General features: G+C 47.3%; 4 non-coding genes across 4 annotated transcripts; 3 read left to right on the top strand and 1 right to left on the bottom strand.

Moving 5' to 3' along the window:
* The first annotated feature begins 32916 nt into the window (after window positions 1–32916).
* Window positions 32917–32989, top strand: trnav-aac. Its single transcript has one exon. It is a non-coding gene; the product is annotated as a tRNA-Val (tRNA).
* A 12205-nt stretch (window positions 32990–45194) lies between these two features.
* Window positions 45195–45267, bottom strand: trnav-aac. Its single transcript has one exon. It is a non-coding gene; the product is annotated as a tRNA-Val (tRNA).
* Window positions 45268–52286: 7019 nt separating this feature from the next.
* trnav-aac lies at window positions 52287–52359 on the top strand. Its single transcript has one exon. It is a non-coding gene; the product is annotated as a tRNA-Val (tRNA).
* Window positions 52360–65060: 12701 nt separating this feature from the next.
* trnav-aac lies at window positions 65061–65133 on the top strand. The gene has a single exon. It is a non-coding gene; the product is annotated as a tRNA-Val (tRNA).
* Window positions 65134–72089: the final 6956 nt, after the last annotated feature.

The raw sequence follows: 72089 nt of genomic DNA, 5'->3' as shown, positions 1-72089 counted from the left end.
ATTTATAACCTCTTGAGTGCCACATTAAAATGACTAATGTCCATCTCTGGAAGTTGGCATCTCATTCCAAATCGAAAGCTTTCAGCTATTTCTAAGGACTGAGGATCATAATGTTCGGTTAACTTCTTAAGAATATCCTTCAGGAGCTTGACTGGAACTAACAAATTCTTTACTTTATCATAAACATCGGGACCCGTTTCAGTGAGAAAAATTGCTCTTTTCCTAGCTTGAGTCGATGTACACACTGAACGTTTCCCGGCTTTGCTGGAACTCATCCAATAATCAGATGTACCCGCCATTTTTGATATTTAACTGTCTCACAGAATTCAAACTTTGTGACCAGATTTTCAGCTTTCCGTGACACCAAAAGTTATACACCGTTCTCTGTGCCTCTGTAGAATTCCTTATCTACACGAACAATTAAAGTTGGGGAATCCACGATCCCATCCTGTGATATCTTGTGCTCTAACACAGAATACAAGTTGACTCACTGCTGACTGGAAACCAACATTTTTGTGGGTTATTCAATCATTTACAATCCTCCGACCAAAGGTGGCGCTATTTCACCGTAATATTACACCGTAATAGCGCCACATTTTGTCGGAGGATTATATATGTTTTAATTTTTTGCTGTGCCTTACCTTGTTTCAAAGGTTTGGCTTTACAGGTTTTAGCAGCATATGTTGTGATTTTAAAACTCGTTCACGTGGCAAATCGGCAGGAATTCCAAGGATATCACTGATCCTCGGATAAGCTACTATCTAGTTGCAAAGAAGCAACTTGTTACAGAATTTTCAGTAGTTTAACAGCAACTTGGTTTGTGCCATTGTTCCCCTATGATTCATCCCAAGTTCAAGTCATGAGTATCAATTGTGCATAGTTTCATTAAATTCTCATGACTCAATTAATAGCAGTCTTTTGTTTCAGTCAAAAGCTGTTGGATTCCAACACACTGCAGGACCTGGGCACATGATATGCACTGACGATAGTGTACTGAGGGAGTGCTTCACTGTTGAAGTGCTGACCTTTAAAAGAGGCGTTAAACTAAAATTCCACCTGTCTGCTCAGGAGAACATTAGGTTGATTCTCACAACGCTCAAGATGTATTAAACAATAATACAAACCCTCACATCTTTGGGATGTGGGAGGAAACCAGAATACCTGGAGGACACCAAGGGAGCCCCAGGGAGAAGGTACACAAACAGCACCTACAGGCAGGATTGAACCTAGGTCTCTGGCGCTGTAAGGCAGCAATTCTGCCGCTACTGTTACTTGACAGAATCTGAAGAACCATGTGTACACAATGTGGGTGGAATTACAGAATTCTGCTTGTAGTAGCACTGAAATACTTATCCACTTAGTGCTTCCCCATTTCCTCTTTGACATGCGCCTTTGAATTGTTTTTAAAAAACTATATTATTATTGAGTCTTTTTTTACCACTTTTGAAGGGAATATAACGTAGGTCATAATTTGCTGAGTGAAAAATAATTTAACCATATAACAATTACAGCACGGAAACAGGCCATCTCGGCCCTACAAATCCGTGCCGAACACTTTTCCCCCCTAGTCCCATCTACCTGCACCCAGACCATAACCCTCCATTCCTTTCTCATCCATATACCTATCTAATTTCGCCTCTTCCCCTAGCATGTTTGCCAGTTTCTATACCCTTGATGCCTCCAATTCAAGAAATTGGCTTTCCTGTTCTGCTCCATTAAACCCCTTGTAGAGAAATCCACTGACTGCAGAAAGCAGCTGCTTCAAAGTCCTTGGAGAAGATTTCTTGAAAGCCGTGTGTTCTTCCCAGACCTTGGTAGCTATGACATTTCATTGAGGAGTTGGGATTCCTGTGTTATCGTTTATGCTGCTGTTTTCTTTCAAGGCTTGAACCTCTTCCTGTCAAACTACCGCCCAAGGAGTACACCATTCAACTGGAATCAGACGAGGAATGCGAGGATTTGATGATAAACCCCAGTGGACAGGTGATGGTACTGAAGGTGTGTATTGCCAATCAATTCTTTGTGTTCTCGTTTTGTTCTAATTTTTTGAGCTTTTACACTGTATCTTGCCCCTAATCGCCCCCCCCCTCTCCCTCGCACCCACCCCAGTGAACTGGGCAACTCTGGAAAACCTTCTTTCATGTACTTACTAACTAATAAATATGATACATAGTACATTGTTCTGGAGTGGGTGATTCAGGCAGACAACACAGAAAACCTGGCCTGGTTTCTTTGTCCAGCCTCGAGGTGTGCACGTGGTTCCCCTCCCCTCGCCCAGCAACTCCTCCTCTCCTGGGAAGCATGAAGTATTTGAATTAGTCTCGTGGCTCATGTCGCACTCACGTAAATTGGTATTCAAATGCATATCTCTAATCTCTCTGTTCCCGTGATGAAACAGCGCAGCCAAATGTCTAAATAAATGTAATCAATTTAGTTGTCTCATCTAAACCAAGAGAAGATCTTAAATGTAGAAGACACCTTTCTGGGAATAGGGGGTGCATCTTTCACCACCTTCATCATGCTGTATAGTGTAAGAATGGATACTTCACCCATCACCAAGGAATCGAGCACTAACCATGGAAGCACTGTCACTTTCTGATTGACTGCGACAGTGGATTGTTTAGAATCTAGACCTCCTGTCCAATAGATCACCAAGTAATCTACATTGCTTGTTTTCTCATAGAATAGTGCATTCATTTGGATCATAGGATTGAAGCCGCTACCACCCATTCGTACATTATAATACAGATGTTTGTAACATGATAAGTAAATACAAATCTTCACATCTGTACCTTGGTATTTTACAAATTAGTTTAATTCTGAAAGAACTAATTGGTTGAGGTTCATAAGTGATAGGATAGGAATTAGGCCGTTTGGCCCATCAACTCCCATTCATGCACCGCTGACCTATCTCTCCTTCGTGACCCCATTCTCCTGCCTCCTCCCCATAACCTCTGAAACCTGTATTAGGTTGATGTTAAGTAGACATCGGAAATGTCCTCGTTCTTCAGGGAACGGGGATTCCCCTCCGCCACCATAGATGAGGCTCACACCAGGGTCTCATCAATACCCCGTAACACTGCTCTCTCTCCCCATCCCCGCACTCGCAACAAGGGCAGAGTCCCTCTGGTCCTCACCTTTCACCCCACCAGCCGCCAAATACAACACACAATCCTCCGCCATTTCCGCCACCTCCAACGTGACCCCACCACTCGCCACATCTTCCCATCTCCCCCCATGTCTGCCTTCCGCAAAGACCGCTCCCTCCGCAACTCCCTCGTCAATTCTTCCCTTCCCTCCCGCACCACCCCCTCCCCGGGCACTTTCCGTTGCAACCGCAAGAAATGCAACACCTGTCCCTTCACCTCCCCTCTTGACTCCATTCAAGGACCCAAGCAGTCGTTCCAGGTGCGACAAAGGTTCACCTGTATCTCCTCCAACCTCATCTACTGCATCCGCTGCTCTAGATGTCAGCTGATTTACATCGGGGAGACCAAGCGTAGGTTGGGCGATCGTTTCGCCGAAAACCTCCGCTCAGTCCGCAATAACCTACCGGGACTCCCGGTGGCTCAGCACTTCAACTCCTCCTCCCATTCCCAATCCGACCTCTCTGTCCTAGGTCTCCTCCATTGCCAGAGTGAGCAACAGCGGAAATTGGAGGAACAGCACCTCATATTCCGTCTGGGGACCTTGCGTCCGTATGGCATTAACATTGAATTCTCCCAATTTTGCTAGCCCTTGCTGTCTCCTCCCCTTCCTTAACCCTCTAGCTGTCTCCTCCCACCCTCCCATCCGCCCGCCCTCGGGCTCCTCCTCCTCCTCCCCTTTTCCTTCTTTCTCCCCCCCCCCCCCACCCCCCATCAGTCTGAAGAAGGGGTTCGGCCCGAAACGTCGCCTATTTCCATTGCTCCATAGATGCTGCTGCACCCGCTGAGTTTCCCCAGCAATTTTGTGTACCTTAGGTTGATGTTAGTTAGCTATTGACCTCTGTTTCTGTTTTGCAGGTGAAGAGTGGAGTGCTTTTCTTCAAGCACTGGCTGCGAGGCTGCAGTTTGTACTGCTCGAAGCTGATGACTTCCCGGACCAGGTCACGCTACTTGGTTTTGGCGTAGTTTGTGACACTACATTTGTATGTTTTCATGTGCTTAGCGAGACTTTTGTAGACACACTACAATGGCTCGGGGTAAAGGTGTGAGGGAGTGATTTTAATGCTGACATGCCAATGGGGAAATCCACATGGAATACCTGACACTGGTTCTCCACATGACTTGATTTAGTCATCGATCTGGGAATAGATTTTCTACCAAATCCTCTGACCTTCCTGCCAAAGGTAGGGTGCAGTTGGAAGTGACACCTATGTGTTTATCAAAGCTGCTAATGAGTCAAATACTGATCACAGGTGTATAAATTAATCTTGTATAAAGGTAATGTAACGAGTGGGGGCGCCGTCGAGTATGGCTGCCTTGCCTGCAGCTGTTTGTCCTTTCACGCTTTTTAAAATATTTAGTGTGTTAAAGGTTTTTGTTTTGGAGGTCTAGTCTTTTTATGTGGGGGATGGGGGGAAGGGGAAAACTGTATTTCTCAGTCCTACCTGGTCGGAGAAGCGGCTTTCCTCCGAGCCGCATCTTTGCTCCTTCCTCACGGCCTACCAACGGGACTGGAGCGGCGTTTGCTGCCGGGACTGGCCAGAACCTCAGCTTCGGCGGCGGCACAGCGCTGAAACACCATCGCGGAGCGGGCGATGCCTTACCCAGGTCGCCGTGTGGTAAGCTCCGGAGTGCTGAGACCGCTGACTCAAACATTGTGGTTGCGGAGCGTCCAGCTGCGGGCGGCACTGAGTTTAAACACCGCAGAGCCTGGGATCTTTTGCCGTGATCACCAGTGTTGTAGCTCCAACCAGCGCGGCCTGTGGACGTCGGGAGCCACGATCTCTGGGGAGGAAGCGGCTGTTCCAGACACTCCAAGCCGCTGAGAGTGTTCTTCGGACGCCGGAGCTCCATTATCAAGCGAGAGGGCCTGAAACACCGGGCCGCCATCACGGTGACTGCGGAGGCCTCAATAGGCCAGACCATGGGTGAACAAGAGGAAGAGGACTGAACTTTGTTGCTTTCCCTCACAGTGGGAACCATTGTGGGAGGGATGTTTTTATTAGGCAATGGGCCGAGGAGTTTTTTGTTCAAGTTCGTGACCCAACTCACGGAACTACCTGAATGTTTAACATATTGTGTAAATATATTATATAAATCATACCTCAAACTCGTCAAGAACAAAACCTGCACATATTTTTTAAATTTGAGAAAAATCTCAAATTTTTCTAGCAGCTTTTGTCCAATCAAAGGACGTTTAACATTGAGCCAGACGCCAATTTGCCAACCACGTGCTTTGTATCAAGCTGGCTAGGCAGGGAGCACACATCATAGCGGAGAGTATTTCTACTGATGTCAGTTTTACTGAAGACTCTGATGAAGGTTCTTTGTCGTTCTGTGGAATACATGTCATGGAATCTCACAGCAAGGTAATTGAATTTGGTGAGAAAAGCATTAAGAAGTCTGAGGAATGTGCAACTAAGTGGATAATATAGAAACATAGGACAACAGAAAATAGGTGCAGGAGGAGGCCATTCGGCCCTTCGAGTCACCGCCGTCAATCATTGTGATCATCCCCTATCAATAACCCGTGCCTGCCTTCTCCCCATATCCCTTGACCCCACTAGCCCCCAGAGCTCTATCTAAAGCTCTCTTAAATCCATCCAGTGACTTGGCCTCCACTGCCCTCTGTGGCAGGGAATTCCATAAATTCACAACTCTCTGGGTGAAAAAGTTTTTTCTCACCTCAGTCTTTATGTTTCCATGTTTCAATAAGAAAAAGCGCCCCACCGTGGGGCCTATGTACTTTACATGGTGAAGCCGTGATCTCCAGTAAGAAGCGGCCGATTTGGGAACTCGGAGCCGCGGAGTGTGTTTGGATCATCTCCGCGCGGGGGGGGGGGGGGGGGGGGGGGGGGGGGTTTAACATAGTGCTGTCCGTAGTTGCGGCTGCGGAGGTGTCCAGGCACCGACCACGGGAGAACACAGGAGGAAGATTGACTGCGTTTTATTGCCTTCCATTGCAGTGAGAAATGATCTGAAATGGTGGATGTTTATGTTGAAATCAATTGGTGTATGTGAACTTGAACTTGAACTAATTTATCTACGGTAGTAACTTAGGGCAAGTCTCATTAACATTAAGAATAGGTTGAAATATTCTGTATTGAAGTCCATGCAGACTTAAATACCATGAGATGGGTTTTTTTCAGTAGCTATTCTGTGGCCTTAGTCCCTCCACTTGAACTTGAACTAACTGATCTATGGTAATAAATTACAGTGTAAGTCTCATTAACATTAGGAAGAGGTTGACGTTTCATGAATTGAAGTCCATGCAAACTTAAGTATTATGAGATGTTTTTTTTCTGTAGCTTCTGCCCCTCCACTCTTCAGAGCCCCAAAGGTGTTTTGTGTGGACATGCATTGTAGGCACTGTGCCACGTAATTACACAAATTTGATCATTTGCTGACGTTCCATCCCATCTACCTGGACATGCGTACATGTATATATCCCCATTGATAGGTTGATATTGTCTTACATAATATTAAACAGATATTACATGTAAAATACTCCCTGACACATTTTATCTTCTATTATTAGGAGGCAGCAGTGTATCCCGGGTTACCATGCCGAGTGCTATCATCACTTCTGCAACATAACAATAAATCGAGCTATAGCAAGGTCTCGAAGGAGGAAAGGTAATCATAGGACTCAAACAACAATTCTTTGTATTTATGGTCATATGTTACTTTGAACAATGAAAAGATATATTTGAGGATGTTGATTTATTTTACTTTTCATTCCTTTACCAGGCTGCTGTACATTCAAAATGTCTGGAACAGTTTCCACAAATTCCCAGTCCAAAGGGACGCGGGTGGAAAATTGTAGGTGGTGAATTGGACATTGACTGGGCTGATCTGCCTCCAGCCCCAAGCACGTTGCTAGAATTAACATACTGTTCATGCAAGAAAACAAGCTGTGAGAAAACAAGTACAGGGAAAGGAAGATGCTCATGTCAACAGCATGGTGTGCCATGTACAGATTTATGAAAGTGTGTTGACTGCAGAAACTCTCTTACTACAAAAGATTTGGAATCTGATGAAGAATATTCAGATTAATTAAAGTGAGAATCAGTCTTCAAAAACAAACTCCTGTTCACAATTTAACTTTACTGAAACTTAAAAGCTGTTGAAACCAATAATTGGGAGTGGAACAAAGATAGACTCAAAGTGTGGAGCAACTCAGCGGGTCAGGTGGCAACTCAGGAGAAAATGGATAGGTGATGTTTCAGGTCGGGACCCTTCCTTGGACTGAGTAACTCAAGCACGATATCTTTGGTATAAACCAGCATCTGTCATTCCTCCTTATTACATGAACCACAAAGTACTGGAATTATTCAGTGGGTCAGGCATCATCTCAAAAGAAAAAGGATAGGTGATGCTTTTGGTCGGAATCTTCGTCACCTTATGAACCTATCCTTTTTTCCCCCAGAGATGCTGCTTGACTTACTGAGTTACTCCAACACTTTGTGTTTTACCTTTGTTATAAGCCAGCGGTTCTTTGTTTCTACATTTTTATTCCATATTGGGTGTGGGATATTCTGATTCTGTACCACGGTGATGATGCAGGGAAGGTGACAAATGAACGTTTGTGCCAATAGACCCTCATCGAAACCCTTGTGATGAGGTCAGGGGAAGTATCAAGTGGCACCTTCTGCATGAACACATTGTTGAAAGACACATCCTCCTGCCACTTAAAACACACGTAAAGACCAACATATCTTGACACTCAACATTCTGCTCTTTGTGTCTCCAGTGAGCCATCTCTCAACACTATATAAAAAGCCTCTATGGAGAGAAGGCATGGGTGACGTTTTGGGTCAAGACCATTCTTCAGACCCTTCTTCTGAAGAATGATCTCGATCCGAAAAGTCGCCCAATTCTTTCTCTCCATAGATGCTGCCTCACCCGCAGAGTTACTCCGGCATTGTGTATCTACCTTCGATTTTATTAGCATCTGCAGTTCTTCCTTGCACTATATGAAAAGCCGTATATTTTTGGAAGTCTGGTGTCATATGCTCAAATTGCTCAGAAGAGCCAACTGTATTTGAATATTCCAAGAGGTTCTGCAGATTGGGATGTGCTTCCATTGTGAATATGCAACTTTGGAAATGTTACCTGTCTATACACAGAATGTTAAAGTTAAGTCGGGAATAATGTCCATTGAAACTGGAGTTAGTCAGTTATTGTTGCCTTTATGTTCAGAAAGTATAAAACATTACTGTTGTGTGGCAGGTGAGGAAAAATAGACTCACCAATGCTTGCGATAAGTGAAGATCTTTTTATACCTAAGATAGACACTAAAAGCTGGAGAAGCTCAGCGGGCCAGGCAGCAACTCTGGAGAAAAGGAATAGCTGACGTTTCGGGACTTGATCCACTGAGTTACTCCAGCTTTTTGTGTCTGTCTGCGGTTTAAACGAACATCTGTAGATCCCCCCTGCAGCTTTTTATACATTCCAGCTTGCAGTCTCCAGTGAATCGGTCACAGAGAGAAGAGTCCGAAACCACCCCAAATGAAACTGTTTTTTAATGCTTTTGCTAGGTTAAATGAAAGGTACCAATTGTTTTGTTGTTGTTGCGCGAAGAACTGTTTTGGACACGGAAGTGGGATAACATAGAATTAGTATGAATGGGAGATCGATGGACTTGGTGGGTCGAATTGCCTGCTTTTATGCTATACCTTTTAAAAGAAAAAGCTCTGCTTGGTTCACGGGTCTTTAGGAATGAACTTTGTTCTTATTTCCTCTGATTTGTTTGCAACATCAGATCCATGACAATGCGATTAATTATTTACTAGCTGACAAAGTCTTTGTTTTAGGAACAGTGAAGGCCGTTTATGCTGGCTTTGCTATGGATGGCAACATACAAACATAGATAAATAGATGCAGGTGGAGGCCATATGGCCCTTCGAGCCAGCACAGCCATTCAATATGATCGTGGTTGATTATCTAAAATCAGTATCCCATTCCTGCTTTTTTCCCCCACATCCTTTGATTCCTTTAGCCTGAAGAGCTAAATCTAACACTCTGGAAAACATCCAGTGAATTGGCCTCCACAGCCTTCTGTGGCAGAGAATTCTACAGATTCACAATTTTCTGGATGAAGAAAATTTTCCTCATCTCATTCTTAAATGGCCAAACCCTTATTCTTAAACTGTGATCTCTAGTTCTGGACTCTCCCAACAACGGGAAAAATTTTCCTGCATGTAGCCTGTTCAATTCTTTAAGAATTTTATAACTTTTCTATAAGATACCCTCTCATCCTAAATTCCAGTGAATACAAGCTCAGTTAAGCCATTCTTTCATCATATGTCAGTCCTGCCATTCCGGGAATTAACCTGGTGAACCGACGCTGCACTCCCTCAATAGAAATAATATCCTCAAATTAGGAGACCAAAATTGCACACACTACTCCAGGTCCGGTCTCGCCAGGGTCGTATACAACTGCAGTGGGACCATGCTCCTAATCTCAAGTCCTCTCTCAATGAAGGCCAACATGCCATTAGTTTTCTTCACTGCCTGCTGTACCTGCATGCTTATTTTCAATGACTGATGTTCAAGCAGGGCCTATGAGAGGGGGGTGCAGGGGGTACATCGTACTCGGGCCCAGTTTCCAAAATTGGGCCTGGGAGCCAAAGGAGAGGAGCCGGGAATTTCCTGGAATCTCAGAACATATTTGCATATATTTTGTGAAGATTAGCATTCACATTTTGCGTGAGCCTACATATTTTTATATATCATAATTCATAGAAATTGTGGTCCATAATAAAGCGGGGGAATTTTAATTGGCGGGAGTGTGGTCGCGGTAACCTAATTATAAGAGAGGGAAGGGGAAGACCCATCACTAGTGATGGGTCTTACCAGTAGGAGGAGAGGAGGACTAGGACCCAGCAGAATCAGACCACGTGCTGTCTGTATGGTGGAGGTTGTGGGCCTGGTGCTGCGCCTGGAAATCTGGTGAGGTGGATTTCTGGGCAGCAGCATCGGTGGATTTCTGAAGACAGTGAAGGTCATCGACAATGGCTTCGATGGGCCCCGCCCAGGGAGGTGGTGAGAGTCGGCAACCAGGCAGTTTTGTGGTCTGGGTGTGGGTGTGGGTGTGGGTGTGTGTGAGTGTGTGTGAGTGTGTGTGTGTGTGTGTGTGTGTGTGTGTGTGTGTGTGTGTGTGTGTGTGTGTGTGTGTGTGTGTGTGTGTGTGTGTGTGTGTGTGTGTGTGTGTGTGTGTGTGTGTGTGTGTGTGAGTGTGTGAGTGTGGTTGGGTGAATGGGTGATTGGGTGTGTGTACGTACGTGTGGGTGAGTGGGTGTGTGTACGTCTGTGGGTGAGTGGGTGTGTGTGCGGGTGGGTGTATGTGAGTGAGCGTGTATGTGAGTGAGCGTGTGTGTTTGAATTTTGAGGTTGAATTTTGTAAATACGCAGTTAAAACCATTAGATCTGTTGAACTTGTTAACAATAGACTTGGTGACCTGTTTCCAAATGTATGTGTTAGCTTAAGAATAATGTTAACAATTCCAACAACAGTAGCTTCTGCAGAGAGGTCATTTAGCAAACTCAAGCTGATTAAGAAGAATTTAAGGTCTACAATGTCTCAGGAACGTCTTGTGGATTTGGCCAGGCTAAGTATTGAATCACAGATTGCCAGAACAATAGATTTTCATGGTGATTCGAAATGTTTCACACAAAAAAGGCCAGAAAAGGCTCTTTATTTAAAGTAAATACTAAGCATATATATGGTGCATACTGCAGCAAGTCTTTTAACTTACACTTGAATACAATATATATGCTTTAAATTGGATTGGAGCGTTTTTGAAAGGGGGGAGGCTGTGCGATCACTTACCACTGGCCTTGGGGGTACCCGGTGAGGGAGTGGAGCAACCGAGAGGGGATAGGGTGTGGAAGAAGGATATCCCCCCTCCAAGGGTAGGAACGTTTTGAAATTTGATGTATTAAAATCATGTTTTAGTGCACTGTAGAAGTATGATTTCAATGTTTTTTGTATGAAGGTAACTTTTTAAGGGGTAACTTTATCCACACAAAGGGTGATGGGTGTATGGAACAAGCTGCCAGAGGAGGTAGTTGAGACAGGGACCATCCCAACATTTAAGAAAAAGTTAGACTGCTACATGGATAGGACAGGTTTGGATGTATGGACCAAAAGCAGGTAGCATAACTGGGACATGTTGGCGGGTGTGGGCAAGTTGCGCCGAACGGCCTGTTTTCACACTGTATCACTCTATGACTACATTATACCTCCACCATGCATGAATGAATCAAAATCAAGTGATCGAGTTTTATTGCCATATACTCACGCATAGAAACATAGAAAATAGGTGCAGAAATAGGCCATCGGCCCTTCGAGCCGGCACTGCCATTCAATATGATCATGGCTATTCATCTAAAATCAGTACCTCTTTCCTGTTTTTTCCCCATATAACCATATAATATAACCATATAATATAACCATATAACAATTACAGCACGGAAAACGGCCATCTCGACCCTTCTAGTCCGTGCCGCACACGTATTCTCCCCTAGTCCCATATACCTGCGCTCAGACCATAACCCTCCATTCCTTTCCCGTCCACATAACTATCCAATTTATTTTTAAATGATAAAAACGAACCTGCCTCCACCACCTTCACTGGAAGCTCATTCCACACAGCCACCACTCTCTGAGTAAAGAAGTTCCCCCTCATGTTACCCCTAAACTTCAGTCCCTTAATTCTCAAGCCATGTCCCCTTGTTTGAATCTTCCCTACTCTCAGTGGGAAAGGCTTATCCACGTCAACTCTGTCTATCCCTCTCATCATTTTAAAGACCTCTATCAAGTCCCCCCTTAACCTTCTGCGCTCCGTAGAATAAAGCCCTAACTTGTTCAACCTCTCTCTGTAACTTAGTTGCTGAAACCCAGGCAACATTCTAGTAAATCTCCTCTGTACTCTCTCTATTTTGTTGACATCCTTCCTATAATTAGGCGACCAAAATTGTACCCCATACTCCAGAATTGGCCTCACCAATGCCTTGTGCAATTTTAACATTACATCCCAATTTCTATACTCAATGCTCTGATTTATAAAGGCCAGCAGACCAAAAGCTTTCTTTACCACCCTATCTACATGAGATTCCACTTTCAGGGAACTGTGCACAGTTATTCCCATATCCCTCTGTTCACCTGCATTCTTCAATTCCCTACCATTTACCATGTACGTCCTATTTTGATTTATCCTGCCAAGATGTAGCACCTCACACTTATCAGCATTAAACTCCATCTGCCATCTTTCAGCCCACTCTTCCAACTGGCATACATCTCTCTTGTAGGCTTTGAAAATCTACTTCATTATCCGCAAACCCACCTATCTTAGTATCGTCGGCATACTTACTAATCCAATTTACCACACCATCATCCAGATCATTGATGTACATGACAAACAACAGTGGACCCAACACAGATCCCTGTGGCACGCCACTTGTCACTGGCCTCCAACCTGACAAACAACCATCCACCATTACTCTCTGGCATCTCCCATTCAGCCACTGTTGAATCCATCTTGCTACTCCACCATTAATACCCAACCATTGAACCTTCTTAACCAACCTTCCATGAGGAACCTTGTCAAAGGCCTTACTGAAGTCCATATATACAACATCCACTGTTTTACCCTCATCAATTTCCCGAGTAACCTCTTCAAAAAATTCAAGAAGATTAGTGAAACATGACCTTCCAGGCACAAATCCATGTTGACTGTTCCTAATCAGACCCTGTTTATCCAGATGCTTATATATATTATCTCTAAGTATCCTTTCCATTAATTTGCCCACCACTGACGTCAAACTAACAGGTCTATAATTGCTAGGTTACTCTTAGACCCCTTTTTAAACAATGGAACAACATGCGCAGTACGCCAATCCTCCGGCACTATTCCCGTTTCTAATGACATTTGAAATATTTCTGTCATAGCCCCTGCTATTTCTACACTAACTTCCCTCAATGTCCTAGGCATATCCTGTCCGGACCTGGAGACTTATCCACTTTTATATTTCTCAAAAGTGTCAGTACTTCCTCTTCTTTGAATCTCATAGTTTCCATAGCTACTCTACTTGTTTCCCTTACCTCACATAATTCAATATCCTTCTCCTTGGTGAATACCGAAGAAAATAAATGGTTCAATATCTCCCCCATCTCTTTTGGCTCTGCAGTTAGCTGTCCACTCTGACTCTCTAATGGACCAATTTTATCCCTCGTTATCCTTTTGCTATTAATATAGCTGTAGAAACCCTTTGGGTTTACTTTCACCTTACTTGCCAAAGCAACCTCATATCTTCTTTTAGATTTTCTAATTTCTTTCTTAAGATTCTTTTTACATTCTTTATACTCCTCAAGCACCTCATTTACTCCATGCTGCCTATAATTATTGTAGATTTCCCTCTTTTTCCGAACCAAGTGTCCAATTTCCCTTGAAAACCATGGCTCTTTCCATATCCCTTGATGTTGTTAGCCCCAAGAATAGTAAGATTAAACGAGAACTTACCAGTTTGAAGTTTGATCTTTATTTTATGAGGAGGAACGTTGAGGGAATACGTGAAGAACCCCGCCAGGACGCATGCGTGCCATTCTTCAAAGCAGCGGTGTGGAATCACAGATAACTATAATGACTAAACATAGTAAGATTAGACAACAGATACCAGTTCAGACTATGATCAAGGGTGGGAGCGGAGGGCACGTATTCCCTCAATGTTCCTCCTCATAAAATAAAGATCAAACTTCAAACTGGTAAGTTCTCGTTTAATCTTACTATTTTACCTCGGAGTCACGTGAGTGACTACGTGAAGATTTTAAAGCTCTGTGATTTCATGCCGTGGAACGAGTCCATGCATCCCATCTGCCTTGATTTTTGGGGAGAATAAAGTTAACATTATTAGACATCAATACGATATTGAAACCCAATAGTAAAAATATTAACACCAATTATTGCCCCTATTCCTGGGGTAAATTATATACAGAGCTTAAAGTTGTTTCTGCAAATGTTCCAGGTTCAATGACTGGTTTGTTATAAAGTCGTTGGAAAGTTTCCTCCGTTGACCATCCTGCTGTCTTGAGGATTAGTCGGGGCCAAGGAAAGAGCGTTCACGTCGCGGCCCCGTTTCAACCAATATTTCCACCACCACGCACAAGAAGCACAAGAAGCGCAAGACAGACACCATTGTGCAGATGCCGAGAAGTGTGTTCAGCTCTGGCTGAACAACTTCTAATCTTGTGTGTGGACTCGATAAGAAGAAGGGGATTAGTCCATTGGTACTTCCAACTTCATAGCTGCCAATGTAGCTGCAGCCCTGGTGGAGTTAGATTTGAAATGCTAGTGTCTACTCCAGCCTATTTAGGACTTGTTTTAGCCATCTAGAGATGGTCTGGACTGTCACTGTTTGAGTGGCTGTTAGTAGTTGATTAAAGTGACATATCTTCCCTCTGATGATCTTAGTATACTTCAGGTATGATAGTAAGTGTGTTATAATACAGAGATGACCACTGTAGGGTAGGCCCTGAATTCTGTTTTAGGCCTGCTGACCCCTGTCTGTTCCTTATGACTATTACATTGATGTGAAAATTAAATTCCAGATGAATTAATCATGTTGTCCAACCTTATTTTCTGTAGTGACTGGACCGTTTGTGCCGTGACCAGGAACATCAGCATGACTGTTTTATAGTCAGTTTCCGTAGGGACAGAGCTGTAGCTGGAGACCAGTTTCTTAACATGTCCGTACAATGCTCACATCCCATATTTGGGAGTACCTGGTTCTTGAGGATTAATTTTAAAATGCCCCTCATGAGTTTTGTTACCAGGGTGTGTCCCAACAGAATGCGGTTCTGTACCTTCAACGGGTATGTTGACAGAGCACTTCTGGTGCAGTAGATGGCACTATGACTGAGCCTCTCATCGTAATGGAGGCTGCCAGGAATTCCAGAACAGACGGGATGTTCATAGATCTGTGGTTGATGAGTATAGTTGTGGCAGTACTTCCCGTACCTAGATGATACCAAGTACTGATGTTTGGGTGGACTGTCTGTGACCCGCTGAAATAATTTCGCATACGGTCCTTCAGTCCCAGGTGTAGAAGAGGTGCTTTCAACTCTAAAATAAATAGGTTAATATATAATAGTGACATGGGTAACTCCCCTAGTGCGGGAAGAACCAATAAGTTAGGTCTATGATGGATGGTGATGTACGGTTCTGACCCATGACCCAATCAGGTATTATCAAAATTCGAGACGTGGAGTCTATTGTTTCTTCCTAAATACCCGACTGATGAGGCAAAGGGAGGGATGCATAAATGATCCCCCAATCAGCGAAGATACATCTGAACCACTGCCCCAGGTTCTGGCTCCCAAGAACATAATTTGATAACTCGTAAGAGCATGGATGTGAATAGGTCGTTATCTGGTGTTCCATACCGTGCTGTTCCAGCAATACATATTTTATCCAACATCCATACAGTGTTTTTAGACTAGCGTGACATGATGTCTGGCACTAAATTCAGTTTCCCTGGTAGTTGGTAGCTGGTATCCAAATCTCTATCTCCATACGCTATTAATCCAGGTTAATAGAGACAGTAACTCTAAGACTCTTGCCTCCATCTCAGTGAGGAGGCGCCTGGCGAACTCACTGCGGTGGATGCCAACCCGTGCCCACTGTGTGTTGTTATCATTACATGTATGGCTGCAGGCAACAACACCTCGTCCAGACCGAAAGGTCCGAATGACAATAAAGGATTCAATTTAATTTAATTCAATTCACAAATAGTGTTGGCCAGCCAGTCACATGGTGTCGATATGTTTCTACCCATATGGTTGACATTGCTACCTCGGTGGTGTTGTCAATTTGTAGTCTAACATACTGGTGATATAACCCAAACAATATGACTTAAAGCCATGGCTTGCACTCACTTCCCCAGGTATATATGCCCAACATTAGTAGTGATGCCTCCTGTGCATTCCATGTCCCGCACAGCTGGAGATGGTGTTAGTAGCGTCCCAATCCAAGGCCCATCAGTATGTGGTTCCATAGACGGGTTACTGTTAATGTTTGGTTAGGAACAAGCCTAATGTATGTTCCACCATTTTTGTACCATAGTGGCCTCTGTTGGTTGCTTCATTAGTCTGTCAGAATGACCCCCCCCCCCCCATAAATTATTGAGTGACGCGTGTTTGTGCTCAGTAATTTGATTATGTGAAGGTCATGATATCATGTGGCTGGCACACAGCCCCTAATGCCAATATTCTACTACCAGTCTGGTGGATGGTTTTGTTCCCTGCAAGCATCCATTAAGGCTGTACCCTTCCTTACGGCAAAGTCACTGCCATGTGAACCAACCTCCTTCCTTCCTTAATTTAGTAAAGAAACCAGACTTCCTTAGTTCCAATGGGTTTCCGTTTCCTTCTGGATCCCCGAGGCCGTGTGTTGTGGGTGTATACATCTTCCAGCATAGGGCGATACCTTTGTGGACGATGGTTTGGACGTCTAGGTGAGCTCCAGTTTGGCTTCATCGTCCAACTCCTTGACCTTCTAGATGGGTCACCTCCAAATAAAGGGTTTTGCTTGGAGGTTTGGGGTTAACGCAGGCCCGCGTCAATCCCGGTTGGATGTTCCAGAAGCATAAATAAATGGTTAGTACATTCAGGGATTTACAATCCTTGGTGGCCAGTGACAGCTATGGCTAATGTTTGCCCCACCAGTTTATAGCAAGCCATGTAGTATATGCTAGCTTCTAATCTGGTTAATAGATCTTTCCCAGTTAGCTTTAACTTATCCCGGTTGATTTCCCCTGAAACATAAAACAGACATTCCCTTGTGACTGCCAGATGAGGATGGAATATGCCATCACGTTTGGCCTGCTAGATCCTTAATCACAACATATGATTCCTGTATTTCTATCAGGAAAGGACCAATAATGCACTCTATGACTTGGTGACTAAGAATGGCATCACCTCATAGTTACAGCAATATATCTATTACCTGTCCAGGACTAGACCCCAGCATTCTTCTGACAGAAGAGTCTACTGGGTAGGGAGAGACCATGATATAGCCCTATAGAAGGTGCTGCTTCCATCTCCTGAATCTGTCCTTCCCTCAAGCACTTCCCTGTAGTAACAGAAGTGAGCTACTGCCCTGTAAAAATGTGCTGCCACGGGACTTACCCACTAGAAGCTTTCTTCTTGGACCTGCATCCCTGCAACGAGGTATGTTCTCCCTGGTGTAGGTCCTGCAGTCCCAACGCGGTGCAGTGTTCACGGCCACTGTGCCGTCAGTACTTCCCTGCGGCGCTGCAACTGCAATTCCAGCGCGGTGCAGTGCTCACGGGCACTGAGCCGCCCGCACACCGTTGGCCTGAGCGTCCCTCAGGGAGTTCCAACATGTTTCCTTTCACCCCAGGCTCACTGGATGTGAGTAGTTCTGCGGCCCGTTCAGGGTCTGCCCAGAACTGATCCTCCGTGTTCTCCTCTGACGAGGAAGATACACTGTGCAGCCCCCAAGGGGTACCGCTATGGGGCTTACTAGTTGCCCACTGTGGCAGCCTCCATCTCCCGGTGTCTGCCACGGAGGATCTCCTTTAGCAACCGCCGACCCCGGTGCTCACGGGCACTGGTCGCTCGCGGTAGTCCTGCAGCCGGTCAAACCTGCTCCAATGCCCGTTAACTACAACCGCTCGGACCGACCCCGGTGCTCACGGCACTGGTCCCTCGCGGTTGCTCTGCAGCCGGTCAAACCGGCTCCAATGCCCTCAGCACTGGCCGCTCCCGGCTGCTCGTTATCCTGCATGCTGCAGCCGCTACAACCGACCCCGGTGCTCACGGGCACTGGCCGCTCACGGCTGCTCGTCATGCTGCAGCCGCTCCAACCGACCCCGGTGCTCACGGGCACTGGTCGCTCGCGGCTGCTTAATTTCTCCTGCAGCCGGTCCAACCGGCTCCAATGCTCTCGGGCACTGGCCACTCCCGGCTGCTTTTTATCCTGCATGCTGCAGCCGCTACAACCGACCCCGGTGCTCACGGGCACTGGCCGCTCACGGCTGCTCGTCATGCTGCAGCCGCTCCAACCGACCCCGGTGCTCACGGGCACTGGTCGCTCGCGGCTGCTTACCATCTCCTCCAGCCGCTCAAACCGACCCCCCATGCACACGGGCACTGGTCGCTCGCGGCTGCTCCTCTCCCGACCGGCCGCGGCCGACGCGGGAGCGAAGTCGGGAGCGAAATCGGGCACAGCTGTTCCCATTACGGGAGATCAGCGTGCCGTTTGCTGCCAAAGGTTATGTTTGCTGCTGCTGCTGCTGCCGGCTGCCCGCAATTTTGCGGTTCTCCCCCGCCAGCTTTCCCGCAGCCTTCGTGGATCCGGTCCATGTCTCCACCTAAAAGGTAAGTGGAAGGAACGCAGAGTTTTCTTACCTGCTGTTCCCGGGTTTCAAATGTTGCCGCTTAGGGGACCGTCGTTCCCCCTGCTGTGACTCGTTGCAATGCGTGTAGCGATATGACACGCATGCGTCCTGGCGGGGTTCTTCACGTAGTCACTCACGTGACTCCGAAGTAAAATTAAATGTAACTCTCTCTTGAAATCATCCAGTGAATTGGCCAGCACTGCCTTCTGTGGCAGAGAATTCCACAGATTGACAACTCTCTGCGTGAAGAAAGTTTGTTCTCATCTCAGTCCAAACTGGCCCCCCCTTTATTCTTAAACTGTGACCCATGGTTCTGAACGCCCCCAACATCGGGAACATTTTGCCTGCAGTTACAGTAAGTGAAAATCTAGCAGGCAAGCAGGATGCTTTCTCCAACCACCCCCATTTGAAGTCCACAATCTTCCACCGTTTCTACCCAGTGCTTGGTACTAACTTCCAGCAGCCACTGGTTGTCCTCCAGGATGCACTCTCTCTCCTCTCACCCCCCCCCTCTCCCCTCCATCTCTCTTTCCCCTCTCTCTCTCTCCTCTCTCCCTCTCTGTTTCTCCTCTCACCCCTCTCTCCCATCTCTCTCCCCCTCTCTCTCTTTTCCCCCTCTCTCCGTCCCACCTCACTCTCTCCCGTCCCACCTCACTCTCCCCCTCTCTCTCGTCCCCTCTCTCCTCTCTCCCCCCCTATCCCTCTCTCTCCCCTCCCCCCTCTCCGTCTCTCTCCCCTCTTTCCCCCCTCTCTTTCTTCTCTCTCTCTCCCTCTTCTCTCCCTCCCCTCTCTCTCTCATCTCTCCCCCTCGCATCCCCCTCTCTCTCTTTCTCTCTCCCTCTCTATCTCCCCCTCTCTCCCTCTCCACACAATCTCCCCTCTCTCTCTCCCCTCTATCTGTCTCTCCTCTCACCCCTCTCTCTCTCTCTCGTCTCTCTCTCTCTCATCTCTCTCTCTCGTCTCTCTCTCTCTCTCTCTCTCTCATCTCTCTCTCTCTCTCTCCTTCTCTCTCTCTCTCTCTCTCTCTCTCTCTCTCGTCTCTCTCTCTCTCTCTCTCTCCTCTCACATCTCTCTTTCCTCTCTCTCATCCCTCTCCTCTTCTCTCTCCCCATACTATCGCCCTCCACCTCATCCTCTCCTCCCTGGCTCTCTCTCTCCTTCCCGCTCTCCCTTTCTCCTCTGTCTCTATCTCCTCTTTCTCTTCCCCCATCTCTATCTTTCCCCGTTTTTCTCCTTCCCCTCTCTCCCTCTTCCCCGTCTCTCTTTTACCAGCCCCTCTCTTCCCCCTCTCTCTCCCATTCTCTCCTACCCTCTCCACCCCCTTTCTCTCTTCCCTCTTTCGTCCCTATCACCCCTCTCTCTCTTCCCCCCTCCCACCTCACCCCCCCCCCCTTTCTCCCCTACCTCTTTCCCTCTCCCTCTTCTCTCTCTCCATCCCCCCCCCCCCTGTCTCTCCCCTCTCTCTCCTCTCTCTCTTCCCCTCTCTCACCCCCCCCTCTCTCTCTCTCTCTCTCTGGCTGCCGTCCCCAGATCAGCTCGCGTCCCAGGGACTGGCTGCAGTGTTCAGGTCGGCTCGCCTGCCCCGACCACGCAAAAACGAATTAAAAAACAAAAAACGCAGTATTTCGGGTTACGGGCCGAAAACCCGTATATTGCATATTGGGAACAGTTTGCAAAAGATCTAAACACACTACTGAGGACTCCTCGTATTTATACTTAGTTAATAATCCATGGCCTTGACAACGTCTCCCTCACTCAGCACGTCACCTTTCCCACGCATGACAAAGGTCACATCCTTGACCTGGTCTGCTCCACAAATCAACCGGTACTCGACCTCCATCCATGCCTCTCCCCCCTCTCTGATCATAAGCTTATACGGTTCACCATCCCTTCTCCGACACCTCGCCCCCGCTTCCTCCGAGAAATCACCTTCCGTAATCTAAAATCCATTGATCCCCTCCATATCTCTGACCTCCTCTCCACCACTCTCCCCCTGGACTCAGCCCCCATCTCTCCTGAATATCTCACAAACCATCTCAACTCCACCTTGTCTACCTCCCTTAACACTATGGCCCCCCTCAAAACAAGAACCGTAACTTTCAACACATCTTCACCCTGGTAAACACCTGCACTTCGTAAACTGAAACAGACTGGTCGCCGACTTGAACGACTCACAAATAAATCATCTCTCACAGTCCACCTTGAAGCTTACAAACTTCACCTCAGTGATTACAAAGATGCCCTCATTGCTGCAAAATCTGCCTACCTCTCCTCCATATTCACTGATCCCTGCCTAAACCACAGAACCCTCTTCTCCACAGTGGGCAACCTCCTCAAGCCTTGAGCAAACACTCTCCCTACCTCTACTCCGGATCTCTGCAACTCATTCCTCCACTTTTTCGCTGATAAAATCAGCACCATCTATCAATCTTTATCCCATGTACCTGACTCCCCAGCATCTACTCCAACACCTACCAAGGCCCCTCCTTTCAACATCTCCACTGACCTCCTTACCCCTCCTCCACACTGCTTCCTCTCCCAGTTTGACCTGGTCACCCCTATTGAAATCTACAAACTCATCAGCTCTTCCAAACCCACTACCTGCTCCCTCGACCCTCTCCCCACTCCCCTGCTGAAGTCCTGCCTCCCCGTTCTCTGCCCCTACCTCACTAATCTATTCAACTCCTCATTGTCCCAAGGAATTGTCCCCTCCGCTTTCAAAACTGCTGCTGTCACACCAATCTTAAAGAAACCTGGTCTTGATCCCTCCTCTCTCATTAACTATCGTCCAATCTCAAACCTCCCCTTTCATTCAAAAATCCTGGAGCGTATCGTTGCGTCGCAACTTCATTCCCACCTCCTGGCGTATAACCTACTTGAACCCCTCCAATCTGGCTTTCGCCCCCTCCATAGCACAGAAACTGCTCTCCTCAAAGTCCTCAACGACCTCCTCACCTCTGCTGACACTGGTTCCCTCAACATCCGCATCCTCCTCGACCTGAGCGCAGCCTTCGATACAGTGAACCACAACATCCTGCTCACCAGACTCAAAGACCTCGGCATTGAAGGTTCTGCACTGAGCTGGCTACGTTCCTACCTTTCCAACATCTCTCTCCACAACCACACCTCTGCTACAGCCACAGTCACTCAAGGCGTTCCCCAAGGCTCCGTACTCGGCCCCCTCCTCTTCATCATCTACATCCTCCCCCTTGGTCAGATACTCCGCCACTTCAACCTGGACTTCCACTGTTACGCCGATGACACCCAGATCTACCTCGGCACCAAATCCCCCCACAACCCCCCCCCCCTCTCCCATATCAACTCCTGTTTGTCAGCTATAAAAACCTGGATGCAACATAACTTCCTCAAACTCAACAGCGATAAGACAGAATTCCTCCTCATAGGCTCCAAAGCCACACTCAGCAAAATCAAGAACCCCACTCTCACCATCGACGGCACCACTGTCTCCCCATCTCCCAAGGCCCGCAACCTTGGCGTGATCTTTGATTCCACCCTCTCCCTTGAGCCTCACATCCGCCATGTCATTAAAACATCCTTCTTTCATCTCCGCAACATCGCCAAACTCAGATCCTCTCTCACACCTCCCGCTGCTGAAAGACTCATCCATGCCTTCATCTCCTCCCGACTGGACTATTGCAACTCACTTCTCCTTGGCATCAGCTCCACCTACATCAACCGACTCCAACTGGTCCAGAACGCAGCTGCCCGACTCATCACCCACACCAAATCCTGGCATCACATCACCTTCACTCAAACAACTTCACTGGCTTCCCATCTCCCACCGGATCACCTACAAAATCCTGATCCTCACCTACAAAGCCCTCCACCATCTCCCCCCCCTCCATATCTCACTGACCTCCTCTCCCCCTACCAACCCTTACAGTCCCTCAGATCCACATCAGCCGGTCTCCCCTCCATCCACAAGTCCAACCTCCGCAGTTTTGGGGACAGAGCCTTCTCCAGGGCAGCTCCCAGGCTCTGGAACTCCCTGTCCCAACTGATCCGCAATTTCGTGTCCCTCACCATCTTCCAGTCCCGCATCAAGACCCATCTCTTCACCTCTGCCTATCCTTAGCCCCACGTCCCCCTCCCTTTTCATCTGTGCATTAATTGCCACATATTGTGTTTTGATTTGTATTCTGTCTTTACTTTGTGTACTAGTCATGTCTCGACTATTTATTTACAACTGATTCACCTGGTTAGTTCCAGCTCCGGCTGCTGCATGTTGTCGGCGGCTGCACATCCAACCAAGAAAGAGAAGAGGCACGACGTCACTCACAGCCGCCAACTGACGCGCTTCCCCGGACCGCACAGATCCCTGGCACGCGGCGCTAAGGGACAAATTGCGCAGGGACTGCACTCAGCGTGAGAACTCGGTCGTGAGCGTGAGGGCGTGAGAAATTGCTCCAGGGCGTGAGTCTCACGCCGAAAGCGTGAGAGTTGTCAGCCCTGTAATTCTCTTCTTATGATCTGATCTGCATTGAAATATAAAAGGATATTTCAATGTGAATTCTTTCTCCTTATCTGTATTGTAGCAGAAACAAAGATGTTCAAAACAAATGTGCTTTTTTCTTTCTGATCCTTATTTTATTTATGTTTATTTTCATTTATCATGGAGGGATTATAGGAGCATAAGGCCTCAGATGCAAAAAATCAACAGAGTGCTCCATTTCACCAGGTTTTAAAATCCGGATTACAAAAAAATGGTGGGGGGGGGGGGGGGGGGGGGGGGGACACGTCCTCCCTCTGTTTTGAGAGGTGGAGGACGATCCCCCCCCCCCCCCCCCATTTTTTTGTAATCCGGATTTTAAAACCTGGTGAAATCTCCGCTTTCTGCGAGACAGTAGGGGTGGGAATGCTGATCGAGGGCGCCGATTGGACGAGAGAGACGTCGGTCAGCAGGCAATGGGGGCGGGACATGATGATTCAGCGCGATGATTGGAGGTGGGAGGTGTCAGCCAGAGGCGTAAGTAGTGGAGGTGGGACTGAGGATAGAGTGCGGTAATTGGAGGAGGGAGACGCGCCCAGGTCATAGGGTCACAACGGCAGTCCTGGACACAGACCCAAAGATCTTATAGCGGAGCTCTGCTCTAAGATCTTTGCACAGACCTGCACCTCATTCGCAGGCAGGATCGATCCGGGCCAGCTCTCCGGCGCTGCCAAGCTGCCAATGGACCATCCCCGTCCCCACCCGTGTGCCCCCCCCCCCCCCACGACCGGGGGTGGCCAGAGACGTCGGGAGTCAAAGGTACACAAAATTGCTGGGGAAAGTCGGCGGGTGCTGCAGCATCTATGGAGCGAAGGAAATAGGCGACGTTTCGGGCCGAAACCCTTCTTCAGACTGATGGGGGGTGGGGGGGGGGGGGGGGGGGGGGGAGAAGGAGGGAAAGGGGGAGGAGGAGGAGGAGCCCGAGGGCGGGCGGATGGGAGGGTGGGAGGAGACAGCTAGAGGGTTAAGGAAGGGGAGGAGACAGCAAGGGCTAGCAAAATTGGGAGAATTCAATGTTAATGCCATACGGACGCAAGGTCCCCAGACGGAATATGAGGTGCTGTTCCTCCAATTTCCGCTGTTGCTCACTCTGGCAATGGAGGAGACCCAGGACAGAGAGGTCGGATTGGGAATGGGAGGGGGAGTTGAAGTGCTGAGCCACCGGGAGTTCAGGTAGGTTATTGCGGACTGAGCGGAGGTGTTCGGCGAAACGATCGCCCAACCTACGCTTGGTCTCCCCGATGTAAATCAGCTGACATCTAGAGCAGCGGATGCAGTAGATGAGGTTGGAGGAGATACAGGTGAACCTTTGTCGCACCTGGAACGACTGCTTGGGTCCTTGAATGGAGTCGAGGGGGAGGTGAAGGGACAGGTGTTGCATTTCTTGCGGTTGCAACGGAAAGTTATCGGGGAGGGGGTGGTGCGGGAGGAAGGGAAGAATTGACGAGGGAGTTGCGGAGGGAGCGGTCTTTGCGGAAGGCAGACATGGGGAGAGATGGGAAGATGTGGCGAGTGGTGGGGTCACGTTGGAGGTGGCGGAAATGGCGGAGGATTATGTGTTGTATTTGCCGGCTGGTGGGGTGAAAGGTGAGGACCAGAGGGACTCTGCCCTTGTTGCGAGTGCGGGGATGGGGAGAGAGAGCAGTGTTACGGGGTATGGATGAGACCCTGGTGTGAGCCTCATCTATGGTGGCGGAGGGGAATCCCCGTTCCCTGAAGAACGAGGACATTTCCGATGCCCTGGTATGGAATGTTTCATCCTGGGAACAGATGCGGCGTAGGCGGAGGAATTGGGAGTAGGGAATGGAGTCTTTACAGGGGGCAGGGTGGGAAGACGTGTAGTCCAGATAGCCATGTGAGTCAGTGGGTTTGTAATGTATGTCGGTCAGGAGTCTGTCCCCTGCGATGGAGATGGTGAGGTCAAGGAATGGTAGGGAAGTGTCGGAAATCGACCAGGTGTATTGGAGTGCCGGATGGAAGTTGGTGGTGAAGTGGATGAAGTCAGTCAGTTGTGTGTAGGTGCAGGAGGTGGCCCCAAAGCAGTCGTCAATGTAACGGAGGTAGAGGTCGGGGATGGGGCCCTGGTACGTCTCGAACAAGGATTGTTCAACGTAACCGACAAAGAGGCAGGCGTAGCTGGGGCCCATGCGTGTGCCCATAGCTACGCCTTGTGTTTGGAGGAAATGGGAGGAGTCAAATGTAAAGTTGTTGAGGGTGAGGACCAGAAGGGTCAGTGGAGCAGCCACTGAGGTTAGCAAGGCTGGGCAGACGGGCGCTAGGACCCAGTGGAGTTAAGTCCAGGAGAGTGGGAGTAAGCAGCGTGGAGGCTGCAGGCCCAGTGCAGAGTCCAGGCTCCAGGTAAGGCGACGTGCGACGTAAGGCGATGTCGGGAGTCAGAAGTGCGCGGTGCCGCCAGGCCCACAGCCAGCACAGAGAAGCAGCGCTAAACCCAGCTCAACTCTGCTATTTTTAAGAGCCCTATCTAGCTCTCTCTTGAAAGCATCCAGAGAACCTGCCTCCATCGCCCTCTGACGCAGATAATTCTACAGACTCACCACTCTGTGAGAAAAAGTGTTTCCTCGTCTCCGTTCTAAATGGCTTGCTCCTTATTCTTAAACTGTGGCCCCTGGTTCTGGACTCCCCCAACATCGGGTACATGTTTCCTGCCTCTAGTGTGTCCAAGCTCTTAACAATCCTATATGTTTCAATGAGATCCCCTCTCATCTTTCTAAACTCCAGAGTGTACAAGCCCAGCTGCTCCTTTCTCTCAGCATATGACAGTCCCGCCATCCCGGGAATTAACCTTGAAAATCTACGCTGCACACCCTCAATAGCAAGAATGTCCTTCCTCAAATTAGGGGACTAAAACTGCACACAATACTCCAGGTGTGGTCTCACTAGAGCTCTGTACAACTGTAGAAGGACCTCTTTGCTCCTATCTTCGATTCCTCTTGTTATATAGGCCAACATGCCATTCGCTTTCTTCACTGCCTGCTGTACCTGCATGCTTACTTTCATAGACTGATGTACAATGACCCCCAGATCCCGTTGTACTTCCCATTTTCCCAACTTGACGCCATTTAGATAGTAATCTGCCTTCCTGCTTTTGCTACCAAGGTGGATAACCTCACATTTATCCGCATTAAACTTCATCTGCCATGCATCTGCCCATTCTCCCAACCTGTCCGAGTCACCCTGCATTCTCATAGCATCCTCCTCAAAGTTCACACTGCCACCTAGCGTTGTGTCATTTGCAAATTTGCTAATGTTACTTTGAATCTCTTCATCCAAATCATTGATGTATATTGTAAATAGCTGCGGTCCCAGCACCGAGCCTTGCGGTACCCCACTAGTCACTTCCTGCCATTCTGAAAGGGACTAGTTAAACCCTACTCTTTATTTCCTGTCTGCCAACCACTTCTCTATCCATGTCAGCACTCTACCCCCAATACCATGTGCCCTAATATTGCCCACTAATCTCCTATGTGGGACCTTATCAAATGCTTTCTGAAAGTCCAGGTACACTATATCCACTGGCTCTCCCATGTCCATTTTCCTAGTTACATCTTCAAAAAATTCCAGAAGATTAGTCAAGTATGATTTCACATTCGTAAATACATGCTGACTTGGACCGATCCTGTTACTGCTATCTAAATGTGCGGCTATTTAATCTTTTATAATTGACTCCAGCATCTTCCCCACCACCGATGTCAGGCTAACTGGTCTATAATTTCCCGTTTTCTCTCTCCCGCCTTTCTTAAAAAGTGGGATAATATTAGCTACGCTCCAATCCACGGGAACTGATCCTGAGTCTAAATACATTGGAAAATTATCACCAATGCATCCACAATTTCTAGAGTCACTTCCTTAAGTTCCCTGGGATGCAGACCATCAGACTATCAGCCTTCAGTCCCACCAGTCTCTCCAACACCATTTCCTGCCTAATGTGGATTTCCTTCAGTTTCTCTGTCACCCCAGATCCTCTGGCCACTATTATATCAGGAAGATTGCTTGTGTCCTCCTTAGTGAAGACACATCCAAAGTACCTGTTCAACTCATCTGCCATTTCCTTGTTCCCCATAATAAATTCACCATTTTCGGTCATCAATGGTCCAACTTTGGTCTAAACTATTTTTTTCCTCTTCACATACCTAAAGAAGCTTTTACTATCCTGCTGTATATTCTTGGCTAGCTTACCTTCGTACCTCATCTTTTCTCCCCGTATTGTCTTTTTTGATTCATATAATGACCTCTGGCAATGCTCTCCGTCTGAAAACCTCTCTCCTGTTCTCGCCGACGTCACTCATGTCAGCCGCTTCCCGCAAAACCTTAAATTCCAACAGCGCGCTCGAGTGACCTATTGAGGTTACTCGGCTGTCGGAGTTTAAGGATTTGCGGGAAGCGGCTGACATGAGCGAAGCCAGCGATCGGCATGTGAGAGGTGTTCAGACGGAGAGCACTGCCAGAGGTGAGTGTAAAAAGGACTTCTTGACACACAAAGTATTTTACTACATAACTTTATTATATGCACTACACACACTATGCCCTAGCTGTCCGTGGTCATCACTGGAGCTAGAGAGCGAGCTGGAGGTGGGGAAGCTACAATTATACAAGAGACAATGGGGATTGGTTAGTAGTGATGAGGTCATTATGTTAAAGGAGCATGCACTGATCTACATCCTTCCTCTTAGAAACAAAAGCGACCACGGCTCATACGCTAGAATCAGACCATAAGCATGGAACAGTTAGAATATATCATGATACAGACTACTCGCACACTCCGTACCGGACAGGCGGCTTGACCAACCGCCCAGAGCGGGTGCGCAACCCGCCTTCCCCTTCAACCGCAGGAGCTGCAGGTACGGGGGCAGGGACAGAGACGGGAGATCCGGGTGAAGAGCGCCCAGGGGAAGGAGGAGAACGGGGGGCGAAACAGGTACACCTGCAGGTGAGGCAGGAGAAGGAGGCTGGCGTGTGCGGGGCACAGAGAGCTGAGAGGGCAGTGTCCGGGGCATGCGAGGAGTGACAGGGGCAGGAGGAGTTTCGGGCAGTGGGGATGGGACAGGCGGCGAAAACGGGTCTGCGGGAGGCGGAGCAGGCTCGTTGACAAGCAGCAGGTGCTGGCGTGTCCGACGGTACACGGTGCCCTCGTAGTCAACCAGGTATGACCGGGGAGAGTCAGCATTGCCAACGACAACGGCCAGCCGGTGATGACCGGAGGTGGACTTCATCCGGACAACCTGGCCTGGGAACAGACGGGGAAGGAGACGGGATGACTTGTCAAAGGAGCGCTTCTGGATGACCTGCTTCTCGATGATGCGCTCCTTGACAGCGGCAGGGCTGCGGACCGCGGGCTTTAGGGATTGCTGAGAGACCGGGAGAGGGGGTCGAGTGGTGCGGGACATGAGGCGCTGGGCAGGCGAACCGAGTGCGGGGTCCCGGGAAATGTTGCGAAGGTTGAGGAGGGCAAGGTAGAAGTCCGAATGAGCAAGCCGACAATGTTCCAGCAGCTCCTTGGCGCTGCGGACAGCGCGCTCCGCAAGGCCATTGCTTTGCGGGTGCTCGGGGCTGCTGGTGATGTGGCGAATGTTCCATCGGGTGGCGAAGGCGCCGAACTCTGCGCTGGTAAACTGGCTGCCGTAGTCGGATTGGAGAGTCACCGGGGAACCAAAGGTCGAAAAGTGGCGGCGAAGCTTCCCGATGACGGCAGCAGACGTGAGGGACGGCAGCTGGTCCACCTCGAACCAGCTGGAGTAGGAGTCCACCAGGACCAGGAAGTGTTTGCCACGCCATTCGAATATGTCAGTGGCGACAGCCATCCACGGCAACTCGGGAGCCGGTTGCTGCATGAGAGGTTGGCGCTGTTGATGAGGCAGGAGACTGTTGCAGGCAGCACAGACTGAGACCCTGTCCCGGATGTCCTGAACCATGCCAGGCCAGTAAAACTGGGCTTGGGCCTGGGACAAAGTGGCCTCCACCCCGGGGTGGCCGTTGTGGGCGGTTTGAAAGTAATGATCCCGCAGCGCGGCCGGCACCACGACCTTGTGACCCTTCACCACCACGCCGTTGTGCAGCACCAATTCGTCCCGAACCAGGAAGTAGGGCACGGCATCAGCCGGTAGGGAAGAACGTCGGTCAGGCCAGCCACGGCGGATGACGCCCTCAAGCTGTTGCAGGGCAGGATCAGCGGCAGTGTGTTTGACCAGGGACTGCATCTGCCAAGAGGGAACAATGTTAACGTTCAGTACCATCAAGTCAGCCGATTCGTATGGATGGCGGGCAACGGAAGGGAGCGGCGCACGGGACAATGTGTCGGCCACGAACATTTCCTTGCCCTTGCGGTACACAATTTCGAAGGTGAAACGCTGGAGTTGCAGCATCATTCGCTGCAAACGTGAAGAGGCCGCATGGATAGGCTTGTGCAAGATAGAGACCAGCGGCTGGTGGTCAGTTTCAATGGTGAAGGAGTTGCCCAGAATGTAGTCCTTGAATTTGGAGCATGCGAACACCACGGCAAGGAGCTCCTTTTCGATCTGAGCGTAGCGCTGCTCAGCAGGGGTCATGGTGCGAGAGGCATAGGAAACAGGCAGCTGCCGATCGTCATAGAGCTGCAGGCAGGCGGCACCGAGGCCGAACCGAGATGCATCGCAAGTGAGGACGATTGGCCTGTTTAGGTCAAAGAACTTGAGAGTCGGGGTGCGTGCGAGCTTGGACTTCAGGGCCACGAAGGCCGACTGGTGGTGCGGGAGCCAGACCCAGGCATTGTCCTTCTTGGTCAGATCCCTCAGGGGGGCACTCAGTTCGCTGAGGTCGGGTATGAACTTCCCCAGGAAGTTGACCATGCCCAGAAAGCGCTGTAGGCCGGGCACGTCGGTGGGAGCGGGCATTTCGGTGACCGCTGCCGTCTTCTGGGGGTCTGGCTTTAGACCCCCCGCCGTGAAAACGTGGCCTACGTAAGTGACTTCCTGAACGCGGAACCGACACTTCTTCGGGTTGAGTTTGAGATTGATCTCACGAGTCCTGTCCAGGACTTGGCGGAGGTGCAGGTCATGCTCAGCGACGTCCCTCCCGTACACCAGGATGTCATCCACAATGATAGCGCACGGCAACCCGGCAAACAGCTGTTCCATGGTGCGCTGGAAAACCTCGCTTGCTGAGTTGATCTCAAAAGGCATGCGGAGAAAACGGAACCTGCCGAAAGGTGTGCTAAAGGTTGTCAGGAAGGAGGAACGTTCATCCAGAGGGATCTGCCAAAAGGAGCTCTTGGCATCTAGGACCGAGAAGACTGTGGCAGGACCGACCTGTGCAGCGACGTCCTCCACCGTCCGCATGGGGTAGTGCGGGCGTTTGATAGCAAGGTTCAGGTCTTTCGGGTTGATGCAGCTCCTGATCTCGCTCGCGTCCTTCTTGGCAGCTACGACCATGGTGGAGACCCACTGGGTGGGAGCGCTCACCTCCTTGAGGATGCCCATGGCCACCATGTCACGCAGTGTGGACTCCACGCGGCCCTTCATGGCAAAAGACACACGGTGGGCCGGTCTAATCACCGGGTTGACCCCCGGGTCAACAACGATTTTGTAGGCACAGGGCAGTTTGCCCAGAACGTCATCAAAACGGTCGGGATACTCGTTCAGGGGGTCCATGGGAGCCTGCACCAGGTGGATGTCGCGGTGGAAAGAGACCAAACCAAAGTCCTGGCATGCACGGGCGCCCAGCAGGGTGGCGTTTTCAGATTCCAGCAGGAGAAAAGTGAGGGGCCGAGAGGTCTCAAGAACTGTACAGATAACCGTGGCCTTCCGCACAGCGACCAGAATGCCTCCCCCATAGGCATGAAGGCGGGAGTCATCGGGAGTCACCCTCTCCCCCGAGCTTATCTGCTTGAAGAGGCTAACAGACATAACATTGGCAAAAGCACCAGTATCGACCTTCGCAGGGAAGGAGTGTCCATTCACAGTAACATGTACAGAGGGATCTGTTATCAATGCAGGTGCACCCAAAAGCGAAAACACAGTTGAATCACCATGGGAGGAACTCGTATCAGAGTCAGGGAGTTCATCTGGCTGGTACTGGGAACCAGGCGCGCTATCACAGTCCACAAGGTTGTTTAGACTCCTTCCAGGAGCAGGGACAGGTTTCCCACGCGACCGACATGCTGCAGAAAAGTGGTTCAGCTTCCCGCAGGAATTACAAGTTTTACCCTGCGCTGGGCAAACGTTGAACTGGTGGGAAGAGAAATTGCAATTTGGGCAGCGATTAGGGGTGACCTTAGCGGGTGCAGAGGCGGTGCACTGGCGTGGCGGGCAATTGATCTGCCGGCGGCCAGCAGTACATGTGAAATTGATGTCCTGGGACACCGGTTGAGATACGGAGCCAACAGCAGAGGCCATGCGAGCGGCATGCATGGCATCCCTTAGCGTTAGATCAGGCTTCATCAGGAGCTCGTCACGCAGCTTAGAGTTTAGGAGACCGTTGACCAGGACGTCCCTGATCATTTCGTCCGGTGGTATCGCTTCAAGGCGGCACCGCCGAGCCATATGTCGCAAAGAGGCAATGAAAGCGTCAATGTGCTCACCGGGAGTCTGACGCCTTTGGAAGAACTTAAAACGCTCAATAATGTTATTGGTGGGTATATCGCATAGGGCAGTGAATTTGGCTATGAGACATGCCGGGTCGTTGCGGTCTTCCGGAGGGGCAAATTCGAACGAGGCATAATGTTCCATTGCCTCCGGACCAGCCAGGTTGAGTAGTAGGTGAGCCTGTACCGCAGGAGTGGCACCAGGGTGAGCGATCGCGATATAGTGTTCGTAGTCGCGCTGGAAGACAGTCCAGCGGTGCACGATGTCCGTGTCAAAAACGAGCGTGTCAGGACGACGACACGAGTTGGACATAGTAAAAATGTTGAGGTGGGGACACAACTGGGATAAACAAATAATAAAATAAAGCCGATGAACAGGAGACGCAAGTCTACCGCGCGGACACCATGTAAAAAGTTTTCTTGACACACAAAGTCTTTTACTACATAACTTTATTATATGCACTACACACACTATGCCCTAGCTGTCCGTGGTCATCACTGGAGCTAGAGAGCGAGCTGGAGGTGGGGAAGCTACAATTATACAAGAGACAATGGGGGGTGGTTAGTAGTGGTGAGCTCACTATGTTAAAGGAGCATGCACTGATCTACAGTGAGCTGGCCGGCAGAAGGTGCTGAGGTGGCAGCCGGTTCTGCTGTAGGGTCCCGGTGGCCGCTCGCAGTCACCCGAGCTGCTTCCTTCCCAGGAAGTGGCGGCCAGTTCCGCTGTCCGTGCCCAGGGCTCTTCGGCAGCGGTGAGTGAGTTACTGACATGATTTCCGACCCCCTCCTTCTCAACACTCTTGCCCTCCCCGCAACTTTAACTCCTGGCACAGACTCTCCACACGCTGTGAAAGGAACTCTCCCTCTAATTGGTCCCTTGAATTAGTATAGTCATCAGTAAGATGACAACTGATTCAACTTGTACCGGTGTGCTCCCGTTTTTCCCACCATCTCTCCACCTGCCTTCACCCTCCATCCCCCACCCATTCAGTAATTAAAAAATGAAGGAGATTTAGAAGCCTTGAGCAAGTTGAATTGTCACTTATTTTTATTTTTTATTTTTACGGAGAGAACAATTTGCGCATGCGCGGTTTAAGATTTTCTTTAAATGCCGACTGTCTGCCTACCTTGAGTAATTACTCACAGCACGTGCCTGCCCAGAAGCGACCTGTCATCTGGCAGTGAGAGTTACAGATGACAGTGTGAGGTACGGAGTCGGCTTCGTGATCTGATACGTCAGTCAATATTTAGCATGGGATTGTGTTTCTGTAGTGTAGTGGTTATCACGTTCGCCTAACACGCGAAAGGTCCCTGGTTCGAAACCAGGCAGAAACATTCTGAAATATTGCTTTTACTGAAATCAGGTGATGTGACACGGAGACAAACGGACGATTTTCAATTAAACACAGCAGCTGCTGCTCCACCCACAGCCATCCTCTGGTCAGAAGAAGGTTTCCGACGAAAAATATCACCAATTAATGTTCTACAAAGATGCTGCTTGAACTGCTGAGTTACTCCTACACGTTGTATCATTTGGTGTAAACAATCATCTGCAGTTTCTACACAGAATCCCCTTGACGTTCTTCCCGCCATTTCCCAGCGCCTATCCCGAGGCATTGCCGGGACTTGATGTCTTTGTCGATGTCTTTGTTCTGCCTCTAATAGTGTTCGATGCACATCATAGATCCGCAATAGTTCACGTTGGGATAGGCACAAAATGCTGGGGTAAGACACCATCTCTGGGTTGTTTGGTCCAAACGTAACAGCAAGTGCTGTTTCTCCTTTTTACTTGTGGTCTCAACGTGCCACCTATGCTTTGTTTCTTACAGCGGCGGAAAATACGGGGGGGGGGTGGTGGGGGTGGGCAGAGGGGACTCGCCCCCCCCCCATGTTTTGAGAGGTGGGGGACATCCTCCCCCAAGTTTTTGTCATCCGTATTTTTAAATCTCCGCGTTCCGCGAGACTGTGGAGGTGGGACGCTGGAATAACTCAGCGGGACATGCAGCATCTCTGGAGAAAATGAATCTGTCATGTTTCGGGTCGACAAATTTCTTCAGACAGATATACTTTACTTAAATTCATAGTTTAACTCAACTGAATTTGTGTATAACATGTCAGATCTGTTTCGGTAGCATACAAAGTAGCATTTCTCCTGTACCTTGGTACACGTGAAAATAAGAAACGTAACCTAAAGGGCGGCGAATCTGTGGAATTATTTGTCACATAAAGCTGTGGAGGGCAAGTCAATGGATATATTTAAGGCAGAGATAGATAGATTCTTGATTAGTACAGGTGTCAGAGGTTATGGGGAGAACGCAGAAGAATGGGGTTAGGAGGGAATGATAGATCAGCCATGATTGAACGGTGGAATATACGATGAGCTGAATGGTTCTAAGTCTGCCCTTATCTATGATGTTATGATCGAACGCCGAACCTCCCTGGACGTGCAGGAAGCCCTCTGTACGTACAGTGGATGTGAAAACGTAAAATATATTCTGGCCAAATTTTGAACACACCATCCGACCGATTGTCCTGCCCTTTGTCTGGAGGCGAATGTACACAGTGGGATGTAAGTACCAAATCAGAGCCGGTACCGTGAGGCCACGTCGGAAATTGGAGGAACAGAGCCTCATGTGGTCAGGTGGCAGAGGTATGCGTTGGGGAACAGTTCGGGTCCAGTGATCACAATACCATTAGTTTCAATATAATTATGGAGAGGGACAAAACTGGACCTAGGGTTGAGATTTTTGATTGGAGAAAGGCTAACTTTGAGGAGATGCGAAAGGATTTAAAAGGAGTAAATTGGGACAGTTTGTTTTATGGGAAAGATGTGGAAGAGAAATGGAGTACATTTAAAGGTGAAATTTTAAGAGTACAGAATCTTTATGTCCCTGTTCGGTTGAAAGGAAATCGTAAAAATTGTAAAGAGCCATGGTTTTCAAGGGAAATTGGACACTTGGTTCGGAAAAAGAGGGAGATCTACAATAGTTATAGGCAGCATGGAGTAAATGAGGTGCTTGAGGAGTATAAAGAATGTAAAAAGAATCTTAAGAAAGAAATTAGAAAAGCTAAAAGAAGATATGAGGCTGCTTTGGCAAGTAAGGTAAAAGTAAATCCGAAGGGTTTCTACCGCTATATTAATAGCAAAAGGATAACGAGGGATAAAATTGGTCCATTAGATAGTCAGAGTGGCCAACTATCTGCAGAGCCAAAAGAGATGGGGGAGATATTGAACAGTTTCTTTTCTTCGGTATTCACCAAGGAGAAGGATATTGAATTATGTGAGGTAAGGGAAACAAGTAGAGTAGCTATGGAAACTATGAGGATCAAAGAAGAGGAAGTACTGACACTTTTGAGAAATATAAAAGTGGATAAGTCTCCAGGTCCGGAGAGGATATTCCCTAGGACATTGAGGGAAGTTAGTGTAGAAATAGCAGGGGCTATGGCAGAAATATTTCAAATGTCATTAGAAACGGGAATAGTGCCGGAGGATTGGCGTACTGCGCATGTTGTTCCATTGTTTAAAAAGGGGTCTAAGAGTAAACCTAGCAATTATAGACCTGTTAGTTTGACGTCAGTGGTGGGCAAATTAACGGAAAGAATACTTAGAGATAATATATATAAGCATCTGGATAAACAGAGTCTGATTAGGAACAGTCAACATGGATTTGTGCCTGGAAGGTCATGTTTAACTAATCTTCTTGAATTTTTTGAAGATGTTACTCGGGAAATTGATGAGGGTAAAGCAGTGGATGTTGTGTATATGGACTTCAGTAAGGCCTTTGACAAGGTTCCTCATGGAAGGTTGGTTAAGAAGGTTCAATGGTTGGGTATTAATGGTGGAGTAGCAAGATGGATTCAACAGTGGCTGAATGGGAGATGCCAGAGAGTAATGGTGGATGGTTGTTTGTCAGGTTGGAGGCCAGTGACGAGTGGGGTGCCACAGGGATCTGTGTTGGGTCCACTGTTGTTTGTCATGTACATCAATGATCTGGACGATGGTGTGGTAAATTGGATTAGTAAGTATGCAGATGATACTAAGATAGGTGGGGTTGCGGGTAATGAAGTAGAGTTTCAAAGTCTACAGAGAGATTTATGCCAGTTGGAAGAGTGGGCTGAAAGATGGCAGATGGAGTTTAATGCTGATAAGTGTGAGGTGCTACATCTTGGCAGGACAAATCAAAATAGGACGTACATGGTAAATGGTAGGGAATTGAAGAATGTAGGTGAACAGAGGGATCTGGGAATAACTGTGCACAGTTCCATGAAAGTGGAATCTCATGTAGATAGGGTGGTAAAGAAAGCTTTTGGTGTGCTGGCCTTTAAAAATCAGAGCATTGCGTATAGAAGTTGGGATGTAATGTTAAAATTGTACAAGGCATTGGTGAGGCCAATTCTGGAGTATGGTGTACAATTTTGGTCGCCTAATTATAGGAAGGATGTCAACAAAATAGAGAGAGTACAGAGGAGATTTACTAGAATGTTGCCTGGGTTTCGGCAACTAAGTTACAGAGAAAGGTTGAACAAGTTAGGGCTGTATTCTTTGGAACGCAGAAGGAATGGAGGGTTATGGTCTGAGCGCAGGTATATGGGACTAGGGGAGATTATGTGTTCGGCACGGACTAGAGGGGTCGAGATGGCCTGTTTCCGTGCTGTAATTGTTATATGGTTATATTATATTATATGTTTCGACAAAGTGCAGGAGTAACACGGCGGTTCAAGCAGCATCTTTGGAGAACATGTATAGGTGATGTTTTGGGTTGGAAATCTCCTTTAGACCAGAGTGTGGTGGAACAGCAGCTGTGTTTATTTGAAGAATCGTCCAGTTGTCTCCATGTCACATCACCTGATTTCACAAAAAGCGAGATTGCTGAATGCTTCTGGTTTCGAAAATTGGACCTTTCGCGTGTTAGGCGAACGTGATAACCACTATACTACAGAAACATTATAACCATATAACCATTACAGCACGGAAAACAGGCCATCTCGGCCCTTCAAGTCCGCGGCGAACACTTATTTTCCCCTAGTCTCATCTACTTGCACTCAGACCATAACCCTCCATTCCTTTCCCGTCCATATACCTATCCAATTTATATTTAAACGATAAAATCGAACCTGCCTCCATCACTTCCACTGGAAGCTCATTCCACACAGCTACCTCTCTCTGAGTAAAGAAGTTCCCCCTCATGTTACCCCTAAACTTCTGTCTCTTAATTCTCAAGTCATGTCCTCTTGTTTGAATCTTCCCTACTCTCAATGGGAAAAGCTTATCCACGTCAACTCTGTCTATCCCTCTCATCATTTTAAAGACCTCTATCAAGTCCCCCCTTAACCTTCTGCCCTCCAAAGAATGAAGACGTAACTTGTTCAACCTTTCTCTGTAACTTAGTTGCAGAAACCCAGGCAACATTCTAATAAATCTCCTCTGTACTCTCTCTATTTTGTTGACATCCTTCCTATAATTAGGCGACCAAAATTGTACACCATACTCCAGAATTGGCCTCACCAATGCCTTGTACAATTTTAACATTACATCCCAACTTCTATCCACAATGCTCTGATTTATAAAGGCCAGCACACAAAAAGCTTTCTTTACCACCCTATCTACATGAGATTCCATCTTCAGGGAACTATGCACAGTTATTCCTAGATCTCTCTGTTCAACTGCATTCCTCAATTCGCTACCATTTACCATGTACGTCCTATTTTGATTTGTCCTGCCAAGATGTAGCACCTCACACTTATCAGCATTAAACTCCATCTGCCATCTTTCAGCCCACTCTTCCAAATGGCCTAAATCTCTCTGTAGACTTTGAAAATCTACTTAATTATCCACAACACCACCTATCTTAGTATCACAGAAACATAGAAACGTAGAAATTAGGTGCAGGAGTAGGCCATTCGGCCCTTCGAGCCTGCACCGCCATTCAGTATGATCATGGCTGATCATCCAACTCAGTATCCCGTACCTGCCTTCTCTCCATACCCTCTGATCCCCTTAGCCACAAGGGCCACATCTAACTCCCTCTTAAATATAGCCAATGAACTGGCCTCGACTACCCTCTGTGGCAGAGAGTTCCAGAGATTCACCACTCTCTGTGTGAAATCTGCATACTTACTAATCCAATTTACCACACCATCATCCAGATCATTGATGTACGTGACAAACAAGAGTGGACCCAACACAGATCCCTGACAAACAGCCATCCACCATTACTCTCTGGTCTCTGGTATCTCCCATTCAGCAACTGTTGAATCCATTTTACTACTCCACCATTAATACCCAACATTTGAACCTTCTTAACCCATGAGCAACCTTGTCAAAGGCCTTACTGAAGTCCATATAGACAACATCCACTGCTTTACCCTCATTAATTTCCCTAGTAACCTCTTCAAAAAATTCAAGAAGATTAGTCAAACATGACCTTCCAGGCACAAATTCATGTTGACTGTTCCTAATCAGACCCTGTTTATCCAGATGCTTATATATATCCTTTCCATAAATTTGCCCACCACTGACGTCAAACTAACAGGTCTATAATTGCTAGGGTTACTCTTAGAACCCTTTTTAAACAATGGAATCCCCTGACTGCGCTATCTTTAAGCGCCTATCTTCCTCTATCTTGAAAGTATCCAGACAACCTGCCTCCACCTGAGGCAGATAATTCCACAAACTCACAACTCTGTGAGAAAAAATGTTTCCTTGTCTCCGTTCTAAATGGCTTGCCCCTTATTCTTAAACTGTGGCCCATGGCCCCTGGTTCTGCACTCCCCTACATCGGGAACACGTTTCCTGCCTCTAGCGTGTCCAAACCCTTAATAATAGTAAGATTAAACGAGAACTTACCAGTTTGAAGTTTGATCCTTATTTTATGAGGAGGAACGTTGAGGGACTACGTGAAGAACCCGCTTGCGACGCATGCGTGTCATTCTTCAAAGCAGCGGTGTGGAATCACAGATAACTATAATGACTAAACATAGTAAGATTAGACAACAGATACCAGTTCAGACTATGATCAAGGGTGGGAGCGGAGGGCACGTAGTCCCTCAACGTTCCTCCTCATAAAATAAGGATCAAACTTCAAACTGGTAAGTTCTCGTTTAATCTTACTATTTTACTTCGGAGTCACGTGAGTGACTACGTGAAGATTTTAAAGCTCTGTGATTTCATGCCGTGGAACGAGTCCATGCATCACATCTGCCTTGATTTTTGGGGAGAGTAGAGTTAACAATATTAGACATCAATACGATATTGAAATCCAACAGTAAAATTATGAACAATTATTGCCCCTATTTATGGGTCTATTATATTACAGAACTTAAATTTGTTTCTGTAAATGTTTCAGGTTCAATGACTGGTTTGTTATAAAGTTGTTGGAAAATTCCTCCGTTGGCCATCCTGCTGTCTTGAGGATTTGGTCCATTGGTACGTCCAACTTCATATCTGCTAATGTAGCTGCAGCCCTGGTGGAGTGAGATTTGAAATGCTAGTTCCCACTCCAGCCTATTTAGGACTTGTTTTAGCCATCCAGAGATGGTCTGGACTGTCACTGTTTTAATCAGCTGTCTTAAGTAGCTGATTAAAGTGACATTCCTCCCCTCTGATGATCTTAGTATACTTCAAGTATGATAGTAAGTGTGTTATAATACAGAGACGACCATCTGTAGGGTAGGCCCTGAATTGTTTTTTAGGCCTGCTGACCCCTGTCTGTTCTGTATGACTATTACACTGATGTAAACCTTAAATTCCAGATGAATTAATCATGTTGCCCAACCTTGTTTCTGTGGTGACTGGACCCTTGTGGCGTGACCAGGACCATCAGCATGACTGTTTTCATAGTCAGTTTCCGTAGGAACAGAGCTGTAGCTGGAGACCAGTTTCTTAACATGGTCAGTACAATGCTCACATCCCATATTTGGGAGTACCTGGTTCTTGGGGACTAATTTTAAAAATGCCCCTCATGAGTTTGTTTACCAGGGTTTGTCCCAACAGAATTCCGCTCTGTACCTTCGACAGGTATATTGACAGAGCACTTCTGGCGCAGTTGATGGCACTATGACTGAGCCTCTCATCGTAATGGAGGCTTGCCAGGAATTCCAGAACAGACGGGATGTTCATAAATCTGTGGGTGATGATTATTGTTGTGACAGTACTTCCCATTACTAGATGATACCAAGTACTGATGTTTAGGTGGACAGTCTGTGACCCGCTGAAATAATTCCGCATTCGGTCCGTCAGTCCCAGGTGTAGAAGAGGTGCTCTCAACTCTAAATAAATAGGTTAATATATAATAGTGACGGGTAACTCCCCTTGTTGCGGACAGACCCAGTAAGTTAGATCTATGATGGATGGTGATGTATGGTTCTGACCCATGTTGATATCACCAGTACCCCGGTTGCGTAGGGCAATCAGGTATATCAAGATTCGAGACGTGAAGTCTATAGTTTCTTCCTAAATAACCGACTGATGAGGCAAAGGGAGGGATGCATAAATGATCCCCCAATCAGCGAAGATACATCTGAACCACTGCCCCAGGTTCTGGCTCCCAAGAACATAATTTGATAACTGGTAAGAGCATGGATGTGAATAGGTCGTTATCTGGTGTTCCATACCAGCTGTTCCAGCAATATTTTATCCAACATCCATACAGTGTTTTTAGACTTAGCGTGACCTGTTGTCTGCCACTAAATTCAGTTTCCCTGGTAGTTGGAAGCTGATATCCAATCTCTATCTGGATACGCTATTAATCCAGATTAATATAGACAGTGACTCTAAGACTATTGCCTGCATCACAGTGTGGAGGTACCCGGTGAACTCACCGCGGCGGATGCCAGCCCGTGTCCATTGTGTGCTGCTATTCTTACATGTATGGCTGCAGGCAACAACATCTCGTTCAGACCGAAAGGTCTGATTGACAAGAAGGATTCAATTCAATTCAATTCACAAATAGTGTTGGCCAGATAGTCACATGGTGTCGATATGTTTCTACCCATATGGTTGACATATGCTCCTCCGGTGGTGTTGCCAATTTGTAGATTAACATACTGGTGTTATAACCCAAAACAATTTGACTTAAAGCCATGACTAGCTCTCACTTCCCCAGGTATATATGCCCAACGTTAGTAGTGATGCCTCCTGAGCATTCCATCTCCCCCACAGCTGGAGATGGAATTAGTAGCATCCCAATCCAAGGCCCATCAGTATGTGGTTCCATAGACGGGTAACTGTGTTTGGTTGTGTCATAAGTCTGTCAGAATGACCCCCACATAATTTCTTGAGTGACGCGTGTAGCGCTCTGTACTATGATTATGTAAAGGTCCGATATCATGTGGCTGTCACCCAGCCCCTAATGCCAATTATTCTACTACCAGTCTGATGGCTGGTTTAGTTCCCTGGAAGCCTCCATAAAGGCTGTACCCTTTCTTACGGCAAAGTACTGCCATGTTCAAGATGGCGGCGCTGGCTTAACAGCTGCGGCCCACCTGCAGTCCGTCTGTTTTTTTTTCTTTCGTTTTGTTCATTGTCATGTTTTAGTTAATTTTGTTTTATTAAGTTGTGTATGTGTGTGGGTGGGGTGGGAGAAACATGTTTTGGTCTCTTCCTTCGGGGGATGCGACTTTCTTCGGTCGTATTCCCCGTCTCCGTCTGCGCCGAGGCCTAATGGCGGAGCGGGCGGCACCGAAGCTGTAGCGGCAACAGCAGCAGCAGCGGAGACCGGACTCGGCACCGAAGCTGTAGCGGCGGCAGCAGCAGCACCGGAGACCTGACTCGGCACCGAAGCTGTGGCGGCGGCAGCAGCAGCAGCGGAGACCCGGCTCGGCCCTGGAGCTGTGGCGGCGGCAGCAGCAGCAACGGAGACCTGACTCGGCCCCGAAGGTGTAGCGGCGGCAGCAGCAGCAGCGGAGACCTGACTCGGCCCTGGAGCTGTAGCAGCAACAGCAGCAGCAGCGGAGACCTGACTCGGCCCCGAAGGTGTAGCGGCGGCAGCAGCAACAGCTGAGACCAGGCTCGGCACAGAAGCTGTGGCGGCGGCAGCAGCAGCAGCGGCGGAGACCCGACTCGGCCCTGGAGTTGTGGCGGAGGCAGCAACCACCCGCGGAGTTTGAACCGTCGCCTCGGCACAGAGGGAGAACAAAGGGGGAAGAGACAGAGACTTTAAGATTTTGCCTTCCACCACAGTGAGGAGGTGTTTGGTGAACTCACTGTGGTGGATGTTAAATTTGTGTTGATGTGTGTTTTTGCCATTTTTTAAATTATATGTATGACTGCAGGGAAACAAAATTTCGTTCAGACCGAAAGGTCTGAATGACAATAAAACGAATCTAATCTAATCTAATCTAATCTAATGTGAAGAGTGTTAACGGTGGACCGCAGACGATCTGTTGTGTTAAATATATATGTGGGCACCTTCAATGAGTCCTATATAGCAAGCGTATTTTAATACCATGCTTGCCATGTAGTACCCTAGGATCAATCCCTTAGTTGCACCAAAGGTTCCCATTTGTAATGAATATAAAGTACGAAGTATTCAAATTAGTCAATCTAAGAAGAAGTGGCAACCACCTCTAAATTATGAGAAGGATATTTAGGACACGAATCCCTGATTCGTGTGGATGTCCTCCATAAGTCCTATAATATATGGGCACTGTAGTTCAGTATGCGCTTTAGTTGTTTCTTTCCCTGTAAGCATGAACATTCAGTTCGGTACATGCTGAACTGGAGGATAATGGAATGAAGAATTCCAAGGTATACCCCTGTACTTCTGAATTTTAAGTGTCGGTAGAATAATTCTATGCATACAGATATATCTGTTATCCACTACCAACCTCCCTGGTTCCTATTATTAGGTTAGTTACTATTTCGGCATCCTCCGTGGTCGTTGAGGTGCCGGTGTCTGATGAGGGTAGCACATTTCTCAGGAAGTAGTTTTTAAGACGTTCCTTAATGTGTCCCAGAGTTCCCTCGATGTGAAGATCTTTCCCTGTTAAGATAAGATGCCTCCAAATTTTAATATTGGAGGTTGGGAGGTTCCAGGTTTTCATCTGTTAGGACTTAGAACATTCTTTCGTTTCAATTCCCTGCCCTACCATGTTTAGGTTGATACTGGGAACATTCAGGTTGTGCAGTTCCCTGATGGTAAGTGTTTTTTCCATAGGTTTTCCGCACCCTAAGTGTACTAGGGGTATGTTCTGCTCCCCTGTTCAAGTGGAGCCCAAACTTGACCCCCTATACTCCCCTCTGAGAAGGGAGAACACTGTGCAGCCCTACAATAGGTACCGCTGTAGGACTTACTAGCTACCCCTCTGTGACTAGTCTCCATCTCATGGAGCTGCCACTTACATGCTCCAACAGCCGCTCCAGCTGGTCCCGATGCTCTCGGGCACCCAACCGGCTCCAATGCACATGATCACTGGCCATCGCGGCTGCTCCTGAAGACGTTACTCCTGAGGCTGCTCCTGCTGCAGTTCCTGCAGCCACTCCATCCGGCTCCAATGCTCACGGGCAATGGCCGTCACGGCTGCTCCTGAAGCTCTCCTGTTCCAGCTCCTGCAGCCAGCCCAGGATTGAGTCTCGGTGTTCCCCTCTGATGAGTGAGAAACTCTGTGCCGCCCCACAAGGAGTACTGCTGTGGGGCTTATTAGTTGCCCACTGTGGCTTTGCCACTTTGGAGTATTTCCACTCTGCAGCCCCACAAGGGGTACTGCTCCTGCAGCCGGTCCAACCGGCTCCAATGCTCTCGGGCACTGGCCGCTACCGGCTGCTCTTTATCCTGCATGCTGCACCCGCTACAACCGACCTCGGTGCTCACGGACACCGGCCGCTCACGGCTGCTCGTCATGCTGCAGCCGCTCCAACCGACCCCGGTGCTCACGGGCACTGGTCGCTCGCGGCTGCTTAATTTCTCCTGCAGCCGGTCCAACCGGCTCCAATGCTCTCGGGCACTGGCCGCTCCCGGCTGCTCTTTATGCTGCATGCTGCAGCCGCTACAACCGACCTCTGTGCTCACGGGCACCGGCCGTCACGGCTGCTGGTCATGCTGCAGCCGCTCCAACCGACCCCGGTGCTCACGGGCACTGGTCGCTCGCGGCTGCTTGCCATCTCCTCCAGCCGCTCAAACCGACCCCCATGCACACGGGCACTGGTCGCTCGCGGCTGCTCCTCTCCCGACCGGCCGCGGCCGGCGCGGGAGCGAAGTCGGGAGCGAAATCGGGCACAGCTGTTCCCATTACGGGAGATCAGCGTGCCGTTTGCTGCTGCTGCTGCCGGCTGCCCGCAATTTTGCAGGTTCTCCCACGCCAGCTTTCTCGCTCCTTCCAGCGCCTCGGACCCATGTATAGGTCCGTGGGGCTGTAGTCCGAGTCGTCGGAAATGACTGCTCCAGACATGCTCCACCACTGTCGGCGTGCTCCTGGAGCTGAAGTCGGCTCCGGCTCCCGTTTTAAGGGAGATAGCAGTGCCCCGGCCGTTGCTGCCTTCCTGCAGTTCTGCAGACTCCCCCCAGCCAGTTCTCATCAGCCTTCTGTAGAAAGAAAAAAAGGTAAGTAAAAGAAACGACGTTCCCTCACCTTACTGTTGCAGGTTCAACCCCTGCCGTTTGGGAGGAACGTCCTTCCTCCAGCAATGACGAGTTCGAATGCGTGTAGCGTAATGACACGCATGCGTCGTAAGCGGGTTCTTCACGTAGTCACTCACGTGACTCCGAAGTAAAATCTTATATGTTTCAATAAGATCCGCTCTCATCCTTCTAAACTCCAGAGTGTACAAGCCCAGCCGCTCCGTTCTTTAGCATATGACAGTCCCGCCATCCTGGGAATTAATGCCCCTGTCCCACTTAGTAAACCTGAACGGAAACCTCTGGAGACATTGCGCCCCACCCAAGGTTTCCATGCGGTTCCCGGAGGTTTTTGTCAGTCTCCCTAATGGTCGAAAGTGGTTTCCACTTCTTCTATGTTCCGGCGATTATTTCAAAAAATTCAAAACCGGCTGTGACTAAAAATAGGTTACCGTTTTCAAAATTGGTAATTTTTAGTCGAATCCGGTTGCGATGCTAGTTCAAGGTGGTTGCCGGAGGTTGCAAGTAAGTGGGACAGGGGCCTTACTGTGTAAACCTACTCTGCACTCCCTCAATAGCAAGAATATCCTTCCTCAAATTAGGGGACCACAACTGCACACAATACTCCAGGTGTGGTCTCACTAGGGCCCTATACAACTGCAGTCTCCTTTACTCCTATACTCAACTCCTCTTGTTAAAAAGGTCAAAATGCTATTCGCTTTCTTCACTGCCTGCTGTACCTGCATGTTTACTCTAATTGACCGATGAAAAAGGACGCCCAGACCCCACTGTACTTCCCCTTTTCCCAACTTGACACATAGAAACATAGAAAATAGGTGCAGGAGGAGGCCATTCGGCCCTTCGAGCCATCACCGCCATTCATTGTGATCATGCCCAATCAATAACCCGTGCCTGCCTTCTTCCCATATCCCTTGATTCTACTAGCCCCTCGAGCTCTATCTAACCCACAAAGCAATATTTCAGAATGTTTCTGCCTGGTTTCGAACCAGGGACCTTTCGCGTGTTAGACGAATGCGATAACCACTACACTACAGCAGCACCATTTATATAGTAATCTGCCTTCGTGTATTTGCTACCAAAGTGGATAACCTCACATTTATGCACATTAACTGCGTCCGCCATGCATCTGCTCACTCACCCAACCTGTCCATGTCACCCTGCATTCTCATAGCATCCAAGGGGCAGAAAACGCTAGTGGGAGTTGTGTACAGGCCACCTAACAGTAGTAGTGGAGTTGGGGATGGCATCAAACAGGAAATTAGAAATGCGTGCAACAAAGGTAAAACAGTTATAATGGGTGACTTCAATCTACATATAGATTGGGTGAATCAAATTGGCAAGGGTGCTGAGGAAGAGGATTTCTTGGAATGTATACGGGATAGTTTTCTAAACCAACATGTAGAGGAACCAACGAGAGAGCAGGCTATTCTAGACTGGGTATTGAGTAATGAGGAAGGGTTAGTTAGCAGTCTTGTTGTGCGTGGCCCCTTGGGCAAGAGTGACCATAATATGGTTGAGTTCTTCATTAGGATGGAGAGTGACATCGTTAATTCAGAAACAAGGGTCCTGAACTTAAAGAAATGTAACTTTGAGGGTATGAGACGTGAATTGGCCAAGATAGACTGGCGATTGATTCTTAATGGGTTGACGGTGGATATGCAATGGAAGGCATTTAAAGACAGCATGGATGAACTACAACAATTGTTCATCCCAGTTTGGCAAAAAAATAAATCAGGGAAGGTAGTGCATCCGTGGATAACAAGGGAAATCAGGGATAGTATCAAAACAAAAGATGAAGCGTACAAATTAGCCAGAAAAAGCAGCCTACCAGAGGACTGGGAGAAATTCAGAGACCAGCAGAGGAGGACAAAGGGCTTAATTAATTGATTAATTAAGATTAGGAAAGGGAAAATAGATTATGAAAGAAATCTGGCATTGAACATAAAAACTGACTGCAAAAGCTTTTATAGATATGTGAAGAGAAAAGGATTAGTTAAAACAAATGTAGGTCCCTTGCAGTCAGAAACGGGTGAATTGATCATGGGGAACAAGGACATGACAGACCAATTGAATAACTACTTTGGTTCTGTCTTCACTAAGGAAGACATAAATAATCTGCCGGAAATAGCAGGGGACCGGGGGTCAAATGAGATGGAGGAACTGAGTGAAATCCAGGTTAGCCGGGAAGTGGTGTTAGGTAAATTGAATGGATTAAAGGCCGATAAATCCCCAGGGCCAGATAGGCTGCATCCCTGAGTACTTAAGGAAGTAGCCCCAGAAATAGTGGATGCATTAGTGATATATTTTCAAAACTCTTTAGATTCTGGAGTAGTTCCTGAGGATTGGAGGGTAGCTAATGTAACACCACTTTTTAAAAAGGGAGGGAGAGAGAAAACGGGGAATTACAGACCAGTTAGTCTAACGTCGGTAGTGGGGAAACTGCTAGAATCAGTTATTAAAGATGGGATAGCAGCACATTTGGAAAGTGGTGAAATCATTGAACAAAGTCAGCATGGATTTATGAAGGGTAAATCATGTCTGACGAATTTTATAGAATTTTTCGAGGATGTAACTAGTAGAGTGGATAAGGGAGAACCAGTGGATGTGTTATATCTGGACTTTCAGAAGGCTTTCGACAAGGTCCCACATAAGAGATTAGTATACGAACTTAAAGCATACGGTATTGGGGGTTCAGTATTGATGTGGATAGAGAACTGGCTGGCAGACAGGAAGCAAAGAGTAGGAGTAAACGGATCCTTTTCACAATGGCAGGCAGTGACTAGTGGGGTGCCGCAAGGCTCAGTTCTGGGACCCCAGCTATTTACGATATATATTAATGATTTGGACGAGGGAATGGAATGCAACATCTCCAAGTTTGCGGATGACACGAAGCTGGGGGGCAGTGTTAGCTGTGAGGAGGATGCTAGGAGGCTGCAAGGTGACTTGGATAGGCTGGGTGAGTGGGCAAATGCATCGCAGATGCAGTATAATGTGGATAAATGTGAGGTTATCCACTTTGGTGGCAAAAACAGGAAAGTGGACTATTATCTGAATGGTGGCCGATTAGGAAAGGGGGAGATGCAACGAGACCTGGTTGTCATGGTACACCAGTCATTAAAAGTAGGCATGCAGGTGCAGCAGGCAGTGAAGAAGGCGAATGGTATGTTAGCATTCATAGCAAAAGGATTTGAGTATAGGAGCAGGGCGGTTCTACTGCAGTTGTATATGGTCTTGGTGAGACCACACCTGGAGTATTACGTACAGTTTTGATCTCCTAATCCGAGGAAAGACATTCTTGCCACAGAAGGAGTACAGAGATGGTTCACCAGACTGATTCCTGGGATGTCAGAACTTTCATATGAAGAAAGACAGGATAGACTCGGTTTGTACCCGCTAGAATTTAGAAGATTGAGGGGGATCTTATAGAAACTTACAAAATTCTTAAGGGGTTGGACAGGCTAGATGCAGGAAGATTGTTCCCGATGTTGGGGAAGTCCAGAACAAGGACTCACAGTTTAAGGATAAGGGGGAAATCTTTTAGGACCGAGATGAGGAAAACCTTTTTCACACAGAGAGTGGTGAATCTCTAGAATTCACTCCCGCAGAAGGTAGTTGAGGCCTGTTCATTGGCTATATTTAAGAGGGAGTTAGATGTGGCCCTTGTGGCTTAAGGGATCAGGGGGTATGGAGAGAAGGCAGGTACAGGATACTGAGTTGGATGATCAGCCATGATCATATTGAATGGCGGTGCAGGCTCGAAGGGCCGAATGGCCTACTCCTGCACCTATTTTCTATGTTTCTATGTTTCTATCCTCCTCACAGTTCACACTGCCACCCAGGTTTATGTCATCTGCAAATTTGCTAATGTTACTTTGAATCCCTTCATCTAAATCATTGATGTATAATGTAAATAGCAGCAGTCCCAGCACCGAGCCTTGCGGTACCCAACTAATCACTGCCTGCCGTTCGGAAAGGGACCCGTTAAGTCCTACTCTTTGTTTCCTGTCTGACAACCAATTTTCTATCCATGTCAGCACTCTACCCCCAATATCATGTGCCCTAATTTTGACCATTAATCTCATATGTGGGACCTTATCAAATGCTTTCTGAAAGTCCAGGTACACTACAACCACTGGCTCTCCCTTGTCCATTTTCCCAGTTACATCCTCAAAAAATTCCAGAAGATTAGTCAAGCATGATTCGTAAATCCATGCTTGCTCGGACCGATCCTGCTACTGCTATCCAAATGTGCGGCTATTTCATCTATTATAATTGAATCCAGCATCTTCCCCACCACTGATGCCAGACTAACTGGTCTATAATTCCGTGTTTTCTCTCTCCCCCCTTTCTTAAAAAGTGGTATAACATTAGCTACCCTCCAATCCACAGGAACTGGTCCTGAATCTATAGAACATTGGAAAATTATCACCAATGCGTCCACGATTTCTAGTGCAACTTCCTTAAGTACCCTGGGATGTAGATCATCAGGCCCTGGGGATTTATCCGCCTTCAGTGACATTTGTCTACCCAACACCATTTCCTGCCTAATGTTGAGTTCCTTCAGTTCCTCCGTCACCCCAGATCCTCTGGCCACTAGGACATCAGGAAGAGTGTTTGTATCCTCCGTAGTGACGATGGATCCATGTTCAACTCATCGCCCACTTCCATGTTCCCCATAATAAATTCACCCTTTTCAGTCTTCAAGGGTACAACTTTGATCCTGTTTTCGTTCTTGTTTTGATTTAGTTCCGCTTCACATACGTAGAAACATAGAAACATAGAACATATAAAATAGGTGCAGGAGGAGGCCATTTGGCCCATCGAGCCGGATTGTGATTCATTCATTGCGATCATGGCTGATCTTCCCCTATCAATAACCCGTGCCTGCCTTCTCCCCTTATCCCTTGACTCCACTAGCCCCTAGAGCTCCATCTAACTCTCTCTTGAATCCATCCAGTGACTTGGCCTCCACTGCCCTCTGTGGCAGGGAATTTCATAAATTCACAACTCTGGGTGAAAATGTTTTTTCTCACCTCAGTCTTAAATGACCTCCCCTTTATTCTAAGACTGTGTCCCCTGGTTCTGGACTCACCCAACATTGGGAACATTTTTCGAGCATCTAGCTTGTCCAGTCCTTTTATAATTTTATATGTTTCTACAAGACCCCCCCCCCTCCCTCACCCCCTCATCCTTCTAAACTCCAGTGAATACAAGCCTAGTCTTTTCAATCTTTCCTCGGATAATAGTCCCGCCATCCCAGGGATCAATCTCGTGAACCTACGCTGCACTGCTTCAATCACAAGGATGTCCTTCCTCAAATTAGGAGATAAAACTGTACACACTACTCCAGATGTGCTCTGACCAGAGCCCTATACAACTGCAGAAGAACCTATACTGAAATATTCTTGTTATGAAGGCCATATACCTAAAGAACTTTTACTATCCTCATTTATATTCTTGGCTAGCTTACCTTCGTACCTCATCTTTTCTCCCGGTATTGCCTTTTAATTTATGTTCTGTTCCTCTTTAAACATTACCCAACCCTCTTACTTCCCGCTCATCTTTGCTATGTTGTACTCCTCTTTTATTTTTATACTGTCCGCGACGTCCCTTGTCAGCCACGGTCGCCCCATACTCCCCTTGGAATCTTTCTTCCACTTTGGAATAAACTGATCCTGCACCTTCTGTATTATTCCCAGAAATACCTGCCAGGGTATCTTTTCACTCAACTTTGGCCAGCTCCTCCCTCAATGCTCCATAGCTCCATTTATTAAACTGTAACACTGACACCTCTGATTTACCCTTCTCCCTCTCCAATCATAGATTAAACTTGACCATATTCTGGTCACTACCTCCTAATGGCTCCTTAACCCCAAGTTCCTTTATCAAATCCGGTTCATTACATAACTCTAAATTCAGAATTGCCTTCTCCCTGGTAGGCTCCAATACAAGCTGCTCTAAGATTCCATCACGGAGGCACTCCACAAACTCCCTTTCTTGGGGTCCAGTACCAACCTGATGTTCCCAGTCTACCTGTGTGTTGAAATCTCCCATTACAACCGTTTACTACATGCCAATTTTAACTTCCGATTCAACTTGCACCCTATATCCAGGCTACTGTTTGGGGCTTGTAGATAAGTCCCATTAGGGTATTTTTACCCGTACAATTCCTTAGTTCTATCCATACTGACTCCACATCTCCTGTTTCAATGTCACCCTTGCAAGGGACTGAATTTCATTCCTCACCAACAGAGCAACCCCACCCCCTGTGCCCACCTGTCTGTCTTTTCTATAGGAGGTATATCCTTGAATATTCAGTTCCCAGCGCTGGCCCTATTGCAGCCATGTCGTTGTACTTCCCACAACATCATACTTGCCAATTTCTAATTGAGCCTCAAGCTCATCCACTTTATTCCTTATACTTCGTGCATTCATATACGACACTTTGACCTCGGTATTCACCTCCCCTCTCACACCGCTCGCAATTGCCCCTGACCTCACTCTCTTATCCCTTCTCGAACTTTCCTTCCCATTAATTCAAGAGTCTTTTGTAACTTTTCTTGTACTCACGTCCCCTTTAACTCCATCTTTATACTCCCAATCTGTCAATCCCTCCCCATCACTATTTAGTTTAAACCCACACGTATAGCCCTAGCAAACCTGCCTGCCAGAACGTCAGTCCCCCTCCAGTTAAGGTGTAACCCATCCCATTTGTACAGGTCACACCTACCCAGAAGAGATCCCAGTGGTCTATACATCTAATTCCTTGCTCCCTGCACCAGCCCCCCAGCCACACATTCAGATCCCGCATCTCCCTGTTTCTGTCGTCACTAGCACGAGGTACTGGAAGCAATCCAGAGATAACCACCCTCGATGTCCTGCTTTTCAGTCATCTTCACTGGAAAAGCTCTCTGAACTCGCGTTGCAGAACGTGCACAACTACTGTCAGCTGTTCACCTTCCCTCTTGAGGATGTTCTGAATTTGGTTTGTGACATCTTGAACCCTGGCCCCAGGGAGGCAACAGACCATCCTCGCATCTCGCCTGCCTCCACAGAATCTCTGGCTGTACCTCGAACAATGGAGTCTCCCACCCTCTATGGTTCTGCCCGACGTAATTCTCGCCGGACGAGTCACATCTCTAGGATTGGAGCCACCGACGTGTCCGCCGCTCGGGCTGGAAACATCGTCTCCCCCGACAGTTCCCAAGAGGGCGTACCCGCCTTCATTGGCACAGACACCTGGGTCTCCTGCACTCCACGGTTACCACTCGGCATGGCAACCTCACTGTTGGTCCTGTCCAGAAAACTCTCGTTTTCCCGGATAGCCCTGAGGTCATTCAGCCAACAGGGTCCTTCAGGAGCTGAATCTGGACGCACTTGCCACAGTTGTAGCAGCCAGAGTCTCCATCCGTGTCCCTGGCCTCCCACATCATGCAAGCATCAAACTGTCTCATCTTTCCCATCATGTGTTCACCGCGTATCATTCTCTCCAGCTTTTGCGTTGTCTCCTCTCTTTAGCCTCTTCGCAGAACCAAAGGCTCGCCATTTTCTCTCAAGGCACTTCCCTCACTGCCGCTCCCCTGGCTGATAAATTGCCTAATTTGCCAATTTACAAATCAAATTCCTCAATAAGCTCTTCTCCCTGCTTTTCTTTGATTGTGCATCACCGAGATCCACGTAAGCACTTGGCTTCGGTTGTAGCGTTTGAGAAGATTTCTGACCGCTACCATGAAATTTTACAACAGCTGCCAAAGTACTTGGTGCAAACATCAACAGTAGTTATGCTGTTTGTTAACAGCCGAGCTTGCCCATATTCCCAGCTGCAGCAGGGGACACTTTATATCGCGGCAGTGTTATATCCTGGTGTTGGTCTGGTGTGAAATGGTTCAATGGATTAAATACTTTAGTGATACAGATGTTACTGTTGACATATCAACTGTCTGGGCGGTGACCCAGAAGCGACCTGTCATCAGGCAGTGAGAGTTATGGAGGGCAGTGTGAGGTACGGAGTCGGCTTCGTGATCTGATACGCCAGTCAATATTTAGCATGGGACTGTGTTTCTGTAGTGTAGTGGTTATCACGTTCGCCTAACACGCGAAAGGTCCCTGGTTCGAAACCAGGCAGAAACATTCTGAAATATAGCTTTTCCTAAAATCAAGTGATGTGACACGGAGACAAGCGGGCGATTTTCAATTAAACACAGCAGCTGCTGCTCCACCCACAGCCGTCCTATGGTCAGGAGAAGGTTTCCGACGAAAAACGTCACCAATTAATGTTCTACAAAGATGCTGCTTGAACTGCTGAGTTACTCCAACGCGTTGTATCATTTTGTGTAAACAATCATCTGCAGTTTCTACGCAGATTCCCCTTGACGTTCTTCCCACCATTTCCCAGCGCCCATCCCGAGGCATTGCCGGGACTTGATGTATTTGTCGATGTCTTTGTTCTGCCTCTGACAGTGTTCGATGCACATCATAGATCCGCAATAGTTCACGTTGGGATAGGCACAAAATGTTGGGGTAATGCACCATCTCTGGAGTAAGGCGGATAAGGCACCATCTCTGGATTAAAGAAATAGGTGACATTTCTGGTCGAGACTATTCTCCCGCTTGAGAGTGAGGAGAGGGGGAAACTAGCGGTATGAAAACGTATGGAACAAATCACAGCAGGCCACGATTACCTAAGAAAGGTGGTAACCACAATGGTCCAATGTTGGCACTTTGTTGTGGAAAAGGTGCGAGCGAAGGGACATCAACAGTGAAACCAGGAAGACGAGGGAGGGGGTGGGGGGAGGAGAGGGGGGACGGGACGCACGTAGAGAGAGGAAATGTAAGGAGACCTTGAAATTAGGGAAATCGCTAGCGCTGGGTTGTTTGATGTCCAAACGTAATAGGAAGTGCTGTTTCTCCCATTTATTTGTGGTCTCAACGTGCCAGCTATGATTTGTTTCTTACATTCCATTGTGTACATTTTCGAGCTGCAGAACCGGATGATCGGCCGGATATTGTGTTCAAAGCTTCGGCAGCAGAACATCGTACACGTCCTTTGTGTAAACAAATATCTGCAGACCCCTTGGCATTCTTCCCGCCATTACTCTGCACATATCCTGAGTCATTGCCGTATCCCACATCACCCACCCAGGCGCTACATCGCCTTTAGTGCTCCTGATGTATGTCCCACATCCGCAACAGTTCACGCTGGGATTTTGCTTCTTCATTGGGGACAATTCTACTCCAGATCGGAAGTTCGTGAAAATTAGTCGTCCTGTGCCCCATGCGCTCGTGATTTGTTCCCAATGTCCCCTTTTCAGAGCAGGCATCACCCACAGATGCCGCTGTCATATGGACATCACAAAACTTCCCGTTCAAAAAATTCTCCTTTAGCCACGACTTCAGCATGGCCTCTACACAACAACTTTATTTTCCATTTCCACTCTCCGATTCACTCGACGCTTTCATACAGATGCACTTTGTGGACTAAGTGTTTTCCTTTGCTCAGGCCGTTCTCTCACCCACTATAAATCCTGTGATCATAAACGCTACCGCTTTGTTCCTGGCGAGTCGTTGTATGAACGCCGTGGCCGAGATCAAGGCAATGGAGCAGAAATGCCGGAGAGAAACCGCAAATTTGTCGGTGGTCAGTGGCCTCACCGAGTAGATAACCGGATCGTCCCAGAGCTGTGTAGGGACATCCTAAAGAGACGAGTAAGACCCAGAATGTCGAAGATCTTTGAAATCGTAGCTTTATTCACATCCCACGTTGCCTCCAGCCAAAGGCAAATGATCGGCCAGATGTTGTTTTCAAAGCTTGGGAGCAGAATATAACGTTCGATCTCACATCATCTGCATGTGCAGAGGGCTTCGTGCACGTCCAGGATGGTTTACGGGTTGGTTTATTATTGTCACTTGTACAAAGGTTCAGTGAAATGAAGTTTATTGCATGCTACCCAAACAGATCAGACATACTATGCATAAGTTTGTCTTTATTGAATTTAATGAATGGTATATCTCATCTATCTTGATAACTTGCAAAACACGGGGCAGAAAGCTCACCATAACTTACTTAAGTAGCAGAAGCCTTCTTTTGGTGCGCATGTGACGAAGTACACCACTGATCCTCGTGGTGTGCAGGAAGGAACTGCATATGCTGGTATAAACCGAAGATGGACACAAAACGCTGTAGTAACTCAGCAGGACAGGCAACATTTCTGGAGAAAAGCAATCCGTGACGTTTCCGGTCGACAAACTTCTTCAGACAGATATACTTTACTTAAATTCAATAGTCAAACTAAACTGAATTTGTGTATAACATGTCAGATCTGTTTCGGTAGCATACAAAATGTAACATTTTCCCTGTACCTTGGTACACGTGAAAATAAGAAACGTAACCTAAAGGGCGGCGAATCTGTGGAAGTCTTTGCCACATAAGGCTGTGGAGGGCAAGTCAATGGATATATTTAAGGCAGAAATAGATAGATTCTTGATTAGTGCAGATGTCAGAGGTTATGGGAATAATGCAGAAGAATGGGGTGAGGAGGGAAAGATAGATCAGGCATGATTGAACGGTAGAATATACGATGAGCCGAATGGCCTAAGTCTGCTCTTATCTATGATCTTATGATCGAACACCGAACCTTCCTGGACGTGCAGGAAGCGCTCTGTACCTACAGTGGATGTGAAAACATAAAGTATATTCCGCCCAAGTTTTGAACACACCATCCGACCGATTGTCCTGCCCTTTGTCTGGAGGTGAATGTGCACAGCGGGATGTAAGTACCAAATCAGAGCCGGCACCGTGAGGCCACATCGGAAATTGGAGGAACAGAACCTCATGATTCGTCAAAGTGCAGGAGCAACACGGCGGTTCAAGCAGCTTCTTTGGAGAACATGTATAGCATGGCCGTCCGAAGAGGGGTGCGTTGGGTGCGACCGCACCCACCCTTTTCCCCCTTAAGAAAAAATCACGAAAAAAAATAGAAAAATTGGAAAAACATTTTTTTTTTAATCGGGAAAAAAAAAAAATCAACGTTTCGACTTTGGAAACGGCCAGTTCACTGTTCTCCCGTCGGCGGGCAAGAGTGGCTGAATCTCAACTCGACGGCTGTAACCCCAACTCCTGACGCCGCTGCGGCGGAGCCCGCTCCCCTCGCCTCCCCCCGCCGCCGGGGCCCAAGCCATCTTCCCCCCACACCACCCCCGCTGACCCCCGCTGGGCCCACGCCACCCCCGCTGGGCCCACGCCACCTCCGCTGGGCTCACGCCACCCCCACTGGGCTCATGCCACCCCAGCTGGGCCCACGCCACCCCCGCTGTGCCCACGCCACCCCCGCTGGGCCCACGCCACCCCCGCTGGGCCCACGCCACCCCCACTGGGCTCATGCCACCCCAGCTGGGCCCACGCCACCCCCGCTGGGCCCACGCCACCCCCGCTGGGTCCACGCCACCCCCGCTGGGCCCACGCCACCCCCGCTGGGTCCACGCCACTCCCGCTGACCCCCGCTGGGTCCACGCCACCCACGCTGGGCCAACGCCACCCTCGTTGGGTCCATGCCACCACTGCTGGACCCACGCCACCGCCGCTGGGCCCACGCCACCTCCGCTAACCCTCGCTGGGTACACGCCACCCTCGCTGACCCCCGCTGGGCCCACGCCACCCCAGCTGGGCCCACGCCACCCCACTGACCAGGGAAAGCGGGATTATCTTTAGTGAGATTGCAAAATTAAGGTAGGATTTAGAGCTATTATATTTTCTCCTACATATGAATAATATTAAACAATATCAAATAATATCAAACAATTGGAACTGCTTTCTTTACCTTGATAACAATACTGAAAAATATGAATTCCATAGTTTGTGACATAAATACACATTTTAATGGGATCATTATATACAGATGTAACATTTCAATTTCGAGATCGGGGGGTTGGGGGCAAATATGCATCAAGCCGATAGCCTGATCTTTAAAGAGTTAAAAGATAGCCTAATTGATAAAGAGCTGAGAAGAGGAATCAGAGCTGCCAAGGAAAGGTACCCTGAGAAGTTGAGGAGCAAGTTCTCAGCTAATGACTCTTCAGTTTGGAAGGGCATGCAAGGAATCACCAGCTATAAGAGGAAAGCCCCCCGCTCTTTGGACAATCGTCAGCTGACGAACGACCTGAATGAGTTTTACTGCACGTTTGAAAATCAGAAACGTAACCCCGGTACCCCCTCCCCAACAAACACAGCCTGACCCCAGTCTACAAAGAATGGACCCTGCACCCTCTCCTTCCCATTCACCACTTCACACCTACTTAAGGCAAGACTCCAGTATGAAAAGAGTGGACCCTTTCCCACCCCACCCAACACTTCACACCTACTCACAGCCTGACCTCAGTCTGCAAAGACAGGGCGCTTCTACACCCATCCCACTCCAATCACCACTTCACACCCAATTACTCATTTTTAACCAGTCCCTGCAAAGATGCACTGTCCCTGCCTGCTTCAAAGTCTCCACTATTGTCCCTGTACCCTAAAAGGTAAGGATTACTGGTCCAAAGGATTACAGGCTTGTCGCACTGACCTCTGTAGTCATGAAGACCGTTGGAAGGCTTGTGCTGGCCAAGCTGAAAAATATCACAATCCCTCTGCTGGACCCTCTGCATTTTGCATATCGGGCCAATAGATCTGTGGATGATGCCGTCAATCTGGGCCTGCACTTCATCCTCCAGCACTTAGACCGCCAGGGAACCTATGCGAAGATTTTGTTTTATTGATTTTAGCTCTGCATTCAACACCATTGTGCCAGAGCTACTACGCTCCAAACTTTCTGAGTTGACTGTGTCTGAACCCCTCTGTTGGTGGATCACCAGCTTTCTGACAGACAGGAAGCAGCATGTTAGGCGGGAAAGCATATCTCGGACCCGCAAACGCTCAGCATAGGAGCACCGCAAGATGCGTACTCTCCCCTCTACTCTCGCCACACCAATGACTGCACCTCCACAGACACCTCTGTCAAGCTTCTCAAGTTTGCGGATGACACAACCCTGATTGGACTGACCCAGGATGGGATCTCTGTACTCTTTTTAGTTTGACATCTTTCCTATAACATGGTGCCCAGAACTGAACACAATATTCTAAATGCGATCTCACCAAAGTCTTATACAACTGCAACTTGACCTCCCAACTTCTATACTCAATACTCTGACTGATGAAGGCCAAAGTGCCAAAATACTTTTTGACCACCTGATATACTTGCGACACGACCTTCAAGGAACCATGCAACCATCAACCATTCCTCTGCCCACCTGGCTAATTGATCCAGATCCTGCTGCAATCTTTCACAACCATCTTCACTATCTGCAAAACCACTCACTTCTGTATCATCAGCAAACTTGCTAATCTTGCCCTGTTCTGTAACGTTTCACAGAGTGCTGGAGTAACTCAGCGGGCCAGGCTCAGTATAGAAGTTGGGAGGTCATGTTGCAGTTGCATAAGAAGTTGGTGAGGCCGCATTCAGAGTATTGTGTTCAGTTCTGGGCACTATGTTATAGGACATATGTTATCAAACTGGCAAGGGTACAGTGAAGATTTATGAGGATGTTGCCAGGACTAGAGAGCCAGAGCTGTAGGGAGAGGTTGAGTAGGCTGGGACTATTTCATGGAGCACAGGAGAATGAGGGATGATCTATTAGAGGTGTATAAAATCATGATTTGAATAGATATGGTTGAGTCTTTTGCCCAGAGTAAGTGAATCGAGGAGCAGAGGACATAAGTTTAAGGTGAAGGGCAAAAGATTTAATAGGAATCTGTGGGGTATGTTTTTCACACAAAGGGTGGTAGGTGTATGGAACAAGCTGCCAGAGGAGGTAGTTGAGGCAGGGACTATCGCAACATTTAAGAAACAGTTAGACAGGTACATGGATAGGACAGGTTCGGAGGGATAGGGGTCAAACGTGGGACTAGTGCAGATGGGACATGCTGGGCCGAAGGGCCTGTTTCCACACTGTATCACTCTATGACTCTATCTTTCCCTCTCAAACCCATTCTCCTGCCTTCTCCCCATTACCTCTGACACCCGTATCAATCAAGAATCTATCAATCTCCTCCTGAAAAATGCCCATTGACGACCTTCACAGCTGTCTGTGGCAATGAATTCCACAGTTCACCACCCTCTGACTTAAGAAATTCCTGCTCATCTCCTTCCTAAAGGGATGTCTTTTAATTCTGAGGCTGTGGCCACTGGTCTTAGACTTTCCCACTAGTGGAAACATCCTCTCCAAATCCACTCCATCCAAGTTTTTATCAGGCTGGGGCAGGCGGCAGCAGCTTCACACTGTGTCCCAACGCTTGTGTCCTGGCCTTCATCACCCAAGGCAGCAGAGATGTTATAGGAAAGGGCAAGCACCGTAACAAAGTAGCTCACGGTGGTTTGGGTAACTTTCAGGAATGTTTATGCATGTCATATCATGAATATTACTGAAGAACTGTCCTGACCCGAAATATAATCTATACCATTTCTCCAGGGATGCGGCCTGACTCACTGAGTTACTCCAGCACTCTGTGACATGTCACCTATCCATGTTCTCCACAGATGCTGCCTGACTCGCTGAGTTACTCCAGCACTCTGTGAAATGTCGCCTATTCATATTCTCTGCAGATGCTGCCTGACTCACTGAGTTACTCCAGCACTTTGTGACTATTTCCCCTTCACCCATCTGCCCAAGCCCACTCTTCCCCCTCCTTTCCTATGTTCCTTTCCACCCATAAACCTCTCTCTGCCTTTACATTTCACTCCTCTTTCAAATCTGCTCTACTTATCTACATGCATTTTTCTTCTTCACTTTTTAGTAATAGAATGATGCAGCGTGGAAACAGGCCCTTCAGCCCAACTTGCCCACACCGACCGACATGTGCCATCTAAACTAGTCCCACTCACACGCCTCCGGCCCATGTTGATTTAAATCTGTCCTATCCATGTACGTGTCCGAATGTCTCTTAAACAGTAGGATAGTCCCAGCCTTAACTACCCCCTCTGGCAGCTCCCCAGCACCCTTTGTGTGAAAAAGCTACCACTCAGGTTCCTGTTAATTTCTGAAATATTGGTCATAAATTTGGTGCAAAAATGTTCCAAAGTAAGGTTCAGAATGCATCAGAGAGCATCTAAAAACCCTGGCATCGAGGGACTTCACGCAGCGCGCACATTATTTCACATTAAGTTTTTTGTAATCCTGTCATGCCACCCCCCTTTTTGAAAAGCTTCGTACGGGCCTGTATAGGTGACGTTTTGGGTCGGAAACCTCCTTCAGACAAGAGGAGGGCTATGGATTGTGGTGGAACAGCAGCTGTGATTATTTGAAGAATTGACCAGTTGTCTCCATGTCACATCACCTGATTTCACGCAAAGCGAGATTGCTGAATGTTTCTGGTTTCGAAAATGGGACATTTCGCGTGTTAGGGGAACGTGATAACCATTATACTACAGAAACATTATCCATTGCTAAATATTGACAGGATTATCAGATTATTATGAAGGGCAATGTGCCATTCGCTATCTTCACTGCCTGCTGTACTTGCATGCTTGATCTGACTGATGAACAAGGACCCCCCAGATCCCTTTGTACTTCCCCATTTCCCAACTTGACTATATTTAGATAATAATCTTCTTTCCTGTTTTTGTTACCAAAGTGGATAACCTCACATTTATCCACATTAAACTGCATCTGCCCACTCACCCAACCTGTCCAAGTCACACTGCATTCTCATAGCATCCTCCGCACATTTCACACTGCCACCCAGCTTTGTGTCATTTGCAAATTTGCTCCTTCGATCACCAATTCGATCTTGCATATAAGTAATTTTTCGGCTTCAATAGACAATAGGTGCAAGTGTAGGCCATTCGGCCCTTCGACCCAGCACCGCCATTCAACGTGATCATGGTTGATCATACCCAATCAGTACCTCATTCCTGCCTTCTCCCCATACCCCCCGACTCCGGTATCTTCAAGAGCCTATCTTCCTCTCTCTTGAAAGTATCCAGAGAACCGGCCTCCACCACCCTCTGAGGCAGAGTGTTCCATAGACTCACAACTCTCTGTGAGAAAAAATGTTTCCTCATCTCCGTTCTAAATGGCTTACCCCTTATTCTTAAACTGTGGCCCCTGGTTCTGCACTCCCCTGCATCGGGAACATGTTTCCTGCCTCTAGCGTGTCCAAACCCTTAATAATGTTATCTGTTTCAATAAGATGCACTCTCGTCCTTCTAAACTCCAGAGAATACAAACCCAGCCGCTCTGTTCTCTCAGCATATGACAGTCCCGCCATCCTGGGAATTAACTTTGTAAACCTACGCTGCACTCCCTCAATAGCAAGAATATCTTTCCTCAAATTAGGGGACCACAACTGCACAAAATACTCCATGTGTGGTCTCACTAGGGCCCTATACAACTGCAGAAGTACCTCTTTGGTCCTATACTGCTCTTGTTAAAAATGTCAAAATGCTATTTGGTTTCTTCACTGCCTGCTGTACTTGCATATTGACTTTCATTGACTGGTGAACAAGAACGTCCAGACCTCACTGTACTTCCCCTTTTCGCAACTTGACACATAGAAACATAGAAAAAAGGTGCAGGAGGCATCATGGGGGTAGAGTGCTGACATCACCGCCAATCATTGTGATCATGCTCAATCAATAACCCGTGCCCGCCTTCTCCCCATATCCCTTGATTCCACTAGCCCCTTAAGCTCTACCTAACCCTCAAAGCAAAATTTCTGAATGTTTCTGCCTGGTTTCGAACCAAGGACCTTTATCGTATTAGCTGAACGTGATAACCTCTACACTACAGAAGCACCATTTAGATAGTAATCTGCCTTCGTGTATTTGCTACCAAAGTGGATAACCTCACATTTATGCACATTAACTGCATCCGCCATGCATCTGCTCACTCACCCAACCTGTAATGTCACCCTGCATTCTCATAGCATCCTCCTCACAGTTCACACTGCCACCCAGGTTTATGTCATCTGCAAATTTGCTAATGTTACTTTGAATCCCTTCATCTAAATCATTGATGTATAATGTAAATAGCTGCAGTCCCCACTAGTCACTTCCTGCCATTCTGAAAGGGATTAGTTAAATCCTACTCTTTGTTTCCTGTTTACTCTTTGTTTACTCATCTCCAATGTGGGACCTTATCAAATGCTTTCTGAAAGTCCAGGTACACTACAACCACCGGCTCTCCCTTGTCCATTTTCCCAGTTACATCCTCAAAAAATTCCAGAAGATTAGTCAAGCATGATTTCCCCTTAGGAAATCCATGCATACTCGGACCGATCCTGCTACTGCTATCAAAATGTGCCGCTATTTCATGTTTTATAATTGACTGGTCTATAATTCCCTGTTTTCTCTCTCCCCCCTTTCTTAAAATATGGTATAACATTAGCTACCCTCCAATCCACAGGAACTGATCCTGAATCTATAGAACATTGGAAAAGTATCACCAATGCGTCCACGATTTCTAGAGCCACTTCCTTAAGTACCCTGGGATGCAGACCATCAGGCCCTGGGGATTTATCAGCCTTCAGTCCAATCAGCCTACCCAACACAATTTCCTGCCTAATGTTGAGTTCCTTCAGTTCCTCCGTCACCCCAGATCCTCTGGCCACTAGGACATCAGGAAGTTTGTTTGTGTCCTCCGTAGTGACGATGGATCCAAAGTACATGTTCAACTCATCTCCCACTTCCACGTTCCCCATAATAAATTCACCCTGTTCAGTTTTCATGGGTACAAGTTTGATCCTGTTTTTGTTCTTGTTTTGATTTTGTTCCTCTTCACATACCTAAAGAATTTTTAATATCCTCATTTATATTATTGGCTAGCTTACCTTCGTACCTCATCTTTTCTCCCTGTATTGCCTTTTGATTCATCTTCTGTTGCTCTTTAAACATTACCCAACCCTCTTGCTTCCTGCTCATCTTTGCTATGTTGTACTTCTCTTTTATTTGTATACTGTCCCTGACGTCCCTTGTCAGTCACGGCCGCCCCTTTATTTCTTATATTTCTTGGTTCTTGGTTCTTGGTTTCTTGGTCCTCCAAAATATTCCAAATGGAATTTAAACTGGAGGTGTTGAAGGGAGGGCTTAAGACAGAAAGGGTTATTGGGAAGAAAGAGCTACTTTAAATTTAGTTGCATCTGGTTGGGTAACTATAGTTGGGTGGAGATTATTCCATGCTTTAATTGTGCGGGGGAAGAACAAATTGCTGTACACATCTGTCTTTGTAGCTGGGATCACACATTGGATCGAATGCCCTCGTCTGCTCCTAATTGGTTTGGGTTTGGTGTAGGTCTTGTAGTCTATGTCGGGCTGACCAATTAACATTTTGTAAAACGGTGAGCTTCACGTCTGTCTTGGAGAGGGTTCCACCCCAGAGAATTCAGAAGTTTGGTGACACTCGCTTCTCTCTCATAGGTGTTAGTAACAAATCGAGCTGCCTGTCTTTGGACACGTTCGATGGAAGAAATGTTTTTATTTGTGTGTGGGTCCCATGCTGCAACTGCGTAGTCCAAATGAGGTCTAACGAGGGTGAAGTATAGCTTCTCCTTGACAGAAGTTGAACAATGATGAAAGTTGCGCCTCAGAAAGTTTAGGACACCTGTTGCTTTCACCGTTGCATGATGAGTCTGACCATTCCAACGCAGATCATTCTGCAATTTGATGCCAAGATACTTGGTTTGTTTGGATTCTTCAAGGGTGGCACAAAGTATATTGTAAGATGTTTCGCCTGGATTCCTCTTTCTGGTGACACGCATGGTTTCACATTTGGAAGGGTTGAACTGCATGCCCCATTGTTGTGACCACTCAACCATAGTATCGAGATCCTTTTGGAGAGCATCTTCATCATCAGATGACTTAATTGGACGGTATAGCAAACAATCATCAGCGAAAAGTCTGGTCGTACTTGCGACTTTTTCATGGATGTCATTTATGTAAAGCAAAAATAGGTGTGGGCCAAGTACTGTGCCCTGTGGTGTACCACTCAACACTGGATGCCAATTGGAGCTTTTTCCGTTCACACACGCACGCTGAAGATGTTTTGTCAGGAAACTGGAAATCCATCGTTTCGTGTTGGAACGAATACCATTCATATACAGTACTTTGACCTCCGTATTCACTTCCCCCCTCGCACTGCTCGGAATTGGCCCTGACCTTACTCTCTAATCCCTTCTCGAACTTTCCTTCCCATTAATTCAAGAGTTTTTTGTAACTTTTCTTGTACTCACTTCCCCTTCAACTCCATCTTTATACTCCCAATTTGTCAATCCCTCTCCACCACTATTTAGTTTAAACCCACACGTGTAGCCCTAGCAAACCTGCCTGCCAGAATGTCGGTCCCCCTCCAGTTAAGGTGTAACCCGTCCCTTTTGTACAGGTCACCCCTACCCCAGAAGACATCCCAGTGGTCTATAAATCTAAATCCTTACTCCCTGCACCAGCCACTCAGCCACAATCAGATCCCCCATCTCCCTGTTTCTGGCGTCACTAGCAGGATGTACTGGAAGCAATCCAGAGATAACCACCCTCGATGTCCTGCTTTGGAGTCATCTTCACAGGAAAAGCTCTCTGAACTCGCGTTGCAGAACGTGCACAGCTACTGTCAGCTGTTCACCTTCCCTCTTGAGGATGTTCTGAATTTGGTTTGTGACATCTTGAACCCTGGCCCCAGGGAGGCAACAGACCATCCTCGCATCTCGCCTGCCTCCACAGAATCTCCAGTCCGTACCTCGAACAATGGAGTCACCCACCACTATGGCTCTGCCCGACGTCATTCTCGCCGGATGAGTCCCATCTCTAGGATTGGAGCCACCGACGTGTCCGACGCTCGGGCTGGAAATATCGTCTCCCCCGACAGTTCCCAAGAGGGCGTACCCGTCTTCATTAGGCACAGACACTTGGGTCTCCTGCACTCCACGGTTACCACCCTTTCTCTCAGTCACACTCCTTCGTTCTTCCCGTATCCTCAGCGTGACAACCTCACTGTAGGTCCTGTCCAGGAAACTCTCGTTTTCCCGGACGGCGCTGAGGTCATTCAGCCGCTTCTTCAGTGCCTCAACACGGTCCTTCAGGAGCTGAATCTGGACGCACTTGCCACAGTTGTAGCAGCCAGAGTCTCCATCCGTGTCCCTGGCCTACCACATCCTGCAAGCATCACACTGCCTCATCTTTCCCGTCATGTGTTTACCGTGTATCGTTCACTCCAGCTTTTTGCGTAGTCTCCTCTCTTCAGCCTCTTCGCCGAAGACTCTCCAGCCAAAGACTCGCCATTTTCTCTCATGGCACTTCCCTCACTGTCACTCCCCTGGAGCAGCGTTGCTTATATTGACTGATAAATTGCCTAATTTGCCAATTTACAAATCAAATTCCTCAATAAGCTCTTCTCCCTACTTTTCTTTGATTGTGCATCCCCAAGATCCAAGTAAGCACTGGGCTTCGGTTGTAGCGTTTGAGAAGTTTTCTGACCGCTGCCATGAAATTTTACAACAGTTGCCAAAGTACTTGGTGTAAACATCAACAGTAGTTCTGCTGTTTGTTAACAGCCGATCTTGCCCATATTCCCAGCTGCAGCAGGGGACACTTTATATCGCGGCCATATTATATCCTGGTGTTGGTCTGGTGCGAAATAGTTAAATGGATTAAATGATTTAGTGATACAGATGTTACTGTTGACATTTCAACTGTCTGGGCGGCGTCCCAGAAGCAACGTGTCATCAGGCAGTGAGAGTTATGGAGGGCAGTGTGAGGTACGGATTCGGCTTCGCGATCTGATACTCCAGTCACCATTTAGCATGGGACTGTGTTTCTGTAATGTAGTGGTTATCACGTTCGCCTAACACGCGAAAGGTGCCTGGTTCGAAACCAGGTAGAAACATTCTGAAATATTGCTTTTACTAAAATCAGGTGATGTGACACGGAGACATGCGGACGATTTTCAATTAAACACAGCAGCTGCTGCTCCACCCACAGCCATCCTCTGGTCAGAAGAAGGTTTCCGACGAGAAATATCACCAATTAATGTTCTACAAAGATGTTGCTTGAACTGCTGAGTTACACCAACACGTTGTATCATTTTGTGTAAACAATCATCTGCAGTTTCTACGCAGAATCCCCTTGAAGTTCTTCCCGCCATTTCCCAACGCCCATCCCGAGGCATTGCCGGGACTTGATGTCTTTGTCGATGTCTTTGTTCTGCCTCTGATAGTGTTCGATGCACATCATAGATCCGCAATAGTTCACGTTGGGATAGGCACAAAATGCTGGGGTAAGGCACCATCTCTGGAGTAAGGCGGATAAGGCACCATCTCTGGATTAATAAAATAGGTGACGTTTCTGGTCGAGGCACTCCTTCCGCTTGAGAGTGAGAAGGGGGTGGGGGGGGGGGGGGGGGGAATTTAATGAGACCTTAAAATTAGACAAATCGCTGGGTTATTTGATGTCCAAACGTAACAGGAAGTGCTGTTTCTCCTATTTACTTGTCTTAACGTGCCAGCTATGATTTGTTTCTTACATCCCATTGTGTACATTATCGAGCTGCAGAACCGGATGATCGACGGATATTGTGTTCAAAGCTTCGGCAGCAGAATATCCTACACGTTCTTTGTGTAAACAAATATCTGCAGACCACCTTGACTCTCTTCCCGCCATTTCCCTGCACATATCCCGAGTCATTGCCATGTCCAACATGACCCAGCCAGGCGCTAAATCGCCTTTAGTGCTCCTGATGTATGTCCAACATCCGCAACAGTTCACGCTGGGATTTTGCTTCTTCATTGGGGACAATTGTACTCCAGATCGGAAGTTCGTGATAATTAGTTGTCGTGTGCCCCATGCGCTCGTGATTTGTTCCCAATGTCTCTTTTTCAGAGCAAGCATCACCCACAGATGTCGCTGTCATGTGGACATCGCAAAACTTCCCGTTCAAAAAATTATTCTTTAGCCACCACAATTTTCTGATGTAACGACTTCAGCGTGACCTCTACACAACAACTTTATTTTCCATTTCCACTCTCCGACTCACTCGACGCTTTCATTTTGAAGACTAAGTGTCTTCCTATGCTCCGGCCGTTCTCTCACCCACTATAAATCCTGTGATCATAAATATTACCCGCTTTGTTTCTGACGAGTCCGTGTATGAACGCCGTGACCGAGATCAAGGCAAGGGAGCAGAAATGCCAGAGAGAAACCACACATTTGTCGGTGGTCAGTGGCCTCACCGAGTAGATAACCGGACCGTCCCAGAGCTGTGTAGGGACATCCTAAAGAGACGAGTAAGACACAGAATGTCGAAGATCTTTGAAATCGTAGCTTTATTCACATCCCACGTTGCCTCCAGCCAAAGGCAGATGATCGGCCAGATGTTGTTTTCAAAGCTTAGGAGTAGAATATAACGTTTGATCTCACGTCATCTGCATTCGGCACGTCCATGATGGTTTACGGGTTGGTTTATTGTTATCACTTGTACAAAGGTTCAGTGAAATGAAGTTTATTGCATGCTACACAAACAGATCAGACATATTATGCATCAGTTTGTCTTTATTGAATTTAATGAATGACATATCTCATCTATCTTAATCACTTGCAAAACACAGGGCAAATGGCTAACCATAACTTACTTAAACGTCAGAAGCCCTCTTTTGGTGCGCATGTGACGAAGTATACCATTGATCCTCGTGGTGTGCAGGAAGGAACTGCTTATGCTGGTATAAACCGAAGATGGACACAAAAAGCTGGAGTAACTCAGCGGGACAGGCAGCATCTCTGGAGAAAAATGAATCCGTGATGTTTCGGGTCATAGAAACATAGAAACATATAAAATAGGTGCAGGAGTAGGCCATTCGGCCCTTTGAGCCCGCACCGCCATTCGATATGATCATGACTGATCACCCAACTCAGTATCCCATCCCTGCCTTCTCTCCATACCCCCTGATCCCTTTAGCCACAAGGGTCACATCTAACTCCCTCTTAAATATAGCCTATGAACTGGCCTCAACTACCTTCTGTGGCAGAGAATTCCACAGATTTACCACTCTGTGTAAAAAATGATTTTCGCATCTCGGTCCTAAAAGACTTCCCTCTTATCCTTAAACTGTGACCCCTAGCTCTGGACTTCCCCAACATCGGGAATAATCTTCCTGCATCTAGCCTGTCCAACCCCTTAAGAATTTTGTAAGTTTCTATAAGATCCCCCCTCAATCTTCTGAATTCTAGCGTGTACAAGCCGAGTCTATCCAGTCTTTCTTCATATGAAAGTCCTGCCATCCAAGGAATCAGTCTGGTGAACCTTCTCTGTACTCCCTCTATGGCAAGAATGTCTTTCCTCAGATTAGGAGACCAAAACTGTACGCAATACTCCAGGTGTGGTCTCACCAAGACCCTGTACAACTGTAGTAGAACATCCCTGCTCTTATACTCAAATCCTTTTGCTATGAATGCTAACATACCATTTGTTTTCTTCACTGCCTGCTGCACCTCCATTCCTACTTTCAACGACTGGTGTACCATGACACCCAGGTCTCGTTGCATCTCCCCTTTTTCTAGGCGGCCACCAAACTTGTGTCGACAAACTTCTTCAGACGGATGTACTTTACTTAAATTCAATAGTCAAACTCAACTGAATTTATGTATAGCATCTCATATCTGTTTCGGTAGCATATAAAATATAGCATTTTACCTGCACATTGGACACGTGAAAATAAGAAACGTAACCTAAAGGGCGGCGAATCTGTGGAATTCTTTGTCACATAAAGCTGTGGAAGGCAATGGATATATTTAAGGCAGAGATAGATAGATTCTTGATTAGTACAAGTGTCAGAGGTTATGGGAATAACGCAGAAGAATGGGGTTAGGAGGGAAAGATAGATGAGCCATAATTGAACGGTGGAATATACGATGAGCCGAATGGCCTAAGTCTGCTCTTATCTATGATCTTATGATCGAACGCCGAACCTCCCTGGACGTGCAGGAAGCCCTCTGTACGTACAGTGGATGTGAAAACGTAAAATATATTCTGCCAAAGTTTTGAACACACCATCCGACCGATTGTCCCGCCCTTTGTCTGGAGGCGAATGTACACAGTGGGATTTAAGTACCAAATCAGAGCCGGCACCGTGAGGCCGCATCTGAAATTGGAGGAACAGAGCCCCATGATTCGACAAAGTGCAGGAGTAACACGACGGTTCAAGCAGCATTTTTGGTGAACATGTATAGGGGATGTTTTGGGTCGGAAACCTCCTTCAAACCAGAGGGGGGCTATGGCTTGTGGTGGAACAGTAGCTTTGTTTATTTGAAGAATCGCCCAGTTGTCTTCATGTCACATCACCTGATTTCACGCAAAGCGAGATTGCAGAATGTTTCTGGTTTCGAAAATGGGACCTTTCGCATGTTAGACGAACGTGATAACCACTATACTACTGAAACATTATCACTTGCTAAATATTGACAGGATTATCAGATTATTATGAAGGACAACGTGCCATTCGCTTTCTTCACTGCCTGCTGTACTTGCATGCTTACTGCCATTGACTGATGAACTAGTTCCCCCAGATCCCATTGCATTTCCCCTTTTCCCAACTTGACTACGTTTAGATAATAATCTTCTTTCCTGTTTTTGTTACCAATGTGGATAACCTCACATGTATCCACATTACACTGCATCTACCATGCATCTGCCCACTCACCCAACCTGTCCAAGTCACCCTGCATTCGCATAGCATCCCCCTCACAGTTCACACTGCCACCCAGCTTTGTGTCCTGAACAAGGGTCCTGAACTTAAAGAAAGGTATCTTTGAGGGTATGAGACGTGAATTGGCCAAGATAGACTGGCAATTGATTCTTAAAGGGTTGACGGTGGATATGCAATGGAAGGCATTTAAAGACTGCATGGATGAACTACAGCAATTGTTCATCCCAATTTGGCAAAAGAATAAATCAGGGAAGGTAGTGCATCCGTGGATAACAAGGGAAATCAGGGGTAGTATCAAAACAAAGATGAAGCATACAAATTAGCCAGAAAAAGCAGCCTACCAGAGGACTGGGAGAAATTCAGAGTCCAGCAGAGGAGGACAAAGGGCTTAATTCACACCAAATCCCCCCACAACATCCCCCCCCCCCTTCTCCCATATCAACTCCAGTTAGCTATAAAAACCTGGATGCAACATAATTTCATCAAACTCAACAGCGATAAGACAGAATTCCTCCTCATAGGCTCCAAAGCCACACTCAGCAAAATCAATAACCCCACTGTCTCCCCGTCTCCCCAGGCCCGCAACTTTGGCGTGATCTTTGATTCCACCCTCTCCCTTGAGCCTCACATCCGCCATGTCATTAAAACCTCCTTCTTTCATCTCCGCAACATAACCATATAACCATATAACCATATAACAATTACAGCACGGAAACAGGCCATCTCGACCCCTCTAGTCCGTGCCGAACACATAATCTCCCCTAGTCCCATATACCTGCGCTCAGACCATAACCCTCCATTCCTTTCCCATCCATATAACTATCCAATTTATTTTTAAATGATAAAAACGAACCTGCCTCCACCACCTTCACTGGAAGCTCATTCCACACAGCTACCACTCTCTGAGTAAAGAAGTTCCCCCTCATGTTACCCCTAAACTTCAGTCCTTTAATTCTCAAGTCATGTCCCCTTGTTTGAATCTTCCCTACTCTCAGTGGGAAAAGCTTTTCCACGTCAACTCTGTCTATCCCTCTCATCATTTTAAAAACCTCTATCAAGTCCCCCCTTAACCTTCTGCGCTCCAAAGAATAAAGCCCTAACTTGTTCAACCTTTCTCTGTAACTTAGTTGCTGAAACCCAGGCAACATTCTAGTAAATCTCCTCTGTACTCTCTCTATTTTGTTGACACCCTTCCTATAATTAGGCGACCAAAATTGTACACCATACTCCAGAATTGGCCTCACCAATGCCTTGTACAATTTTAACATTACATCCCAACTTCTATACTCAATGCTCTGATTTATAAAGGCCAGCACACCAAAAGCTTTCTTTACCACCCTATCTACATGAGATTCCACTTTCATGGAACTGTGCACAGTTATTCCCAGATCCCTCTGTTCACCTACATTCTTCAATTCCCTACCATTTACCATGTACGTCCTATTTTGATTTGTCCTGCCAAGATGTAGCACCTCACACTTATCAGCATTAAACTCCATCTGCCATATTTCAGCCCACTCTTCCAACTGGCATAAATCTCTCTGTAGACTTTGAAACTCTTCTTCATTACCCGCAACCCCACCTATCTTAGTATCATCTGCATACTTACTAATCCAATTTACCACACCATCGTCCAGATCATTGATGTACATGACAAACAACAGTGGACCCAACACAGATCCCTGTGGCACCCCACTCGTCACTGGCCTCCAACCTGACAAACAACCATCCACCATTACTCTCTGGCATCTCCCATTCAGCCACTGTTGAATCCATCTTGCTACTCCACCATTAATACCCAACCATTGAACCTTCTTAACCAACCTTCCATGAGGAACCTTGTCAAAGGCCTTACTGAAGTCCATATACACAACATCCACTGCTTTACCCTCATCAATTTCCCGAGTAACATCTTCAAAAAATTCAAGAAGATTAGTTAAACATGACCTTCCAGGCACAAATCCATGTTGACTGTTCCTAATCAGACCCTGTTTATCCAGATGCTTATATATATTATCTCCAAGTATTCTTTCCATTAATTTGCCCACCACTGACGTCAAACTAATAGGTCTATAATTGCTAGGTTTACTCTTAGACCCCTTTTTAAACAATGGAACAACATGCGCAGTACGCCAATCCTCCGGCACTATTCCCGTTTCTAATGAAATTTGAAATATTTCTGCCATAGCCCCTGCTATTTCTACACTAACTTCCCTCAATGTCCTAGGGAATATCCTGTCCGGACCTGGAGACTTATCCACTTTTATATTTCTCAAAAGTGTCAGTACTTCCTCTTCTTTGATCCTCATAGTTTCCATAGCTACTCTACTTGTTTCCCTTACCTCACATAATTCAATATCCTTCTCCTTGGTGAATACCGAAGAAAAGAAACTGTTCAATATCTCCCCCATCTCTTTTGGCTCTGCAGATAGTTGGCCACTCTGACTCTCTAATGGACCAATTTTATCCCTCGTTATCCTTTTGCTATTAATATAGCGGTAGAAACCCTTCGGATTTACTTTTACCTTACTTGCCAAAGCAACCTCATATCTTCTTTTAGCTTTTCTAATTTCTTTCTTAAGATTCTTTTTACATTCTTTATACTCCTCAAGCACCTCATTTACTCCATGCTGCCTATAACTATTGTAGATATCCCTCTTTTTCCGAACCAAGTGTCCAATTTCCCTTGAAAACCATGGCTCTTTACAATTTTTACGATTTCCTTTCAACCGAACAGGGACATAAAGATTCTGTACTCTTAAAATTTCACCTTTAAATGTACTCCATTTCTCTTCCACATCTTTCCCATAAAACAAACTGTCCCAATTTACTCCTTTTAAATCCTTTCGCATCTCCTCAAAGTTAGCCTTTCTCCAATCAAAAATCTCAACCCTAGGTCCAGTTTTGTCCCTCTCCATAATTATATTGAAACTAATGGTATTGTGATCACTGGACCCGAACTGTTCCCCAACGCATACCTCTGCCACCTGACCCATCTCATTTCCTAACAGGAGGTCCAGTACCGCCCCTTCTCTAGTAGGTACTTCTATGTGTTGTTGCAAAAAACTATCCTGCACACATTTTACAAACTCCAACCCATCCAGCCCATTTACAGAATGTGTTTCCCAGTCTATGTGTGGAAAAT

Source organism: Amblyraja radiata, chromosome 37 (assembly GCF_010909765.2).
Source record: "Amblyraja radiata isolate CabotCenter1 chromosome 37, sAmbRad1.1.pri, whole genome shotgun sequence".
In the NCBI taxonomy this organism is placed as follows: Eukaryota; Metazoa; Chordata; class Chondrichthyes; order Rajiformes; family Rajidae; genus Amblyraja; species Amblyraja radiata.
This window is presented reverse-complemented; position numbering and strand designations above follow the sequence as displayed.